The sequence below is a fragment of the Amaranthus tricolor genome, chromosome 4 (genome assembly GCF_026212465.1).
Source record: "Amaranthus tricolor cultivar Red isolate AtriRed21 chromosome 4, ASM2621246v1, whole genome shotgun sequence".
Classification (NCBI taxonomy): domain Eukaryota; kingdom Viridiplantae; phylum Streptophyta; class Magnoliopsida; order Caryophyllales; family Amaranthaceae; genus Amaranthus; species Amaranthus tricolor.
The window spans coordinates 10313138-10374085 of record NC_080050.1 but is presented as its reverse complement, the minus strand read 5'-3'; the positions used below and the strand labels follow the sequence as shown (position 1 = coordinate 10374085).

The 60948-nt window shown below is 32.8% G+C and overlaps 3 protein-coding genes across 8 annotated transcripts; 2 read left to right on the top strand and 1 right to left on the bottom strand.

The window, feature by feature from the left end:
- The first annotated feature begins 2582 nt into the window (after nucleotides 1–2582).
- On the top strand, nucleotides 2583–23923 carry LOC130809805 (protein ABA AND ROS SENSITIVE 1). 6 transcript variants are annotated; one of them, XM_057675612.1, is made up of 9 exons: nucleotides 2583–2839; nucleotides 6251–6341; nucleotides 9439–9538; nucleotides 10522–10726; nucleotides 19881–20100; nucleotides 22887–22962; nucleotides 23212–23258; nucleotides 23371–23562; nucleotides 23683–23923. In XM_057675612.1, the coding sequence occupies exons 2-8, from the start codon at nucleotides 6253–6255 to the stop codon at nucleotides 23543–23545; spliced, it is 912 nt and encodes a 303-aa protein (XP_057531595.1). In that variant the 5' UTR covers nucleotides 2583–2839; nucleotides 6251–6252; the 3' UTR covers nucleotides 23546–23562; nucleotides 23683–23923. The 6 variants fall into 6 exon arrangements, with proteins under 6 accessions (XP_057531595.1, XP_057531596.1, XP_057531597.1 ...); XM_057675613.1 differs by adding an exon at nucleotides 5596–5691 and having other exon boundaries at nucleotides 23371–23923; XM_057675614.1 differs by adding an exon at nucleotides 5596–5691 and having other exon boundaries at nucleotides 6246–6341; nucleotides 23371–23923.
- A 9297-nt stretch (nucleotides 23924–33220) lies between these two features.
- On the bottom strand, nucleotides 33221–34741 carry LOC130810725 (uncharacterized). The gene has a single exon (XM_057676859.1). The coding sequence runs from the start codon at nucleotides 34739–34741 to the stop codon at nucleotides 33221–33223; it is 1521 nt and encodes a 506-aa protein (XP_057532842.1).
- A 550-nt stretch (nucleotides 34742–35291) lies between these two features.
- LOC130809798 (uncharacterized) lies at nucleotides 35292–56480 on the top strand. The gene is made up of 16 exons (XM_057675602.1): nucleotides 35292–35777; nucleotides 43172–43366; nucleotides 43538–43612; nucleotides 44205–44372; nucleotides 44702–44865; nucleotides 44971–45189; nucleotides 46464–46590; nucleotides 51927–52115; nucleotides 52262–52348; nucleotides 53293–53447; nucleotides 53792–53911; nucleotides 54784–55009; nucleotides 55126–55185; nucleotides 55273–55446; nucleotides 55742–55851; nucleotides 55947–56480. Exons 1-16 carry the CDS (start codon nucleotides 35547–35549, stop codon nucleotides 56110–56112), a joined length of 2466 nt encoding a protein of 821 aa, XP_057531585.1. The 5' UTR covers nucleotides 35292–35546; the 3' UTR covers nucleotides 56113–56480.
- Nucleotides 56481–60948: the final 4468 nt, after the last annotated feature.

Genomic DNA, 60948 nt, shown 5'->3' with positions numbered 1-60948 from the left:
ACACTTTGGCACAATTGATTAACTTTTGCTTTAAAAAGTACATGTTTTGGTAATAATTATGCTTTTCACCTGTGATTTAACACATTAAGGAGTTAACTGGGAACCAAATTCCGATCCACGATTCTACGATCTTATGATTCAAAAATAGGCAATTGATCGGGATCGTAGGTAAGTTCTTAATGTGGTAGAATCGTGTGATCCTACTTAGCTTAAGAATTTATGTGGTAGGATCATAACAAAATTCTACAATTTTACGATCCAACGATCCGATCCTACAAGGGTAGTTTCAGTCGTAAAAAATTTTCATATAATCCATATATATATATATATATATATATATATATATATATATATATATATATATATATATATATATATATATATATATATATATATATATATATATATATATATGAAATAATTATATTAATACTACTGTGAAATTCAAGTTTTTTCTGATTGCAGTTAAAAATAATTATTTAAAGTATTTGTTTTCAAAACTTAATAGATGAAGAAAATAAGTTTGTACTTACACCTTAAAACTTAAAAAAGAACAAAAATAATTGATAATCATCAATTGAAAGCACATTAATGCATATTTGTAGGATCGTACGATCTTACGATCCGATTCTAATGATTTTGATTCTACCCACTCAACGATCTTAGGTAGAATCCCAATCCTAATAACCTTGCTTGGGACAAATTCTTGCAACATAGAGTGATCATATGAGTAAAAACAAGTTATGGAGTGATACGTATTGACAATGTTTTATTTTAAAACATAAATTCTTAAAGAGATGAAGGTTGCACTAGTACAAAAATGACTTTAGGTAACACATATTGGTAGCGCATTTTGATATTCAACTTTTTGAAGATATTATGTAACACTTTATCTTTAAGTAATATAATGATGTAACACTTTTAAAATTGATATCACTTATATGTAGCTCTTTCAAATTTAGTAGCACTAATATGTAACACTTTAAAATTGGTAACACTAGTATGTAATACTTTAATAATTAATAACACTAATATGTAACACTTTAAGAATTGGTAACACTGATACGTAATACTTTATAAATTAGTAAAACTAATAGGTAACACATGCACTTTAAAAATTGGTAACACTAAATGTAACATATATATTTTACATTACTAATAACACTTTTTATATTAGTAGCCCATTTGTAACATTTTTTTTACTTACTTAATTATTATTTTTATTTTTTTAATTTTAAAAATTAAAATTGAAAATTTATTAATATTGAATTTTTAGTTCCTTTATTTAATCCTATTTTTCAATATTAATAATCTAATAAACTATGTTTTAATATTTTATATCCTAGCAGGTTAATTAATTTTTCAAAATTTACCACTACTAATCAAAGAAGAGGGAAAATAAATTTAAAGAATTTAATTCATCCTAAAAATTTTAAAGAAAAGAAAAAAAAATTAAAATTTTAAAAAATAATTCTAACAATCTTAATAAAGAGGGAAAAAAAATATAATTTTAAAAAAATAATTAAACCTAATGATTTTAAAGAAGAGGGAAAAAAAACTTACTAAAACATAAACTGCCTCTCTCTTGAGAGATCGTCTTTTCTAAAGACGGTTCTCAAAAGCCCAGCCTATTATAATTTAAAAAAAACTGACGCGTGCATGTAAGTGTAACGTGAAAAGTCATATAATATATTTGGAGTTATAACAACATTTATTTTGGGTTATAACATAATATATTTGGTGTTATACCAGCATATATTTGAGGATTATAAGATAATTTATTTTGGGTTATAACATAATATATTTGAAGCTATAACAATATATATATATATATATATATATATATATATATATATATATATATATATATATATATATATATATATATTTGAGGTTATAACATAATATATATGAGATTATAACTAACATATATTTGTGGTTATAACATATTATATTTGAGGTTATAACATAATATATATGAGGTTATAACTAACATATATTTGTGGTTATAACATATTATATTTGAGGTTATAACATAATATATAAGTCGGTGTATAATAGTCTGTGTTTGACGGTATAGTATTTTTATAACACCAAATATATTATGTTATAACCCAAAATGTGTATTGTTATAACTCCATATATATTATATTATTACTTCAAATATACATTGTTACAACTCTAAATATATTATGTTATAACTCCAAATATATTATGTTATAACCACAAATATATGTTTTTATAACCACATATATATATATATATATATATATATATATATATATATATATATATATATATATATTATGTTATAACCTCAAATATACATATTGTTATAACTTCAAATATATTATGTTATAATCCAAAATAAATTATGTTATAAACCTCAAATGTATGCTTGTATAACACCAAATATATTATGTTATAACGCCAAATAAATATTATTATACCCCAAGTATATTATGTGATTTTTTACATTATATTTATACACGCGCATTAATTTTTTTTTAAAATTAACATAATTGGCTGGACTTTTGATAATTATCTTTAAGAATTGTTAAACATAAAACCTGCAGCAAGCGCCCAACTCAAAAGCTATATCGATCAGATTGAACATTAACCGTACCGCTGCCGAACTTCATTCAAGCAAGTATAATTGAAAACTGATCGATCGATCGGAACATTCATTAACCGATCTGACACCGTCTCCTTCCTTCTCCCCTTTCAATTCACCAGCAGTAATCAACCCACTCAACGGCGGCGCTTCTTCTCCATCAGCCTGCAGTTAGTAATCCTCCCGCTACTGTCTTCTTCCTCGTCATTCCCCATTAAATCCGTGGTAAGTAATTTCCGTCTTTAATCTCTAGATACGAATTCATATTGTTTAATCTGTAATTAAGGTTCGGATTCTGCTTCAACTAATTTCTTGCTGCGAATTCATATTTATTTCGATTTAGTTTTGTTGAGGATTAGCTATGATATTTGATGAAGAACAATAAACAAACTATGCAAAGTAAACCAAAAAACAGAGCAAGCAACAACAATGGCAAAGACAAGAATATATGAGGTATCTAATACCTCCCCCTCAAAATAAGTATCTTATCATTAATATAAACTCATTTACACTAATGACTCACCTTGCAAAGCTTTAAGAACAATCTCCCAAAGCAAAGATTGAACCTTTACTTCAATCTCTCACAAATATGCAAATACAAAGACGAAGAACTCTTATGATGTGAACCCTAGTTTTACTCTCTTGTATATGCCTCTCCTTATACCCTAATGATGTTCTAAGACTGTTCTAAGACTCCTTATATAGCTCTAAAACAAATTAGAATAACCTAGGACAAAAGGGCTTAAAGCCCACAAAAAACCGGAACAAAACAGAAACTGATGCGCGAAGAGACCTGCTGTTCGCTTGGGTCGAGCTTCCTCGCTCACCTGGTTGAGCCACTGACCAGTAGCTGCTGTCTGTCTCTTCTTGCTTGGCTCGATCGAGCCACTCATGCTTGATGGGTCGAGCAGCCTTCTAGAGGTCCCAAACCTCGTGCCTTGTCTCCACTAAGACACCCCAAATCATCACCATCAATCACTTCATCGAGTGAACCAAACCTTACCACTCCATATCCCATGGCACACCCACACCACTCTCAAGTGTGCAAGACATGGCATGATCTATGAGGTGCTCAAAGTCGTCATCAATATTGTGGGAATTGGCTCTTGATTCAACAAGTTTAAATCTGTTTGTTTAAATCTGTGGTAAGTAAATCACCCTGATTTTGGTGTATAGTCACACTTTTTGTTTGTTCCCAATTAATTTCTTGATGTCGATTTAGTTTCTTGCTGCCGATTTGTTTCGTGTTGTTGATTATTCCGATTTATTTAATAAATGTTTTAGACTGTTTCATACAAGAATTTGTGTTGGTCAATTTTTCATAGCCGGTTAGTAGTAACCTAACAAGAGGCCCAATTTGAGTAATATTCTATCTTCCTTGGCTCACACTGAGTAATTGAACCGAAAAGAAGACTTGCGAATTGATACTGCTAGAAAAAGCAACAATAATGATCGAGCAGGATGCACACAAAGCCAAATGAATTGAACCCATAAACAAGACCGACACTTTACAAATAATGTAAATTGAACCAAAATATCTATGAAAATAAAATTCAAAAAAGAATCTGTATTTTGAACTAAAAGCTGAACAAAATAAATCTAGGAAAAATAGAAAAACAAAAAGAAAACTTGCCCACAGTATGTAACTGACAATTTTAATCTTAGCATTGAATGAAAAATTAAAACATAGGAAAAAAGAGAAACAATTATCAAAAAATAAGCTTTGATGGTTGAATGCCTACAATGGCTAGTAATTGAAATAAAAAGAAGACAAAAGAATAACCTTTCTAATAGGTATTGGAAAGAGGAAGTGCTGATAGGATTATAGGAAACTGAAATTGTTTATTACTTGGATAGTTAGAAGTTATTGTGGCGTTAGGCCTAACTATTTGTGTTCCCATTTCTTTTTCTTGGAAATGTTAGACATTTCATGCTTTTACACTCAACAGTAATTAATTGAAATAAAAAAGATGACAAAATATTTGAGATCCATGTTTTTGACATGCTAGATGTAAGGAATTACTTTCTAAACTTATTAATTTGTTTTGAAGGGTTAACTAAGGATACAAAATGAGTAGTTGGACCAACTTCTTATAGTCTAGTAATGAATATGAGAAAGGCGTTCTAGATTATTTAGACCGAGCATTTGCTACGCAAGCCATTGGGGACAAATAATTTGTCCATGTAAAGAGTGTTACCGCCGTTTTTGGTATCGTAGAGATAAAGTGTACAATCATTTGATCGCAAATGGGATCATGCCAGGCACCAAAGGATGGCAGTGTGATGAGAATGACACATCTTCAACAAAAAAATACTAAAGTTGACAATTCACCCAATTTTCTAGATGACATGGAACGTTTGATATATGATACTCATAGAGATGTGGCAACCATGTTTCCATGTGACCATGAAGGGGTTGGAGAGAAGGCCAATACAGAGGCTAAAAAGATTTATAGGTTAGTAGAAGAGGGAAATGAAGAGCTATATCCTACATGCAAAACATTTTCAAAACTTACGTTCCTCATTTGCATGTTCGTGTTCATCTGAACAGTGAGCAACACTAAACCAGTCGACTGGTTCAGTCATGCAAATTTATTTGGCTTGAAAAATTCTAAGTGTTTTGCATCTTTAATTTTGCCATGCTATTCGGTCGAACCCTAATTGACCACGCTTAACTCCTTCAATGTTTTGGCATAAATCTTGACATTTTTGTTTCGGAGATTTGGGTTTTGATTCCTGTGGTCTTCTTTATGCCCGGAAGTTGTAGTTCTTGCTCCAAAATGGTTAAAAAATCTTGAAAACATTCAAAAACTATGCCAACAAGCGTAAATCATGGATATGAATATAATAGACCTAAATTGTAAGAAATGCATAGGAAAGGCTTAAAATTAAGTCAAGATCGGGGCATAAATAGTACATTAAGCATGAGTATCAAGTACCTTCAAAAATCAAAGTCAAACAATTTTGTATTTTATCTACAGTTGCAGAAGAGAGGCAATCATCATCGAAAGACAAACAAGTCCTCTGCGAATTTCTCTCTCGTAGGGTTTCTCCTTTTTCTCGTCGGTGACAAATTGGTACCAATCTTCACATTCTCCTCAAATTTCAATCATTCCTTTCTTCTCTCTCATTGCTCAACGATTTCAATTTAGTTGCCAACCATTTTACGATTGTTCGTGTTCATCTCTCCTTATATTAATAATTCTAATTCTAATTGCTTTCGAGGTTTTTTTTGGGTTTTATTGATTTATATCTTTGTTAATGGTCATGCCGATTGATGAACAAAAATTGCCTATTTTAAGTTGAATAATTATGATTAATAGAAATTAGTTTCAGTTTATAAAAATCACTTACAATAAATAAAAATCACTTACGATCAATAATAATCAATTGATTAAGTGAAAATTAGGTAAATTAAATAAGACATAAATATTACTTTCAAACATAAGATTTTTTGCATTTTCATCCTTCCATCCTCTCGGCCTACCTTATGTTAATATTACTATTAATGAATAAGAAAACCTCCTTGGTTAGCTCATTTTGAAGTGAAGTATGAACATCAATTGCAATTGTACTACTTTGAATTTTGAGGTTATCATTATTTAGTAACATTCCCCAATTTTCATTGAAGCGTAGCTATGGCTGATCGAGATAGGAAAAAGGCCTTATTTCGTGCAAAACTGAACGAAAAACTACAAAAAACCCGCATTGATTCTCCGCTTGTCAGGTATATCACCTTTTACTGTCATTTATTTCTCTTCCAAGGTATATTCTTTCAATTGTTCTATATAAGCCCTAATTATTATGCCTGTATGTAATTGATTTGAGTTAGCGTGCTCACCTCCTGAAAATCAAGATTAAATAACGAATTTGATGTTCGATGGTTTTCACCTTCTGTAACATGCAGTATAAATTATTACACTAGACTTGAATTTAAACCAACTCGATGACCCGAATGAAGACCTCTATTGAAAATCAATTGGATTTTATTTACATGTATGTTCTTAATGTCATATTTAAATTGGATAAGTAAATGTTAAGAAACTATGATTAGACTACGGAACTAGAAATACCTTATCAATGGATGCTTGGATAATATGCTGCATAGCTATGGTTGTTTGTGACATTCTTGTGTGGGATATTGTATAATGGATTATTAGGGTTTGATTGGACATTGTTATTGTGTATGAATTTGACTTGGTAATTTTTTTTATTAGTTGCAATAAGACTAAGCCGATGAAGGCTGAGTTGACTGGTTTTTCATTTCAGGAGTATGGATTTTGTGGATTGATTTATCCACTTATTTCTAGTGAGAATTGCTGGATCATGCTCCATGTCTCCACTTATCATTTTTAATCCATTATAGCATGCTTTATGATAAATTTGTATTGAATTGCTAAGACGTATTAGGGGTTGATTTTAGAATTTACGTTTTCTTTGTAACTGTTTGGGAGATTTTATGTGTAATTGTTTTAAGATTAATTATATGCTTTTTTTTGCTATTGTAATGAATAATGATCTAAGTTTAGTCACAGATGGAATACGGAAGAAGTGCCTAGGTGTTTGAGGAAGAATGCGGTGTTTACCGGTTCCTGTAAGCATAAATGTACAACGATGAGAATATTTTTTGGGAAGCAAAGGCAATTTAGGTGGATAAGTGATTTTGTTTTGCTAGTCTATATTCTATAAAAACTCCACACATTTCATTACCTCATTGCTATTGAGTGGCTTCCGCTTAGGCAATGAAAAAGCTGTTTTTAGTGATAACAAAAATGTTGTTTTTGAGTGACCCTTGGTCGAAGGGTTGTGGTTGGAGGATTTTTCTAATGAACAAAATTTTAGGTTTTCCTTTCATATGTCGTCGACAATATTTAAATTTTAATCCACACTTTATTGCATCAATGTTTTCTCTAATATAGTAGGGTATGGGGGATTTCAAATGTACATGTCATACCTGCAAAGAAGAATTTATCATCTTACAAAAGGCGTAGCAATATCATTAAGCCAAAGGTAACTGGCCAAGTCGTTATGCAAGATGTCCTAAAGGAAAAGTAATTCTGTTATGGAAGTAGTATTTAGTTATGAGGTCCGTATTCAATTCTTATGCTTTGTATACTATAACTACAATATGTAAATAAGAGAATGATCAAATTTAAATTAAGCGGAGAAATCATTAGAAGAAAGCAATTGCTCGAAGCCTGCTCTCAATCTTTATTATTTTTTTTCTTACTTTCTTTCCCTTTCCTTTTATGTCCATTGCCCAAAATTCTAGTTTTTCTTCAAAATTTCTATACTGGGAGGCATTTACTAGTCATATTCAATTTTAAGTGTCCAAGGAGAGCCTCTCAAATAAGCATGAGGATGCCGATAAGGCTGTAGCCATTTCAATGGAAGGGCAGGTTAAGCTCTTGGAAAAAATGAATTTAAATCAGAGTCGAATTTAGGGTAAATCACTCACATCAAAATATTCCTAATAATGTGGGCAATCTGGGTAGAAACAATGATTAAGAGAAAGATGGGTTTGATTTTCAGACTACTCATTAAGAAGATAATTGTTATGGTAGACAATCGTACTTAAAGTATCTTAAGTTGGATTTACCCACTTTTAATAGGGAAGTGATGGCTGGAATTTGATGGCGGGGAAGTATGTGAGCTTCTATCACTTCAATGAAGAGGAAAAAGTGGAGGTAGGTGTGGTCAGTAAAGAGGGTGAAGCTTTGCTATGGTATTAGTAAGAGAATAAAACTCCAATAGTCAGATGGAAAGAATTGACTGATTTGATTCTCAAGTATTTTCTTCCAAAGGATGAAGGCGATTGTATGAGCTTCGACAAAAGGGGGTTTTAGCCGAGTATTGGAAGACATTTGTGGAAAGGGTAACCCATTTGGAGCATATTTCTGAAGTAGTGATGATCAAAACATTCTTATGTGGGTTGAAGGAAAAAGTGAAGACAAAATTGAGTGTGCTAGGGAAAACAACCTTAGATCGTACAATGGATTGCGATGAAAAAAATGATTCAAAACTAGGGGCCTATACATGGATACGAAGGAGGTGGATCTACTAGTGAAACATTTACCACAAAATGACAGAATTCTAATTCTTACTCTACAAACCCAAACCAGAGCACTTATTATAAAAACTCTAATAACCCACCCTTACCTACCATCAATGAAATACAGCTTGGCAAAAAAAAATGAGAAGGCTATCTGATAAAGAAGACCGAGTGAAGCGTGGAAAAGGACTATGTCTCCAATGTGATGGGAAGTGGTCCGCTAATCATGTAAGGAGGTGGCAAAGAGGAGTTAGTGGATGAGGTGATCGAGGAAAAAGAGGATCAAGAAACCATAAACATTTCATTTAATTCTGAAATGGGGCTAACTAAACCTAAAACCATGCAACTTGATAGTTATTTACAGTGTCGTTGGAGTTATATTTGGATGCTATGCATGTGGAATATTTTTCAGGACAATAACATTTATTTCAAAAGAATTAGGACTAAATTGTTCCTTTTGGAATCGTTGATGTAGAATTTTGTGTGGTTGTTTGAGCTTCAATTTTATGTATAGGTGTAATAATTCATCTTTGTACTTTTACTTATATTGATGAGTGACGACATAATAAGAAGTTTTGTTGGCGAATTGTTTTTTTGCTGTGTTAATCTTTTTCCCAGAGGGGTGTGGGCTTATTTCCACTAGTGTTTCCTTTTATTCCGTTTAAAGTCTTGTGCTTATTGTTATATTTGTGTAGATTCTATACCCATTGAATTATATTATTTGTATTGGAATATGTATTGCCTATTTTACTATTTATTTTGTCTTATATAGGTATAATGAGAATGGTAAGCCTATTTGTCGAGTTTGTGATGTTGTCTTAAAATTTGATTCTGATTGGATTGCTCACCAAGCGTCTCGAAAGCATCATGAGGTAATAGTTCTGCTACTAACCACTGAGAGATTCTTTAAATTTATTTTAGTTTTGCAAATTTCTACTTAAAGACTCCATGTTAACTGTTACTACTGTGATTATCTATGGATCATTTTTTCTTTTGGTGTATTCCTATTCTTTATTATGCTCATTCATTCATTGGAAGCTTAAGTCGTGTTTAATTTTTGTAAGGTTGTGCCACTTAATCGACGTTGAGATTTCAAGTTCTCCTTTCTTTTTATTCACATAGTACTCCTTTGTCTATGTGAATTTGCTACAATTCAATGTAGCATATGATTTTTAATTGGGTGGTTGAGTTGGGAGATTAAGGGAAAAAAAATTTAATTAAATGGATGATATGAAAATAGAGAATAAATGTGTGGATGAAGAAAATCAAAGAAAGTGTTGGGAGACGTTTCCATAATTTGAAAAGTAGCAAAATCATTGGACATCCCAAATTAGAACATGAACAAATTAAGAGCGACGAAAGAGTATATTATTTTTTGTTTATTTATTTATAATCCATATTCCCGTCTTACAACTATCCAGCACATTTAGACTACTATACAAGCAATATTCATTCTATTAGAACTTAGTTGCTTTTTAGAATTTTTTCTTTGTAACTCCCAGAGAAATTCATAATCAAAAAGTTTTGTTATTGCTTACTCAATCACCATTCTGTGTCTGCTTCACTGAGAGGCATCATAGTTAGGTAAATACATATGGGTTTATACCTTCCACACGTATTTTAGTGGAAATGGTATATGACTTTCTTCTTTACCTTTTGTGTTTTTTGTGCTGTACATGTCTTACCTTGTACTTTTGTCATCATCTGATAACCTCATTGTATGTGCAAGTTGGCTGTTGTAATATTATTTTGTGGATGTAATATTTTTATAATTATTTATGATGGTGTGATTGTACCTAATAGTTTATTTTATTCCTTGTGTCAATAACTGATGTGAATGAGTGACATTTTTTAGGCAATTAACAATCTCAAAGCAAGTGCTTCTAGGAAAATCACAGTGAATGAGACTGATAAAGAGATTTCTAAGCTACAAAAGGATGAAAATTCAAAGTCCAAGGATGATAAGCCAAGAATGTTGCCAAATGTACAGAATTCTAGACAAACATCTGTGTTGCCAACAAATTTCTTTGACCATGGGGACTGTAAGAAACAGAAAGTTGGTACTTCTCTATCTTTTAAAATGATATTGACCTCTCCCTAAATGCAAATAACGTGTTTGCCTAGTTTTTATTTTGCCTCTTTTTTAGATAGAAAAAACGTCTAGTATGGATGGAAGACCGAAACTTCCAAAGTTTCAGTATTAGAGGTCGAACCTTTGGTATGGTGCAGTGACATGTTAAGATTGTTTTTGAAAGTGCATCTTACCTAGATAAATTAGAGGTGTTTATGGGCGAGTAGCGGACCGGGCTTGCTTATAAAAATTTCCCCGCAGGCTCAATTTTTCAAAAGCCTGCCATCATTGCAGACCTTATTTTTTTGCCACTACCCGCCCTTTTTCTTAGCGGGCGGGATCCACGGTTAAATAAGCACGATCAACATTTTAAAATATAATTTTAAAAATAATACAATGCATGGTCCAAAATACTCTAAATATAGATATATTCTCAAAAGACGAGATATTTGGCGATCTATGCAGTTACAACTCTAAATGTCCACGTTGTTGGACTATTAAAGTAAATAAACTATGGACTTAGAGTTTGGGCACTGAGGGTATTATATCTTCTCATATAATTTTATAATAAAAAATTAGAAAAATTGTATATTTATAAAATAAGTGGGCATGCGAGTTTATTCGTGGGTATAATTTTTGTGCCGCTACCCGCCTGTTTACCTTAGCGAGCAGGTATTACCCGTCCAAGTAATAAATTTTTTTTAAATTGTTGTCCTCCCATGAACAATTCTAAGATAAATAGGCCTCAAATTTCTTTAGGTGGGCAAATAACTTACCTAATTTTTATCTTTCCTATACACATCTTCCCTCCCCCCTCTCTCTCTCTCTTTCTCCCTTTTACTCATTTAACATTTATCTTGAGAGAGGTTAGGAGTTGTACCCATCTTATGCTTTAAAGTAGATTAAGATGGTTTCGACATGTGAACACTACAAAACCCATACAAGAAGAGAGTTGACTACACAAAAAGCAGATTAGGTTCCATCCTAAAACCAATTGGTAATAAGAGAAGTAGCCGATGAAGCTTATATGTTAGTCAACCTTTTTCTAATTCTTCGATGTGGAATCACATGTGGGTTATTTTTCCAACCCTCCCCTCACATATGAGTCTATTATTTGATTGGGCGGGAACGTCATTTTTTTCAAATCTGCACTTTGTTTTTAATGGAAGATCAAATTTTTTTTTGTTTCCTGTTGATTGGAGACTGTCGGCTCTGAAACCACGTTAGGTTGTGAAAATTTGTCGCATGATCACCCATGGGCCCACTTGTGTGGACGCACCAATAGGGCAACTGTGGGCTCGTGCCCACAAACCCACGAGTAATGAGCATTGACTTGCATACAACATATGATGAGTTTCTTTGGTATATTGGGAGAATCAGCTCAACAAAATCAGAACATGGCAGGAATTGAAGGGTTTGATTTTAAGATATTTTCGACCATTAACCAAGGGTCGTTGTGCGAACAGTGGCTGGTCATTCGGCAAGTTGGTTCGGTGGCGGCGTATCGCAAGGAGTTTGTGGAGAAGGTGACTGCCATGGGAGGAGTACCAGAGGAAATAATGCTAGGTGCTTTTGTTAATGGTTTAAATGACCAAATAAAAAAACAGCTGAGAATCTTTGAACCCACATCTTTAAAAAGGCCATGGAGTATGCCCGATGCCTGGACTACACGTGTCTCTTTAACAACCTATCCACAAGCCACACAAATGGATCCACCAGTCACGGGTTGGCATTGTAGTTTCAGGGTGTTACTATCACCATAGATCTTTTGGTGATAGAATTAGGACATTCCGACGTAATTTTGGGTGTTGAATGGTTGGAAACACTAGGGCCCGTAACGTTTTATTGGAGGAAACGAACTATGTGCTTCTCTTATCAAGGGGTAGACACAATCATCTCTGGAGACACTAGCCTGAAACGATCTCAGACCACACTTTAATCCATGCTGAAATCAGTTAACCACGAGGGGTTTGAAGTCTTGATTGAATTCAATGGCTTGGTGCAGGAGAGCCATGAAACCACAGTCCCTCCTTTTCTACAAGATATATTGCTAACCTATCAACTAGCCTTCCATCCCGTTACCAACTACCCCCACAGAAAACCCATGATCTCACAATCACCCTCGAAGAAGGCACTAACCCCATCAATGTTCGACCCTATCGCTACCCCCACATACAAAAAACAAAAATTGAAACTTAGTTACTGATATGCTGAAGGCCGGCATTATTCAACCTTCCATTAGCCCATTTTCTAGCGTTATCCTTTTGGTAAAGAAAAAAGACGGATCCTGGAGGTTTTGCGTAGATTACCGAGCTCTCAATAAAGCCATTTTTCCAGACAAATATCCTATTCCTATCATCGATGAATTATTGGATGAGTTACATGGGGCACTATATTCACTAAGCTGGACTTAAAGTCTGGCAACCATCAAATTTGTATGCGACCCGAGGATGTGTGTAAAACAGTATTTCGCACTCACGAGGGCCACTGTGAATTTTTAGTCATGCCTTTCGGCTTGACTAATGCCTAGCTACCTTTCAAGTTTCAAGCACTTATGAATACTATTTTTCACCCCTTTCTTTTTTGGTTTTCTTTGATGATATTCTAATTTACAAACAAACCATATGGTATTAGGAGAATTACTTATCAAGCATTATATGTAAGTCCACAATCTAATATTTTAACGATGTGGGATCTTTTGTGATGAATTGGGTCAAAGGGTCCAAAGCCATTATTGACATTTTACTGTTAGTTAGTATTTGTGTTTTGTTCGTTAGAATATTGTATTTTAGTATTTGCTTGTTGGGCTTAGGCTATACATAGAGCCAGCCTTGTAATGTTTAGTCAGTTTTTGGGATATATTGGAATAAGAGAAATAACAAAGGAGTCTGGGCAATTTCGAATTGCTCCACAAACTATCGGATTTTGGTTACGGGTCTTGGCTAGTCTGTTACAATGGTATTAGAACGGTACGATTTCGGTGACCGGAAACTCGTCGGCAATGGCGAAAGTCCAAAATGAAATTGCACCCTTAGACATGCTTCAAAGGGCTGTCCAAAATGGTTTCATCCAATCAATCAAATCCACATCCACCAATGAAATTTGTGAGTAGTTGGAAAAAGGGATTTGTGAAATCTGTGATGAACATGTTGATTCAGAAAAGGATTGTAGTCAAAAAGGATTTTCACTCTTCATCCTTCATCAAGAAATGAAGGATGAATTAAGGCATGATTGGATTGAGTGTAAATATTAAAGAGGGTAAACAAAAAGTCAAAGGTAGAAAACGAAGTTGATAAATGAGAAATTAGTGAAATTTGATTATTGTAGAGGTGGAAGAATGGTTGCAAAGTAATGATAAATGAAGGGAGCTCTTAATTTTGTGGGGTAAATATTTATCCTAGAGGAGGGTAGGGGAATGTATTACATCCATAATAGGGGAAATCATCTTCTCTTTTCTTCATTATATTTATTTCATGCTCAGTTTACCTTCTTCACAACTATATCAACTACTTCAAATGCATTTTTATTTGCTTTCAATTCATTAGTTTGACTTTATTTCCACTCTTAAATATTTACACTCAATCCAAGCATGCCCTTAATGGTAATTGTCCACCATAAAACAAAAGAAGTACAAGAAAACGAAGAAGACAAAGAGATGGAAGACAACCTAGTTTTGAAATACAAAAAAGAATACCCAAACGTGATGAAGAAGGAAAAGATTACTTTTAGTAAAATGGGTAAGAAATTGTTACAACATAAAGAAAATGTCAGAAACAGAAAGAAAGACAGAAAAGGTATTTAAGAAAAAGTAAAATAAAGAAAAAAACGAAAATCATGGTGAATCGCTGCAACGAAAGAAAGGTAAAAAGAAAGAAGATTCAAGAAAGAAGAAGCAAAGAAAAAGAATCTGCACGAGGTTTGGTGCGTGTGAAGGCCAGGGGAGAGTGTGGAAAAGCGGGGTAGAAAGATGTGGAATATGCACCTATGAAGAAACGAAAGAAGAGAAAGAAGACCTTTCATGTTCATGAATAGGGAGAACTAGGACAGGTTGGTAGCGGGTTTGGTGGTGGACCAAGAAAAAGGACGGTCGATGAGTTGACCGAACAAACCGGAAGGTCAAGGAAGACGGTGGCATAAGTTGAGGCGGAGGAAAGGTGCGACAAATCAGGGGACAAGAGTAAGAACAAATTAGGGTTTGTAGGGAAAGGGGATTCGAGTGAAGAGAAGGAAAATTATGGGTTGCTCGCCGACGACGTGAAGAGGGTAGAACAGGAAGATATCACCGAAAAATTCTGGTGGCTAGGCGGTGTAAGAGATCGCCAAAATATTCTGGAAATGCAGGCGACTAAAAAAAACAGAGTGTAAGTTGTGTTTGTCGGCGTGAAACTGAATTAGTGAATCGTTGTGGAAGAGGCGTGTTTTTCTTTAGTGTTTTTTGCTTTGGGGGATAAAGCAGAGAGAATGGGAATTGAAAATCGGGGAATTCAACTTTACATAAGAAAGGTAATTTTTCAGTAAATCCTTGAAAATAATCTTAGGATCAACTTCTTTTGGCTGTAGGGTCTGCATCTTCTTGAGAATTTTCATCTATACTGTCCCGCTGGATTTTGATGTGTCATGGAGAATAGTCATTCTATGCACAACAATTCACGTGACTATCCACATTATTCCAGTATATTTTTTAGTTTTAATTCCTTTATTTCTCAAATTCACAAACTAAGTTTTGTGAATTATTTTTTGACTGAATTTTCATATAATAAACCCAAGTCAGCTAATTTCGGGGAATTTTTTTCTCAACCATTTAACCTCATTCTCGTTGCTAACAGTGGAAGGCCAAGCAAATTGTTATCCACCTTGAGGGCAAGGTGGAACTTCAGGCGGTCGATAATGTGATGAATTGGGTCAAAGGGTCCAAAGGCATTATTGACATCTTAGAGCCCTTTTACGGTTATTGAGGTAGCACTTTCCTTATGTTTCTTAGTTTGGAGTATCATTCAAGAATCCATGGGAAGCGGGTTGACTATATATTTTTTTATTTGTAAAATTCATTTTAAAGCTTGATGTTGGCTAGCTTAAATTGTTGTCATAATAAATTATGCTTGGAGAAAATGTACCTCTTTGGTAAATGTGGATTTGGGTTTCATTTTAAATGTGGGATATTGTAGTAGACTAGGTTAGCGTTTAGTCATATCACAAAGAGAAGAAGATTATCGCAAAATTGCCCTTTCAAGTTATGTTTGTACGTTAAAAAAATTTGCCTGAGCTTTTGTTAGATATTTATAAGATGGCAAAAAGGAGGCAAACAAAAATTAATCACATAGGTGTAGAAAAGTATAGGATAAAAATAAGAATATTATGGTTCAGGACAAGAACATCAGGGATTGATATGAGCTATTTAATAGAGAATAAATAATGTTGTAGGGGACACAATATTCACTCCCTTAAATGAAACTCGTCCTTACGCATCACGAACGATCTTTATCAAGGCTCAACCCTAAGCCCTTTCTTTTACAACTTTTCTAGATAAGATCTCTCGATCAATACAAGACGTGCCTTGGTGCATGTTGTTTGTTGATAGCATTGCTTTGATGGATGATACCATGGAGGGGGTTAATGCTAAGTTAGAAGTAGAACTATGAATAAAATAAGTATAGTCACGAGGGTTCAAATTAAGTCGGAGTAAGACAAAGTACATGATGTGTAACTATGCAAGGAATAAAAATGAGGTGATTATGTTACATAACGTCCCCTTTATTAACGGATTTTGAGCTTATCGAACCGCAAACCCTTACGCAAGCTTTGATTTGAAATCATGCAGTAACAACCATTACAAATTATTATTCTAACATATTATTCATTATTTTCTTTTATTGAACTGTATAAGGTTTTAAAAGGTCTATTATAAGCTTTAATTGAAATGTATGTTATAGAACACTTGGATTACTATGATAAAATACTTTTCCAAGTGAACAATTCACATAGCAATGTCTACAAAACAAGTCGTAACACCGCAAAGTGTCGAAAAGTGCAGAAATTGTAAAATCGCGATGATATTAGCGATTTTTTCTATGCTATAATGCTAGAAGATAAAGAAATCTCTCCAAATGGATGCTTCAAATATCTTGGGTGCGTCTAACAAGATGTGACCCTTAGAATTATGTGTGGGAGACGAAAAATGGAGAGCGACTATCAGGATATTATGTGATTCAAGTGTGCCCCTTAAATTAAAGGGTGAGATCTATTGAATGACCATTAGATCAACTCTACTTTATGGATTAAAATATTGCTTATAAGGATCATAGCAAAAAATGGGAGTAGCAAAAATGTAAAGCTTCGATGGATGAGTGGACGGACATACATTGATGAATAGAATTTGAAATAAAGATATAAGAAAGGGTTTAGAAGTTGCAAATATTGAGGAAAGATGAAAAAAAATCATTTGAGTTGGTTTGTGCATATGCTAAGTCAAGTTATTAGAGAACTGGTAAGGAAGATAAAAAGTTGGAGCTCGAAGATTTAAAAAAGGGCGAGGATAACCGAAGATGACTTGAAAGTCAGGAGTGGAAAACGATATGAAGGATCTAGACTTACATATTAGATTGTAGAAAATCGTAATGAATGGAGAAGAAGAATTAATGTGGACGACCATCGGAATTGATATATTGAATTACATAGCCGACCCCTATCTTTTGGGATTAAGGCTTTGACATTGTTGTTTTGTTAAATATGTGTAAGAATACTCATTGAATGAATTTTAACATCCGAGTAATGATTAAAATTTTTTGCTTAAATGAAAGAATAGCTTAACCTATACACCTGTACCAACAACGTAGCCTTCCTTCATAGAAAACTTGTGTTAAGAATTTTGCAGCTATGAGCTAGCTATAATTGTTTTAGTGTAAGCCTTTTGGATGAGTAACCTTATCTCTGGATTACTTTAGCGGAGAAAATATGCCCCATAAGTTTTTGTTTTAGTTGTCAAGTGTTTTAAGCAGTGTGGTACTGGTGGTTATGTCATATGTGCTGCCCGAGTTGAATTGTGTGCTTTTACTTGGTTGTTATTTTTGTGTTTTCCGTATTGCTTAAGTTGCTCTTAGTGGCAACTGGCATGTCATGTATATTGTTTATCTATAAACATCACTTTTCATTTTTTTAAACATCATGTCTTTTTACTAAATAAAATACCAAGAATGCCAAAGCCTTAAATAAAATTTCATTGATTTAATGGAGAAACTAATATCTTGCTAGTTTATGTTAGAATAGTTTAGGAAATTGATTCTTAGCATAACATGTTCTCATCTTAATGATAGAAAACATTATAACGTTGGAGTTCACTAGCTAGTGTTTTTCTCTTAGGATCTGTATGAGAACTAATTGAATGTTGTATTTGTTGCTTTTTTCTCGTCTATTCTCTCAGTTAGAGGTTATCAGTGGGGTGGGGTTAGACAAAAATCTTAACCGCGTGGCAGGTCAACTGCTCGTTTGATCCGCCACGTTTATTTTTTATTGTATTTAATCATCAACAATTTAACAGGCCTTCTTTCATTTGTAGCTTATTATAAAAGCACGCAATCATCAATTGGAGAGTAGTACTCTCAATACTCAATAGGTCTACAGACTACAATCTTAATTTATTATATATACTTTGTATCAACTGTTTAGTACTCTCAAATGGTCTACAGTTTAGACTACATAGGTTTGTAGCCCTCAACTAGCATATTAATAGGTTTGAGCATTTGCCTCTTTTTGTAGGTATAATGCCCCAAGTTTCTTCTACTGTGAAATGTCAGCTGGTTAGTGTTGATAAACATTTAACATCGTAATTGATCAACATCAATCATAATTGCAAAAACTAAAGTCATCAAAATTGTATCAGCCACATGTGCTTTCATTTTATTATAGTTGATGTTCATTTATTAATTGTTTTTTTATTGAAGTTATTGACAATTGCACAAAGTTTATATTTATTTGTTACGATTGATTTAATATCAAATATTTACTTTCATTTTTGCAATTATCACATTTATCTGAAATGTAATTGAATAAGTTTTTTTTGGTTCACTGAAGTCTTGTAATAGTGGTCAAATAAATCAAAGATTTTGTAGTTGTTTGATTATTTTGTTTTTGATACACGCTTTTTTAAATTATTAGATAGCTTTTTGGAACATCTAATGCAGTTATTTTAAATTGCAAAATAATATAGTGGAATTGTCCAATCGATATTCCTATTGGAATATTATCTTTCTTCTTGGCTTGTTACACTTTTCTCAAAATGTCTTACTTAAAAAGGAGAAGTCAAACTAAAAACATAGAAAAATATATTTGTCCTAGATTCATCCTGGCTGCAGGTATACCTGCTCACATGATCTGCATGTGAGTCTGACTATTAGATGGAAGAATTGCAATGTTCTCCTCCCTGACTTTTCCTTTGCTCCCTCCTTCCTTTCTCCACCTCCATCTGTGAACGACTCAATCAATGATAATATTATTGTTTTTATTTTCTCAATTTTCGGTTGTATCTCCATCTTTGCTTTTAGATCTAGGTACCAGTTACTAATATAAAACTTGTTATTTTCTTATTCATGCTTTTGTTTTCCAAATAGTATTTCTTTATTCTCTTTTATGTTTTGGTTATTGCACTTCAAGAATGGTGGCAAGTTTTAGCTTAGAACAAATGGATCAAAAGAACCCAAGTAAGGTGAAGATCTTAATGTACTACAAATGGATCAAATAGTTTGAATAGTGCAGGGAGGTGGGAGGTGGTAGTAGAGGGCAGAGGCAAGGGGTGGACATACAACAAGGGAGCTTTAAAAATAGTTTTGTGTACCCTTTATGAGACTGCTTTGGCCAATTTGAAAAATCAAGGCTCAAGCCTGTTAACAGGCTAGGTCATGTCCTTTTATTGAGGTTCAGGCCATTGAACACTTCTACTCCCTACCCTCCCCACTGTCCTCTGTTTGGGCTCAGAGCATCAAGGGATCTCTGTGTGACATGAAATGAACAAGGACTCCCCCCCTGGTTTTTATTTTTTCTTTTTGGACAGTGAAACTTATTGGACCATTTGATGTGGCATAAAATATTGTTTACTATATAGATGCCCAAATTTGAAAGAAAAATTAACATCCTGCAAATTGTATCTGCAGTATCTCCCGAATTACAGCAAGAAGATACCAGCGTGTCTGCAATCCCACCTAATTCTGTGAGATCTAGTCAACATGAAATACGGCCAGCTAGAGTTGCTGAGGATTTTAGTGCTGCATCAGAAAATAAACAGAGCAAGGGAGAATTGCCTGAAGGTTTCTTCGATAACAAAGAGGCTGATCAACGTGCACGTGGTATAGAACCTGTGAAGCCAGATGTCAAGTGAGTTTTAAATTCGCCCAAAATGCATCCATGCTCTATACCTCAGATTCTAGTGGTGGCATCTTTAATGAAATTATTAACTTGGCATCATGCCCTTTAGCTTGCTGAAGAAATTGATGATTTATAGATGCAAAAATAACTTCTGGTCAAGTTAAATGCTCACCTCAGATTTCTACTGCTTAATTCAGTTCCATTTTTTTAGATTCACGAAGGCCACAATTGGCTAATCATTTCAAAAATTTGTGGATTGTTAACCCTTACTCTTTTTCAGTAGAAAGTAGTAAATAGGGTGTTTCTAGTAGATATGTGTTGTGCTGTGGTATGATTTATGAACACAAGTACAGATAGAATAAGAAGAAGAGAGAAGAGAAGAGAAGAGAAGAAGATGTAGAGAGGTAGAATGCTTGTATTATGTAATTAGAGAGCAGTGTACTCCCCTGACTTAGAGTGACTCAGTGACTCCTCTAGTGTCAATACACTCCAAATTGTATTACAAGCATGAAGGAAATCTAAAACACTACCCACCCACCCTCTTACATTATATAGTCTTCTACTTGTTCTAGAATACCCCATAGTACAACTCATCAAAGTGTAATAACAGAAAGATTCTTTAATAACAAACTGCTACTATTCTTCTCAATTCTGTTTTGCCAGCTTCTTATTTCTTCTAGAGTATACTTGAGTGATGTTGGGCCTAGCATGATCCGGATCCATGACAATATGCAGATACCAGTAATTAAACTGTAGAAAAAAGACGGATCCAACTTCAAAAGACAAGTAGTAGTCATAACAATTTCTTATGATGCTAACTGTAAGCAGTAGGTGGAAGGTAGGGGAATTAAATCTGTAGTAGCTGATTAAAATGAAAAGAACGCTTCAATGTAGGCATATGCAGTGAAAATGCACACAAGAAACAATGGACTCATTATTGGTAGGATGGATGATGCTTAAAATCTAACCAATCTGAGCTTTGTAAGTGGCCTGTTTGTCAACAAACTGGTTGTGAGTTGACATAGTTTTCAATCATGTTTATGCCCTTGAAGATCTGAATCTGACTTCCCCTGTCATCATACTTGTCGTGTTACTTCTTTCCTGTTACCTATTTAAATATCCATTTACTCATTCTCAAGACCATTTCAAGTGAACACTTTTAAAATGTTGGCATCCTTTAAATTTAATGGATAAAGTGATGTTAAATAAATCAGGGTGTTGTGTTTTAATGGTTGAAATCCACATCAAATGTCATGTTGAGCCTGAAACAGAAATATCTTAATCTACGCTTATATGTGAAACGAGTCGAGGACTAGAAAACATACGATGCAACTAAGATGGATTACAAACACCCACAACATGAGAGGAAGAAATTTCTTAACGCCTTTGGTTGAGTTTCTTGACACCTTATTTTTATTTGATTACTTGTTTTGATACTTCATGTTCTTTGCAACTTCGTCTTAAAAGAGAAAGGGGACCGTGCTTCCAATGGTGATGATAAGTGGTCATTAAACCATAACGGCTCGTTTGGTAGATGGTAATAAACGGTGGTAATGGGAATGAAAAACTTGTGTAATTTTGGTTGAAAAATCTATTGGCTACCTTGAAGGCCATGCCTATCCAACTTCAATCATATCATTTTCTTCATAAAATTCATTTCAATGTATTACCAGATTACCATTGGGAGAAGTGGTATTAGGTGGTAATGGAAATTTGTAAACAAAAAAACTTTTTTTGATCAAAGCTTCCTTACCATGGGAATGATATGGAACTTTTGATGAATTTTTACACTATAAATCATTCCCATTACCATCATTTAGTACCGCTAACCAAACGGGCCGTCAATGTAGTAGGAAGGAACTTGGTGTTTTGAGATTTTGCTTGGGGAATTTTTGAATTTATACTCTAAAATCGGGTTATGCTGCTAGCCTTTGTTTTTTGTGGGGCTATAGAGACGATGTATGCCTTTTTAAAAAAAATTAATAAAAATAAGACAAGGGACAATAAACTGAGATTGAGATAATCTCAAATAAGAGCCAATGAGATGATTCGTTCACATGTCACTTTTTCCACGATTTATAATCTCACTTAAGGGCCAATAAAAGTTCAAATAAGTTCTAGTTTGTCCCAATAGTTTGTGTACAAAAGAGCCTTAGGCTCTATTCTACAGAGATTATCTCAACTGGGCCTATTTGAACTTATTATCCATTACGATACTTATCGGTCCATAAGAAGCTTATGGGCCAATAAGTCATGGCTAAAAGGTTCCAAAAATAGAACTTAAAGCTCTTTTGTACACAAATTATTTAGACTTGCCAAAACTAGTTTGAATTTATCTACCGTGTATGTTAACTTAAAATCCTGAAAAAAGTGACGTGTGAGAGATTCACTCTTTGGCTTGTATTGCCGCTTAGCTATCCGACTAGCCCTCAATAACACTTACAAGCCTTTATCGGGAAACTTATCTAGAAAATATTTTTCTCGCATTAAGCTATATAAAACATACCCTTCTTTCTTCTATTTTACCTGTTTCTTTGCCCTTCACTTTTGTCCAATATTGTCTCTTACTGTTGGGGAATCGAGGGACTATAACTGTTGATTCTGATGCTGGATGCGAAAGACATTCACTCATCATAAATTAATTGACAATTGCGAACCTCAGATGGCCGATGCATAACTCAATTCAAATTTATTCTTTTTGGTTCAGCTGCATAATTAACTTCACTATGTTTACATTTACCGATTTACTTTCTTAACTTGATGTTAGTTGTTGATTAATCTATAATCTTTATCAGGGATGAGTATAAGGAATTTGAAAAATTAATCCAAGAGGACTTGGCCGAGGTGGATAATCGCCTTGAAGAAGAAGAGGTCAGACCTTCCCTTTCTCATGATTGATGGAACACTCGGTTAATTTTGACCAAAATGTTATTATTCCTTTAAGGACTAAAACAGAATTACAGTCTTCAGTGTTGTTTTAAGTTGGATACTTATTGCTTGTCTTGAGATGTCAATGAGAAGCTTTTTTAGATATAACTCTGTAGTCACTACTCACAACCATAATATTTTACAATCTCTGATGATCTGTGGTTTGACCCTTTGTGCTGTGGCAATTATTAGGTTGATGCAGCTGAGCAGATAGAGGAGGAAGAAATTATAGAGCAGAGGTAAGCTGGAATGCTGGACGTATTATATGACTTATCTAATTCACATTTCGGTCAGTTTGAATACATTTCTTCGATCCCTTGTTCCCTTTTCCCCTCTCCCTTCTTTCTATAGGACGTACAGAAATAGAGTGGAGGAACTAAAGAGAAAAAAAATGGAACTTGTTGCATCTTCGAAAGAAAAGAAAAATTTTGAAGTTTCAGGATCAAAGACCGAGCAGGATAACATGTCTAGTGAAGATGAAGATTATGAGAGCTTTGCAGTTGATTGGAGAGCACAACATCTATGAAAATTAACAGTTTCCCTGTAATGTTACTGATCTTACCCATTTTCTTTATTAGTACTACTTTAGAGTGTTTTATTGCACTTGCGAAAACTTCAAGGAGCTGCTTTGTATGGCTTTTGTTAATGCACTTCCGTTTGCAGGTTGAAGTATTCATCTGAACCTGATGTCTTGTTCCTTGGTTTGTTGAGTTAGGGTCGGATTATGTTAAGCTGTGGATCATATTCATGGAAATGAGAAGAAACAATTTAGTATATGACACTAACTTGTACTTGTCCAAGGACTGAGGATAGCCAATTTTTAATCAAAGATAAATATGGAAATATTGGTTTATGTTCTTGATTGGATAGTGGACATCCAATATAGGAACAATGTTTAGCTTCAGGTTTATTTTTCTTGATGTTGTTGCCTTCCATTTTAAGATTACAAATTGCACCCTTTTTTCTTCTTTTGATTGAGCAAGAGTTCGAAACCTTAACAAAACAAAAGAGGTTACATTGGATCACCTTGCCTTAAACTCCTTTTAGCCTTCAAAAGTTTCGAAGGCTTTTCCATTCACAATTAGAGCAAAAGTGGTAGGTAGAAGTATAACAAGCAGCTATGATTTTCACAAAATAGTAAGGGAAACCCAAAGCAATCAACATGTCTTGTATGAAGTCCCAATCCTTAATCAACTAGGGGAACAATTTCTCTTGGAATAGTGCCGGCTTGACACAAGAATATATTATGAATAATGCTTCTTCTAGAGACAAAAGCCCCTTTGATTTTGGCTAATCAGATGTAGGAATTTAGAGAGCCTAGAATAGATGAGCTTGGATATATATTTATAAATAGTATGAAAACAAGCTATAAGCCTAGAATCTCTTGAATTAGTAGGAAGATTTAGGACAAGAGATATGGCTGCGTTATTCCAAGCTTGAAGATGTTTATCATTTTTAAAGAACTTTTGGATAGCAGCAACAATATCCTCTCCAACAATAGACCAAACCTTTTTATTAAACTTGTTAGTGTAACCATTCAACTCTAGGGCTTTCCTATCTGAAATACTCCACATAGCCTCCTTGATTCCATATTTGCTAAACTGTAAGTTTAGCTTAGATCTTATATCATCATTAACAACAGGATTAGTATTTACAATGGACATATTAATTTTGTTACGATTAATTCATACTTGTGCCACGATAATCTGTAGGTTGAATTCTCGTAGCTGGACATTATAGCCACGGAAAATTCTTACAAGTGCTACGATTGCAACTGTAGCACAAGTAATGATTTATTGTAGTGAAATAAAAAAAATCACCAAACATTTTATGACCGTAGGTGCGATGATTTACTTCACGGGCGAGGTCTCTGGTTCAAGTCCAGGATGGCCTAGCTGCACCAGGTAAAAGAATAAGAATTGTTTAATTTTTTGGTTATGAATAGTTAATTCTATGCACTTGCTTTCTAAATTTACCTCGGTAGCAGGGATTACATGGGTCTTGGACCCTAAGAGTCTAGAACCAATTCAACTTAATTTAAGGGTTTTGATTGAATTTTTGAAATACTAAAGCAAAAAAAAAATTAATTAAATAAACTAAATTCTAAACTTATTTCAATAGTAAGCGTGAAAATCGCAAACCTGAGGTTTGGGAATTTCACGCTTACTTTCGGAATAAGTTTGATTCTTAGTTTATTTTGTCAATTTTTTTATTTTTTCTCTTATCTTTTTCAAATTTTCGTTTTGATTCACCTATTTTTGGACGCTATGAATTTGTGTCAGATCTGGGTCCTTAGGGTCTGGGTCTAAGTTCGGGTCCACACTCTTGAGACTTAGATTCGACCCATAATCCCTTTTGCATCGTTTTTTATTTTATATTAGCTATTATGTGTATTTAATTGTTTAATTTAGAACTTTGTTACATTTGAAACATTATGTGATTTTGAACTTTGTCAATTGATGTTAATTGAAATGTAGTTGTTATATCTATACTTTACAAAACATAAGACTTGATAAATATTTCGTTTTAAAAACTTGAATGTTGTAACACTTCATATATTTGGTCGCTCAATTAGTAGAAAGTATTAGAACGAAGTTTCTTGGTGGTTGAAAATGTTTAAATAATATAATATTATAGAAATGGCAAAAATTATATAATATATTTTTTGAAGTTTTTAGAGAAAAATGTATTGTTTTTAATCCAGATCCAAACCCTAGACCTGACATATCTTAAGGGTATAAGTCTCATGAATTTAGTCAATTGTCTATGGGTATGAGTTGCCACCGTCACCCTGTTCATAGTTTTTTTACGAGTGGGATACACGGGGTAGAATGATGATGATATGATCTATTAAGATAGATTCCATTTTATCAAAAGTTACAGATGAATTGAGTAAATTGACTTGCTTTACATCCATATATATGAGAATTTAAATCCATTTGAAATACTACTTTAATGAATATAATTCTTACCTACTAAAAAATTAGATCGGATGATTCGGATCAGATATTTTCGAACATTCATATATATGAGAATTTAAATCCATTTGAAATACTACTTTAATGAATATAAATCTTACCCACTAAAAAATTATGATCAGTTAATTCTATGTATGGGTGTTTTCTGATTTTTGATGATAGTATACTTGCTAAACATGCAACAATTATTATTATTATGATTATAAAATTACTTTAAATGAAACATTCATCATGACTACTATTGGAAAAAACTATCTTTTTGCATTATTTTTCTCTGTGATTTATATCTTGAATTACATTTTTCAATACGTTATTATGTTAAATGTAATATGTGTAAGAAAAACAAACGGATAATATAAATGTAGGTTTACAGTAGTAGGCAAATAATATAAACTATAAATGCAAATTGTTTTACACTTTTCCATGTTAATGATTTAAATTTTTATACATGTAAGATGTATTTAAAGCATTATTTGTATTTACTATACAAAAATTAATCATTTATTATATAAAAAATAAGCAAATACTATAAACTATAATAAACTATTCCTAAAAATTAAGGTTAATATAAAATTAATGAGTTGTTAAGATGAAGAAAGAGAACAAGTTTGTAGATTAGATTATAAAATGGATAATAGAAGTATAGCCAAAAAGAATAAAATGTAAAATTAGTGGGATAGACTAAAATAAAAGTAATACAAATCAAGAGAGAAAGAGAGATTATTTATTAAGGTATTTTAATACCGTCGTATTTAATGATTTATTATTAGTTGTTTAAAAAGTTTAAAATTTGTAAATTGTGGGTTTTATATTAAATAATACTCCTTCCAATTCAAAGTTAATGTCTCATTTACTTTTTGCATGTTTGCCAATACACTATTTCAATTCATAACATCTCTAATTGTGTATGCATAAAATTATCAAAAATTAATATTAATAACCTACATATCGAGACAAATTAAACAAGATCCAACTTAACTATATTTATACTTATAGATTAAAAATTTAATACAAATTAAGAGTTAATTATGAATAGTATTCAAAAAGCAAATGAGACACTAACTTTGATTGGAGGGAGTATTTGTATACTTTTATTTACATGTTATTTTTTAATGGTGTATTATAAAGTACTTTGTGTCTCCTATTAAATTAGTTTCAAGTATATATAGTCTGTGTAAATTAAGGAAAGAGACGAAAGTTGGTAAAAGAAATACATCCTTCGATCTACTTATTTAACATCATTTGCTATTTTACTTATTTTGCATTATTTTCATTTTTGGATAACGAACCACACTTTCTTTTTATCTTATTCATATATGTTAGGTCTCTTTTAATTTCTTCCATACAATTTACTTTTTCTCGTTATTTATTGTCAAATATCTACAACTTTCCTATGTCATGTTTGGGAACTATGATTTCATTAGAAAATTTAGCATTGGCTTAAATTTATTGTTTGGCAAATAAAAAATTTTCAAATTTAGATTTGGATCAAATTCCACCATTGTTTTTAAATTAGTTAAAGTTGAGAATTTGAGAATGACTATCCAAACCTTATAATTCTCAAATTCTTCATTTATGATTTTATAATTGAAATCTATAATTTGAAATGAAATACGTGTTCCCAAACACTACATAAAAACTTATGATTTCTCTTTGCCCTAATTCAAATGGAGGGAATAATATACTTTAAAGAGAAATAGAAAAATATGTCTATTATCAAATTGTTAACATAATATAATTATTTTCATTATAAAATTTTTAATGTGAAAATTTTAACTTGATACCAATAATATATACTTATATCATTGTTTAAAAATTTGTTTAAAAAATTATAATACTTCTGTCAATCATCATACAATCTATTTATCATTTATCATAAATATTAATAAAAGAACACATGACGGCTTCTTAAAGTTTCTTTAAATAAATTTAAAGTTGAATTAAGTAAGTATTTTTAGTCTAGCCATAATTGATTGCATAGAAATTTGTTTTTCTCAATAAATTTAAAACCAAATAAGATAATAAGATCAGTATTAAAATATTTCATTACATTAATTCTTTATTAATTCTTTATACCAAAACATAAATCCTTAAAAAATTAATAATTTCAAACAAAACATTTTATATGTAAGTAAAAAATGATTTTAAAAAATATATTTACATGTTTGAAGCAGTTCGAAATTAATCATTAATCATAAATCATTATCATAAATCATCATAAACACTATTAAAAGAACTGGAAAATTACACATGACGACTTCTTAGAGCTTTTCTAAATAAATTTAAAGTTAATTAAGTAAGTATTATTAGTAAATCCATAATTAATTGCGTGGAAATTTATTTTTCTCAATAAATTTAAAACTAAATAAGATAATAAGATAAAAAAGATTTCATTACATTAATTCTTTATTAATTCTTTACACCAAAATATAAATCTTTAAGAAATTAATTGTTTCAAACATAATCATAATCATAAATACTAATAAAAAAAACTGAAAAATAACACATGACGACTTCTAAGAGTTTTCTTAAATAAATTTAAGGTTAAATTAAGTAAATATTTTAGTACAGCTATAATTGATTGTGTGGAAATTTATTTTTCTTAATAACTAAATAAGATGATAAGATAACTATTAATAGATTTTATTACATTAATTTTTTATTTTCTTTATACTAAAATATAAATCTTTAAGAAATTGGTTGTTTCAAACAAAACATTTTATACGTAAGTAAAAGATGATGTTTAAAATATATATTTATTTAAATTATTAAATATTGATTGAATTAGTTCAAATTAATCATAAATATTAATAAAAGAATTAGAAATTAATACATGGGGACTTCTTAGAGTTTTTTCAAATGTATTAATTTAATAGGACTAAAATTAATTGTGTAATAATTTATTTTTTCCTAAATCAATTTAAAGTTAATTTAGGTAAGTATTTTTGATAAGGCCATAACTAATTGCATGAAAATTTATTCTCCTCAATAAATTTAAAACTAAATAAATACTAATTAAAAATAAATTTATTTAAATTATTAATTGTTGTTTGAATTAGTTCAAAATTAATAATAAAAATACTAATAAAAGAACTAGTAACACATGGCGACTTCTTAGAATTTTTTTAAATGTATTAATTTAATAGGACTATAATTAATTGTATGATAATTTATTTTCTTAAATAAATTTAAAGTTAAATTAGATAAGTATTTTATAAGGCTATAACTAATTGCATGAAAATTTATTCTCCTCAATAAATTGAAAACTAAATTATAAGATTAGCATTACCAAATTTCATTGCATGAATACTTTATTCAAAATAAAAGTCTTTAAGAAATTAATTATTTCAAAAAAAGAATATTTTATATGTAAGTAAAAAAAATTATTTTAAAATATAAGCAAGTAAAAAAACATTTAAAAAAAAAAATATACGTAAGCAAAAAAACATTTTTAAAAGTATTAACAATTTATTTTATCTAATTGAATTTCAAAGGATTATCAAAAATATTTTTTAGTCCAATTTACGAGCTAAATTAATTAAATATTTTAGTAAGTAAGTTATATTGCTATCTAAAGTAATTATTTCATTAGAATATGTAGTATTTACATAATTTTCTTCTTGACTATTATCATAATTTTTCTTGCATTATTCATTGAAAATTTTATTTATATATGTCTCAATACTAAACTCCGTGTATTGTACGGGCTTCTAAATTAGTTATCTATAATCTATTACTCCCTCTTATTTATTTTACTTGTCCTATTTACTTTTTCACATTTGTCGAGGTAACTTTACATCTTTAATTATGCATAATTAAAAAATAAAAAATTAATACTAATAATCCTTATAATGAGACGAATTAAAGAAATCTCACTTGACTATATTTTAACTTATAGATTAAGAATAAAATACAAATTAAAAGTAATTAGTGACGAAAAGTAAATGGGAAAGTAAAGTGAATAGGAGGGAGTATTATCTATCTATCTATCTATCTATTATCATCATCATATCATACAAGTACTAATTCATAAGCATTTTATGCATGTGTCAAGTGTCACACTTACAATGCAATTTTAATGAAAATGCAAATTATTAATAAAGAGTTTTTTATTTGAAGTGTTTGTAATAATAATAGAACAATTGATGATGACATAAACTCCACAAGTTCATACTAATATTAATATATGAATATTAATATAACCCACAAATTCATGTAAGACTAATTAATGTAAGGTAATTATTTTTTAACCCTCCCTTTGTATTTCCAAATGCAATGCACTATAAAGTGTTTACTAGAGAAGGTGACAAGTTTGAGAAATAAAGTTAAGAATAATACATTAGAAGTAATTTATGCAATCTTATCTTATATATTATAAATTCTCAATAAAAGATACATCAACGATATCCATAGTATGTAATATACTAACAAAACACATATGTAACAACATTATATGTTAGAACTGAAGATTTTTTCAATTACTACTACTTTCAATTGTTATCAAGAACATATGAGTTCACCAATTTTAGTAAACCACCATCATTATCATCATCATACCTAGTATATCCTGCTCATAGGAAATATGATTAGGGTATGAAGAGGGAAGAAAGGTGACAACTCATACCCATAAAGGAGAGTGCGACCAAAGAATCATTCGACACTTTTAGTATACCCTTCGGATATTTAATTCTAGTATTCAATTTAAGAGGGAATATTTAACTATAATATTTTTTTAAGTGTATCACTGTAATAACATCGTAAGCACTTTATGTATAATTATTATACACTTCGTTAAATTTTATCAAATATCCTACATGTTAAAAGCTCAAACAATTTGTAAAAAACAAAATTAAACCTCAACTCTACATAACACTCTTGCATCTAAAAAGCAAGAATGCAAGTTATAAAATTCATTTTTAATCTAATAAATAGGAGTAGTATTTTTAACTTTTATTCTGCTAATGAAACGTTTAAGTTCAAGCAATCAGCACCCTGATCTTATTCTTTTTCCATTTTGTTGCTTCTTCATTTTATCTTTTTTTTTTCCTTTTTTTTTTTAAGATTTCATTTTATCCTTCTTTCTTCTTGACTAAACACATTTTACTTGTTAACCTTTCATCTTTCTTCCTTACTTTCATCATGGTTTTATTCATCAACACTTTTTTTCTTACTTGTTAGCCTTTTATCTTTTGTTTTATTTGGTTTTTTGGTTGTTTGAATTTAATTTTATCTTTTATTGAGTAATTATTTGAATTTTTATTTGGTTTTTTGTTACTTGAATTTAGAATTTTTATACTGACTAATTCTAATTTTATTTTTTTTCCGGCTTACTTTTTTCAAGTGAGGACAATGATGAAAAGACGGTTGATAGTTTATTTTATTTAATCTGATTTTTCATATTTGTATTTTCTTTTTATGTGAATGTATGAAATTGTTGAGCAATTGGAGAGCAATTTGTAGGAATGAACAACGTTCAGAAGTTTAGTATATTTTTTTTTTTTTGGAAGGGTTGCTAGCAATTTTTGGTAGAGAAATAGAGATGAACAATATCTTTAATAATATAAGAGCAACGTTTTATTAATACTTCATCCGTTTTATTATACTTGCTATATTTGACTTTTTACGCAATTCAATGTGTTAATTTGATCATTTATATATTGAACTATAGACATTTAAAAATTTTAAAAATTAATATTATAAAAGTATGCGATTAAACGATTTAAATAAGATTCCACTTGACTATATTTTTTTTACATATTAACCGTAATATATAAAATAAACTTAAATGATAAATAGTGTTAAAAATTGTTATTATGTAGTGAGTATTTCAAAATGATGGAAATATAACTTTGTACTCCCTCCGTTCCTTTTTGTTTTTCCACATTACTAAAACGGGTAGTTCCATAAGTTTTTCCACTTTAAAATACTTTTCATTTTTGGAAAGTTTTTTTTCCATTTATACCCCTCAAATACCCTCTTTTACCCTAAATAATTTTATTTTAATTATTGGATTCTATTACTCCCCTTGGGAGCTGCGTGATTCATTTAACCTCATCAATCTATTCTGCTTCCTCTCCCCAAAAGAATTCGTTGCTTTCTCTCTCTTCCTTGAGTTTCTTCCATGGCTTTCTTAGCTTTTATCCCCTGTTCATTCCTCATTTTTACTCCATTTTTACTGCATTAAAATGTAGATCGGAATTTGGTCTTCATTTTGATGTTCGTTTTGTGAATTTTGGTTGAGTTTGATTTTTTCAAGCCCTCTGTTTTGCTTTCTTCTTCGACTTCCATTGTTACTGTTTGAAGCTTTTGTTTGTCCATGACAACTGTCGAATCTAAGAGTGATTCCACCATACCATCATACCTTTATGACGGTTTGTGTGACCGTGGAGAATTTTGTTCTTGTTTCATTAATGGGAGGTCACACTCTTATTCAAATGAAATTCTTAAATGGACTAAAAAAGATCTTGAGGCATATCAAAAGGCGATGGAGGATGATGCTACATCTATGTTTCGTGATTCTACCCCTTCTCCTAATGTTGAAGAAGAATTACCACAAAGTGTTCTTGAGTATTATTTGTAGTCTCCATCTCATGTTAATCCTTCAACTCCATCTAAGATTCATGAAGACGAAGTTAATTTGGTTGTCCCTGACACTCCTGAGGAAGTTATTGCTTCAAGGGGTAAAAAAAACCCTAAAAAACGCACGTGAATTATGTAATTTTTTCTTGAATTTCCTTTTAATTCTACACTCATGATAAGTGCTGGTGATGTTTGCTGTTGGATTTGTTTGATTTTGTGATGTTTGATGTTGGATTTGTTCTGAACCTTTTTTATTTCGTCTTATTTTTTCTGGAAGTCTGTTCTTGAAATTTTTTTTTAAACCCCTGTGATGTGTTTATGCAATTACTTGACTTAAAATCTGAAAAATTATCTATAATTACTTGGTTGAGTAGCAATTGTGTACAATCGACACATCATATGATATTTTTTTTCATGTACAGTAATTTGCGTCATTTCTTGTTGAAATTTTAAAAAGCTGAGAGGTTCAAACACCTCAATGATGAATCAGGGGGCAAAAAAACTGAACTGATCATTATATAATGACGTAAATACATATGCATGACCTTAAATTTCCATTTTGATGTTGATTTCATAATTAGTTGCTCTTAAGTTTTATAGAAACAATTTTGATGATGATAAAAAATAAACTGAGGGGATGTAATTTATAATCGTCTTTGAGATTCTTCCACTGCTTCATCATATGCTTCAAGTATTTGTTGATTATGTTGTGCAGCATCTTCATTTACTGTTTGTGTGCCTTGCTGATTTGTGCTTGGGTTGAGGAAACGTACACATTCCCTAACCAATTGTGATGGTACTCGCACTTGTATTCGTAACCTTGCATTGTCTTCTTGAACTTTCTTCCCTAGGTGTGGCTGAACATAGTCATTAGACCCTTTAACCTTTAGAATTTCATTTAAGTTGTGTTGTAATGAAATCCAAACATTGGTTAAAGTCTTTGGATGTAACTCTTCGAATGCATCTTCCACTGCTTTTATTAACTCATTCATGTTCTTTGGCATTTTCTTATGCATAAGTGATTGTATGCTCCTAAAAAAACCCAAATCTAGAATATTACAATCGGGACTATTTGGTGGTTGTTGAGTTAGAATGAATGTAAAGCCCCCTTGCCTGTTGTTTTGTTGCCAAATTGGATCATCATTTGTTATGTGAACCCTTGCATTATCTTGTTGGATGAAAATTATGGATGGACCATCACTTGGCCATTTTCTAAGAATTGCTGGAATTAATTTTTCTATGAGCATGCTCCTATAAACTTCCTGAGTAACCGAATCAGTTGGTTTAATTTCTATAGACCCCCTTGGACGGTTAATTGAATTTCTTTGTGCTGCAACCCTACTTACGAAAGGGAAAATTCCGATTTTCCCATCAAATGTGCTTTGGCCATATTGATTCCATCTAGGCCTTGCAACCGCCCCTAAAAACATGGCTTTTGGAATGAATTTTGATGACTTTCCCGCCCTATATGGAATTTTTTCTTTGTGTGCTAGATAAACTCTTTGTGTCTTCTTGGTTAAGTAAAACCATTTTTCATCAATATGTATAAAGTCATACATACCTTTATACATTGGATGATGATGAATTGTATCTTCTTGAATGAGACTTAAAATCCACTCAACCCTTCTTGCCTTGTTTGCATCCGTTAAATAAGGGTGTAATGGATTTGAATGTGCCTTAATCTCCCCCCTTCGTATCAATCGCCAAACCGTTGTTGGTGCCAAGTCTAAGCATGTTGCAACATCTCTTATGCATGTACATTCACCCATTGGTTTTGATTCAAGTACGTTTGGTGGCACTTGAACTCTTTTTCTTCCACAATTCTTGTACTTTGAATCGACAACATAAGGCTTGTTTTTTTCTTTGTTTTCAATTGCACGTTTCCATAAGTTTCGAATTGCTCTTGGTGTGTAACCGTATTTGTTTGCTATTCGTACGAATGTACCATGTGGGAGTGAGTCATTTACTTTAAGTGACAACATTTCATGTAAAATGAGATGCCTCAACTCGTTCGTAAGCCTTGTTTTACGTTGACCTTGCTGTTCTATTTGTTGTGCATCCATTTCTTGTGGTTCCTCGTCAGAGCTGGAGCTTGACTGTGAATCGTATGCATTTGATCCAAAATACCAAGCCCCCTGTAGCTCATCGTCATTATCTGAAGCCATTACAAGGCTAATGATGCAAATGAGGTTGCTGGACAGTTGTTTTTGGTAATGTGAGGGTGCTGTTTGGGTTAGTTGCTGGACAGTTGAGGCTGCTGTTTTGATTTTTATGCTTCATGCCTTAAATCAGCAGCTTAAATAAGCTGATTAGGAATTTGTAAGGTCATTTTTTTGGATATTGTACTTGTAATTATTCATTTTACTAATCCATGTATTTCTAATTTGGCCAATGCAAGGTCATGTATTTCTAATACTTCTGTTACTGCTGAACATGTAATTCTAATTCCCTCCTTTTTTTTAGAAACAAAATTGTAAACTTTCCCAATTTGGAAAGTGATTAGTTTCCCTCCATGTACTTTCTCTCTCTACAATAAAATCAGATTTTTTTTTGATTATTTAATTATATCTACAATTAATTTCTCTCTCATTATTCCAATACAATCATTACTTCCCACTATTACATATTAAAATAGTACCCACTACCACCAAAGATTCTAATTTTCTTAATTCCCGTGAAATACCCAAAGTGAAAAAACATTTAGGAACGGAGGGAGTATCTCTATTATTTAGATGTGGTTGCTAATACTTTGTATTAGACATTATTTTATATTGTAGAAATGACTTTTGTAATACATTTTAAATCAATTTGTTAACTTGCATAATTCACTTCATTTAACATTATTACACATCATTCTGAAACCATCAACGACTATAATCATACAGGCACTGCTACACCATCGTCATTTAACACTACCCTTCTCAATAGTCAATTGTGATAAACAACAAACGTGATCTCAAACAGCTGCGAATGAAATTAATGATTTCATTTCAATTCCCATGGAAAATGAAACAAGCAAGGAGATGTGCACTAACGGTGATAATGTTAACGTTGTTAATGGCGGAGCTTCCATCAATGGAGTCAGCGCACAAAGCGTTTAGGAGAGACCCTGGAAGCCCTCACTGGCACCATGGAGCTTTCCATGACGTCAAGGATAGTGTTCGATCTGACGTTCGTCGTATGCTTCATTCTCGCGCTGAGGTAATTTTTTTAGGGTTTATCTCTTCTCTTCTTCTCTCCTTCTATTTAATTGATAATGTAATTCTTGTTGTGATGCTTACACCTGTTTTATTTCGTTTGAATTTGATCGCACTAGAATTGCAGGATCTAGAGCTCCAACACTACTTGCTTGATGCTACTAACTGAAGTTCGTTTTTTTTTTTTTGTTTTTTTTCTTTTGCGGATGAAGAAATTTACACTCACTAAATCGTATAATTATATCAGTGATCTAGTGTTTATAATTTAATCACATTGCATCACGTTAAATCAGAGTGGGAATTGATCGATGTTAAAAAAAAAAGGGGAAATTGAGATTAGATTTGAGAATAAGATGTAGAGGGAATCAAGAGAATTGTTAGTTAAGTAGATTCTTGTTGTTATCTTTTATTACTTAGAGCCTTCAAGTTTGCAATTCGACTTAAGAGCTTCAGCAATTTGCAAATGTTGTTTGTGTAGAGACTTCTTCAGTGAGTCATTTTACTATTAGGTTGTTGTTTTTGCGATTTGACTTTGAATGTGGGAACATAGAAGTGCTCTTTAGAAGCATAATTTGAAACTAGTATGTTATCAATTCTTTAAAGGCATCATACGACCTATAGAGTTCAGTCTCCACCTTGTCTTTGTAAAGGTGGATAATTTTACCATGCTTGTCGTTCTTGAAGTGTAGTCTTGAAGATGGGAAATGAATAATGATGAGGAACTTCCGATCTTGCCTCAAAAGTGTAGGTATCATCATACCTATTATGCGTAGTCTTTAGGTTGGATTGCCATGACCTTCTTAGGGGACCACGCCACTTTCCATTTGGTCCTTGTTGGCAACTTAGGTATTTATATGCTCTCAAATTCCACTTGTTTCATCCAACCAACAAAACTAGTATGGCTTGGGATGCTTGAAACTTTCAATTGGAGCTTTTTACCAATTTCCAAACTATGCATATTTTTCATACTATTTCCATCCATGACAAGGTTGCATATCTTCCTTCCAAAGCAACACCGTAAAATGGAACAAGTTTCATGCATTTTTCATGCTCTCCTTCTTAAACCATTGTATAAACTATGGAGGGCTAACCTAACCATCTAGTGCTCTCCACATTCATCCACATGACAACATTTAACCATCGTCTTCATCTTTGTGCTCTCTTCCCTCCTCATGAGTAGGATGGGGAACATCATCCTTCTCATCATCATGCTTGCATATCAAGAATGGTTTTTCACCCAATGCATACACTTCATGCATGGTTAATGCTCTCAAAATTGTAAAGCCGAAAGCCTTAACACTTGAAATATTTCATATTGAGGTTCTCACCACCCAGCATTGACGACTTACTATCTTTCTCAAATCTTTCTACCTACCTCGACCATATTCATGATTGTTCGTTTAGAATTAAAATTACTAACCCGTGTTATTTTAGGTGCACTCATGGAAAGTATTTGCTTTAACAGAGTAAAACTTGTTTCCATTTGTTGATGTATATCCTATTCCAAAAGAATTATTTGACATATCATTGAACTCTAAACCGATTTTGCACACATTATCATCACAACAACTACAATGCTAAATCCTTAATCCTAAAATATTAGGGTCGACTACATGAACCAATGTATCAGTTCCAGTGACCATCCTCATGAATTCTTCTTCAAAATGTTTAATTTGTTTTTGTATTACTAGTAGGCTGAGGAAAAGGGAGACTAGGTATGAATCGATCACTAGACCTTGCTTGTGGAAACTGGAAAGTGATACTTGCACACATGATCATAGGTTTTATATTTGGAGCTCAACTTGCACACACAGCAAAAGAAAAGTACAGAAAGAAGCATAATAAGATAGAGGAGGGGAGATTTTCTTGTATTACTTTTTGGATGATTAACCATTCATTACATCAGGGTATTTATAGCTAAACAAGCCTAAATGAACTTGCTACTAATTAATTTGGTTACAGAAGATTCTCATCCTAAAACATTCCCTAATCCTCAACAAATTTTTGTTATGAAAATGTGAATACACAATTGTATCCTTCTTGTGATTTGCAACTGTGACAATACCCTTGCCTAGGAGCTTCACGTTGTCCTCAAGCTGATAGGAAGGGAAAGCTGTGAGGAGTTTGTGATAATCTTCCCATGTGGCCTCTGAGATTGACAATCCATATGAGTGTACCAAAACCTCTGTCTGAAATGGACTAGGATAGCGAACGACAAGCAAGGCATCAGTCTCTGATTCCAATACTATGTTACTCGATATAAGGGGAGGAGTATCCTATGGGGTAGTAAAACCTCGAGTTGGTTTAAGTTGGGAAACGTGAAAAATGGGATGGATAAGGCTGTGGTTAGGAAGGTCTAATTTGTATACTACCTTATCAATTTTCTCAATGACAGTATAAGGGCCAAAGAAACGAGGAGCCAACTTTTCGTTTGCTTTCTTGGCTTATGATTGTTGGCGGTAGGCTTGAAGCTTAAAAAACCAATCACCTTCTTCAAAAGAGAGGTCTTGATGCTTTGTATTAGCATAGTGCCTCATGGTTAGTTGAGCCTTCACTAAATTGAATTGAATCTCATCTATCATGGCATCATGTTCTTGTAAAAGTTGATCCAAGTTCTCAACTTAAGTGTGGAAGTGACCAAAACAAATCAAGTGAGGAGGAGGGCGCCAATATAAGGCTTGAAAGGGGGTCATTTTGATGGATGCATGGGGGCATGTATTATAGCTATTGATGAAGCAACGTAAGAAGGTTTCCAAAGCCTTGTTCACAATTTCCGTTTGCCCATTCGTTTGGGGATGGGAAGCAGTGCTACAAACCAGCTTAGTGCCTTGAAACGAAAGAACTCTTTCCATAAAAAACTAAAAAAAGTTCAATCACGATTGGAGACTATGGATGACGGAAAGCCATGTAACTGTACAATTTCCTTGGCAAACAGAGAGGTCAGTGATGAAGCTGTGAAAGGATGTTTTAAGGTCAGAAAATGTGCGTAATTTGTAAATTGATCAAGAACCACTAAAATCGTGTCCACCCCATAAGATTTTGGTAGGTCCTTGACAAAATCCATGGTAGCGATTAGCAAAGGTTGGAGGAGCCCTTGCAGGGGTCTGATTTGAGGCTTTTTGTTGTTGACAGATATGACATTGTTGAACATAGTTGGTCACTTACTTCCTCATTCCATCCCAATACCATTCCATAGCCAAGCGTTGGTAAGTTTTAACTTTACCGCCATGCCCACCAAGGGGGGAATCATGGTACTCTTGTAACAAAACTGGAATAAAAGGGGAAGCTTTGGCTAAGACAAATCACCTTTTGTAAAACAACCAACCATGATTCAAGGAAAAACCAAGTGGAGCATCATCACCAGCTTTGATTTCCGTCTGTATACGAGATAAGGATGAGTCTGCTTTTACCTCTTGCATTTATTGGTCCCAATCAATCGAAATAGAACTAATTGCTGTACACAATTCCTTCATGTCTTAAGCTCTTCTTGAGAGAGTATCTGCTACTACATTCTTGCTCCCTGGATTGTACATGATTATGAAATTAAACCCCATTAACTTCATAACCCATTTTTGATATTATGACCCATTCTCCCGTTGTTCCAACATGAATTTTAGACTTTGTTGATTCGTTTTCACTATAATCGTTGCCCCATTAAGTAGTGTTTCCACCTCAAAATAGAAAAAATGAGCGCCATTAATTCACGTTCATGAATAGGTTTTTGTTGTGCCCGTAACCCCGGTGTTCGACTGAAAAAGGCAATGGGGTGACTGTCTAACATAAGGACAACTCCAAGTTCGTGTCCCTGGATTGTACATGATTATGAAATCAAACCACAAAAATTTTTGAAAATCCGGCATAGCTAACAAGAACTTGATTCTTGTTTGATTTGATTCCCTCAAAAGCTTCTGTTGCTGCCTCATCCCAATGAAACGCTTCTTTCTTCAATTGATCAGTGAGCCTATGGGTATATTTGGAAACAAAACGTCGATAGTAGCCCATCAACCCTCAAAAGCTTCTGTTACTGCCAATGGCTGAAATTTTCTCTTGATCGACATCAACCCCCGTTGCCGAAATGACATCGCCAAGATAGGCGACTTGGGACATTCCAAAATTGCACTTGTTTCCGATAATTACCAAAAACTTTTCAGTCAAGGTTTTAAGAACACACGGTACATGTTCCTTGTATTCCTCCTCATTCCGACTATAAATCAATCTATCATCGAAAAATACTAACACAAATTTGTGTAAGTATAGCCTAAATAACTCGTTCATCAATGATTGAAAAGTTGTAGGAGCATTAGAAAGGCCAAAAGGCATTACTAAAAATTCATAATGGCCATCGTCTGTTCGAAACGCCGTTTTTGAAACACCTTTGGCCTTCATTCGGATCATGGCATTTTGTGTCAATCATATGTTCGAAACTGTAGACCCTTCTAGCTTATCAAACAATTCATCGATAACCGGAATGGGAAATTTGTTAGGACGGTTGCTTTATTTAGGGCTCTATAACCGAGACAAACGGCCATGGTCCATCTCGCTTTTTCACCAAAATCACTAGACTTGCAAACGGACCGATGGACAGTTGTATCATTCCAGTTTTCAACATATCCTGGACCAAACGTTCAATCCTCTTTTTCTGCACATGTGTGTATCGGTAAGGCCTTATACTTATTGGAGTATTGCCCTCTTTAAGAACAATAGAATGGTCATGTGGTCTTGTGGGGGGCATATGTAGGCTGTAAAACTTGGGGGTAGGTATGCAAAGTTTTGGTTAAAAAGGGTGGGACCATCATGGCAGATTTATCTTCTGAATTACTTAACCCATTAACACTCCATTTCCACCGGCCTTTGATGTTTTTATCAGCTTTTTGATAGATATTTTTGTACATTTCAGAGATAGGTCCCTCACTAATGTCACTTCTCTGTCATCCCAAATAAAACTCATAAATTGGTTTTTTCAATTTATCACGACAATCCTCAAGCTCTCTAGCCATTGCCCTACCAAGATGATATCTAAACTTCGCAACTCTAGGACATAAATGTCATCACAATTTTCGAGTTCCTGAATCTTCAATGCAACTCGCTTACAAATTCCATCCCCACAACCTTCAGTTCCGTTCCCAAAGTAACCCCAAATGTTTTACACCTTGAAATGTCGAGTCCTAATTGATAAGCTATGACAGTCGAGATGAAGTTATTCGTGGCTCGTGAATCAATTAAGACATTCCTGCCCATGTTTTTGGCTTTAAGAATCCAATTAAGGATTGTAATGACATTCCCGCCTATGGATCTTTAACATCCAACATTAGTTGTTCCTCATTAGTCAAAGTTTCGCTCCTCTCTTCCTCATTATCCTCGATCAAAATCAACCGGACTTCTTTATTCTTACATACGTGGTTGAAGGACCACCTTTCATCACATTTGAACCACAGTCCCATAGTTTTCTTGTCCCGCATCTCGCGTTCACTGAAAGGGATGTGACTGTTTCGGTTTTATAGGTAGGTTTTTGTTGAAGAGGGTTGTGGTTTAGAATAGGGTATGGGTGGTTGGTGGGAATTAGTCAATTTATTTGAGGGTAGGTTTTGAGTATGGCTTTTGAGTGATTAGGCCCAAATATGTTATACTCCTTTTGTCTTCCATAATTGCTCAACCTTTATGTTCAATCTTTTCTGCCCATTCCATTGTCATTTTAAGGTTGTTGGGGTCCATTAATCTGAGTTCACACCTTATTTCCTTCTTGAGTCCATTTACAAACGCCTCTAAAGGAAATTTTATTGGAATTTTTCCCAGAGGTGACATTTTCTCTACAAACTCCTTATAATACTCGGCTACTCTCCCTTCTTGCCTCACAGCCAACCATTGTTCAACCAGGCTTCCTTGGTCATGAGGACAAAAATTATTGAGTAACAAGTACTTCAATGGATATGGTATTTTGTTGGTCCACCCATTGAAACCAAAATAAGTCATCTCCATCCATGCTCACCACAACAACTTCCATTTTCTCTTCCTCGGTTAGATTATAAAATGAGAAGTGACGTTCAGCCCGAAAAATCCACCCGTCTGTATAAATGGGTAGCTCCAATCTCTTAACTCTTCAGCCACTATTTCCAACATTTTTAACGTATTCACCAAATGCCTGATCTTCTTTGTTTTAAAAAAAAAATCATGATTATCATTTTGTGCAATGTTTTGCCTCCCATTTTCACCTTGATTCAGCAAGGGAGTACCCATCCCTCGAGGAGTAAATGGAGGAGGTGGGGGAGGATTACCTAGAGTACTATATCTAGATTGTATCCTGGAGTTTCCATTCATGATCTGGTTTGTGTATTCTTGCATTTTTAACTTGGTCTCTTCCATTGTCGCCATGGTTTTATCCAATTTAGTGTATTTTGTTTCCATCACAACCTGATTCATGGCCATTTACTCCTCTAAACGAAAAATTTTAGCCTGTATTTGGGTAGTGAAACGTTGGGATACTTCACCAATCTTCTGTTCGAGGTGCTCAATATGTTGTTAATTAGTAGGGTTTCCCATAGCAACAATAAGAAAGAGAGAAAAGAAGGATGGCTCTGATACCACTTTGTGGTTAACTCTGTACGGAAAAAAGCAAAATAAGATAAAGGAGCGAAGATTTTCTTGTATTGCTTTTTGGATGATTAACCAATTATTACATCAGGGTATTTATAGCTAAACAAGTCTAAATAAACTTGCTGCTAATTAAGTTGGTTACAAAAGATTCTCATTCTAGAACATTCCCTATTCCTCGACAAATTTCTGTTATGTTATGAAAATGCCAGCTCACTTCTTGTGCCTGTGATAGACAATTGTATCCTTGTGATTTGCAGCTGTGACACTCTGAGTGCTCAACTCGTAGATACATGGAATTTTTAGACACAGGGACACACAAACAACAATGAGCATTGAGTATATTAAAAATAACTACTAATATTGATTTTACTCTATATTCAGAATATATATTTAATATCCAAACATAAAGATATTAAGCTTTTAATTGTCAATTTCTAATGATAAAGTTATATAAATTTCTGGATGATAATCTTACCTGCTAAAGACTGTCGTATTCGAACATAGAGGTCCAGATTTGGTCTAATTGTTGTGTTTGCGTCTTGGTCCTTGTCGTGTCGTGTAATAGAAATGAAATAGTGGAATAACAAAGTCTGGCCTATAAAGTGCTAGTGTTTATCTCCCAAAAAGTCTTTGGAATATACATCCTATTTCATTTCTCTATGTTTGTGATTTTATAAAAGGGGATTTCAAATCAATTTTTATTTCCATTTTCCTTGTAGTTATCCTTTGCATATATCCACTTTTGGTGTTCTAAAATTCTCATTTGTTTGAATTAATATTCATTGACTGTAACATCATGACATACAGGTACCTTTCCAAGTCCCACTAGAAGTCAATGTGGTCCTTGTTGGGTTCAGTGGTGATGGAGGCTTTAGGTACTCATTGGACTTCCACAAGCTGCAGGAATTTCTTAAAGTCAGCTTCCCAACTCATCGTCCCTCCTGTTTGGAGACTGGAGAGCCGTTGGATATAGAACATCATCTTGTCTACAATGTTTTCCCGGTAAAAATTTCAACATATATGGTTCTTTTGGCATATATGTAGTCAAGATAAAGCTACTAGAATGTTTGGTCAACTTTCACTGTTATTTATTTCAATGTGAATGAACCGTTTCTTATTGTTGGTGATTTGCTACTGTGAATGGGTTCAAGCCAAGTTCTTACTGTGATGCAGACTCAACAAGCGGAATTGATATCTCTTGAGAAAGTGTTAAAGGATGCTATGGTTCCTGCTGGAACAGCAAGAGAGGTGATGATATATTGCTGTTGCTTCTTGATAACATCCCCACCCAAAAAAGAAAACCCTTTGTTATTCCTGCCCTGCTATTTTTTCTCATTGAATATCTTTATGAGGTACCATGGCCGTCAAATTATGGACATACGATGGATTTATCCAACTTTTTTTTTGATGTTAAAGATTCTGATTTTCAATATTGAATGAATGCGAGCTTTCAATTTATCAAAATAAAATGCGAAATATCAAGTTTGTCATTGATCTGATTGTCGATTTAAGAAAAAAGTTAAACAAGAATGAGAGTATTTGGAAGTTCATCTCAATTTAAGTATCTGATGTTAATTACTTGTACGCTGTATATATGCATCAGACAGAGTTATTCATAATATCTACAATTGCAATCATAAATCTTGTTTCATATGCTTCTATAGTAGAATTCTCTAAAGATTATTTATATTTAGAACATTGCGGTACTGTCATTAGAACTTATTATGCCTCATTAAATGTTGTTTATGTTATTAATTTTGAATATTTTGGGAGGGGTGCTATGATTGATTTTGAAGTTTTTTGGTTGAAATGACTTTGATTAAATAAATTCCAATCTTAGACTGAATTTGGCAAGGAAGTGCCTGCGTTTGACATAGAAGCAACAACTGTGGAGCCTGTTTTTCAGCAGCTTTATACGTACATATTTAATGTTGATGGAACTGGGTATCCAACTCCAGAGATTGACAGGCCCGTGCCAACTGCAATATTTGTGTTGAATTTTGATAAGGTATTGTAAATTTTTTGTAATAAGGTGGTTTGATATGTTCTTTTGTCGACGTCTTTCTATTAAGTTTTGGTTTAGAATTGATGTCATCAATTTGAAAGTTTAATTTCTTTCCGTTATTTAAATGCATTTTTTAGCCTTTGGGGATTGGGGGTTTACGATTGTGCTATTATTCGTTTTTCCTAGCCTTCTTTTGCCCATAACAGAGCACAGTGTCTCCCTTTGAGATTGTGGCTTTAGCCGTGGTTTTTCTGAAAGCTACTTGTATTGATGCTGTATTTTCCATTTTGTCTTTTTAAAAATTTTACTCTGTACAATATCAATACGTACAGGTCAGAATGGATCCTAGAAACCAGGAAATCAATCTAGAAAATTTGATATATAGTAGAATTCCACAACTTACCGAAGATGATGTGAAAAGGCAAGAAGGGGATTACATATATCGTTACCGGTACAATGGAGGAGGAGCATCTCAAGTTTGGCTGAGCTCAAGCAGGTATTCACTATTTCCTGACAACTGAAAAAAATTGACACCCACATTATGGCTTATATACTAAACCTTAAGTTGTTTGCTGCAAATAATGTTTGACACTATTTGCAGATTTGTTGTTATCGACTTGTCAGCAGGTCCTTGCACATATGGGAAGATTGAAACTGAAGAAGGAAGCATTGGTTCAAGAACACTCCCACGCATTAGAAATGTGCTGTTCCCTAAAGGTCTAAATGCAGGTGCTGATCATTTAAACCAAGATGTGTTTGTTGGTCAACTTGGATCACTCATCTCGACCACAGTGGAGCATGTCATAGCTCCAGACGTTAGGTTTGTGTGGATTACTTGCTTGGTCTATTGAATTATTAGATGTGTTGAAGTAACTCATTTCACTTTCAAGATTATGACATTTTCTCATTCTTTCATCTCCCCCTCTCCCTCGGTACTTGTAGATGATGACTGTTTCGATCCTGCTGAGTGGAGGACTAGTAAACTGTATTACCTGATCTTCATTGTTGAGTAACTCTCAAGAAACCAGTTGGTGTAATTTAGTGATGTCTAGACTCTAGATGTACAAAGCCATCATTCGAACTAGTATAGACTAGAGACTCATTTATTGCCTAGTAACCATAGTGCAAAAACAAGGCGACATCATATTGTATCGTTGTAAAGGATTTTAAAATTACCAAATCTATAGCACCTGTGCCGTCAAGTGTAAAAGAAAGCATTTTAAGCCTAATTAAGGGATATCTAATGATTTAGGCCGATATTTGACGGTAAGACAACCACATCACTCCAATTACCGCGTTCCCGTGTCTTTACTGCATTGTGACCATTATCGCATTTTTGCTCTATTCTAGTAATCTTTAGTTGCACCGAGAAAGTAATTAAGTACTATTATATGCCTATTATATTTTCATAAATGTTTGTGCAAGACGTGTTCTATATCTTAACTAATTGATCCTACTAGATTGGATAAACAAAGGCATTTAGATTATGTTCTCTTTAACTTCTTACTTTTTTAATTGGATGATCAAACCACCAGAGAAGGATTTTGAGCGGACCAACTATTATTATGCTACATATGTGTTGCCTGTAAAATCAGAATGAACCAGAAATATTGACCATTCCAAATCATACCATATTGATTCTTCATGTGCTGACAACAGGCTCGCTGTTCCCAAGAGGCTCTGAGTGAAGTGTTTAACTTTAGCTTATTCATTTGGATGGTTTGCATAGAGACTGCATTTTTGCTTTGAAGGTCTTACTGTTGCATTGTAGGAGACTCAGCATACTTGAGCTTATAAAAATAACACAATAAAGGGTTCTGAAAGGAGATTCTAACATACTTGAGCTTTTAAAAATAACATAGTAAAGGGTTCTGATCGAGTAACATAGAGATTGCATCACATTTAGTTTTTGAATGTGTATGGGATTCCGGAAGTAGAATTACTATTAGGGATCAATATGCTTGAGTGGCATTGGTTGACTTTGTTGGTCCTCTCTTCCAATCACTATCTACTTTCACAAAGAATAGTTTATAATTTCAAGTTAAGTTACATCTATTTATTTCCCTTGTTGGTGATTTTCTATTATCATTGTAGGTTTGAAACTGTTGATATGACAAGAAGGTTGCTCATACCAATCATTGTCCTTCAAAACCATAATCGATACAACATCATGGAAAAAGGCCACAATTACAGTATAGATGTTGAAACTATCAAAGCTGAGGTAAGTTACTCACCTCCTTGCTGTATTGGTGTAATTGATGCTTGCCATGTTTTGTTTTAGTTCAATCATGATAATGGATGGCTTTTGCTTGGCTCTTTAATCTTCATTTTATATCTCTCTAATGAGCTACATGCAAAACATTACATTTTTGTTCATTGAACTTTGTGTCATTGAAATTAATTTAGTTTCTGACTGAAATATAAGTGAGCCGGCTCAGTAAATAGAACTATAGATGTATAGTGTTCGGGTTGTGGTACGTGGCCTCATCATGCATATCGTCAACATGCAACAAAGTTTCTGAAGGAAACCATTATCAGCTGATGTTACTATTCTTCAAAGCGCAACGTTTTGTGCCGATACCAATGTTACTTGAAACGAAATTCAATCTGAAACGAGAAACAAAAACAAAAATGAGAAAAGTTAATTTTAGAGTTCGGAAACGTGAGTACAATTTTATTGTACAACGAAATAAAACTGAGTAAAAAAAGGTAAGAAAAGAAAATGACTAAAGAGTAAAGATAAAGGAAAAGATATAATAGAAAAGAAGTGCTTTAGTTTTAATAATTATTATATGTTTTTGGGCTTTGTAAATTCATTTGGGGAATGTAGGTTCGGAAACGTTAATCTAGAATTTTGGAAACGAAGGTTCCGAAATGAGATTCGGTGGGAACTTTCCGATTTCCTTAACTATGGCCGATACAACTAAAGTAATCAAATTCGAATTTAAGCATGACAAATGGCGCTTTTTCTTCTTTCTTTGTTTCTGGATATGTAATTCAAAATTTCTCTAGTACAGACAAGTCGATAAATATTGTATGATGAACATTAATTAGTTTGTCCATACGAAGTAGTAGTAGCAGCCACCTCCTTTTTTAAAGATAAAACGAGGAAAGTGGGTCTACCACATGATACCTGTAATAAATTGTTTGAGTTCAACACTAATAAGTTGTACCATTTTATATGATTATAATGTGTGTTTGTATAAGTTTGTCTAATAAGCTTAATTGCGATATTTTATATGTTTTTGAGGTGAATTGGAGTAGGTCCTATGGAGTTATAAGATGGTGAAGGTTTGGATAAATGGCCTAAAACCCTAACAGGTGAAAAAAAGGACGAACAACAAAGGCACGAAGCCACGAGTCGTTACCAAGGCCTTATGGCAAAAGCAACGACTTGCTGCTCGTGAAAAAGGGCAAGAAAAGCGATGAGTCGCTGCTAAATAGGCGACTACTCCCGCATAATTCTAGGAGCGACTCGTCGCCTAATTTTTGGAAAATGTGTTCCAAGGCAACAAGTAGACGATGAATTGCCGCTTTTCTTGCGAGGATTCATCGCTCAGGTCAGGGTGAAACCGCACGCCATTTCCCACGTTTTTCGATTAGTTTATTTTAACCGTAAGAGTAAAGTGTAAGTGTAGCAAATGGGTTGATCTCTGGGAAGCTAGTTTAATTATTCTGCTTGATCCTAATCATCACGCAATGCAGAACAAAATATACGAAGGATTTTTATATGTAACAATGCTACTATTAGAGAATTAACTACTACAACTGCTGCGCAAATTCAGATTATAAATAACAATAAGAAGAATCTAGGATATCGAAAATCATACAATATCCATACAGATGTCAACTGTTTCATTACTTATAGATTAACCATCTTTATAGAGCTTTATTGATTCAATCCTCAAACTTTTGATCTATTGGCTGAATTTATAGGAATTTAACCTAAATGTACCTCAATCTTAAATTACTCCTATTCTCAAACTTTCGTTTTATTGAAAAAGTTAACAAAATTATTTATTTCGATCTTTATTAAGCATGGATTTAGTAACATATTTCTAAATTATAAGAAATTTCATACTAGCTGCAATCTGTAATTGAATTGGGATCAATCCCTCTACCCTATATAATAAACTATTCACTAAACATATTATAAAACATAAAAATAGTAATTTAAATCCTAGACATGTTTCTAGATTGAAAATTAAGAAATAACCTAAGAACATGAAAACCCTAGAACAATTCAATAACATAAAACTAGAAATTGAAACTACTAAACAAACATAAATTAAAAGAACAACAAAATAAAAATTATTGAGCACAATTGCAATTGAACTTTTATTGAACAGATGAACAATTTGTCCACAATGTTTCTAGGAATTCAAAGAGGAAAAAGAGGAAGTAAAAAAATTGGGAGGTAACCACTTACATAAAAACAAAATTGTCTGGAAATAAACAAAAAAGGAAAAAAAAATTAATCTTAAAAATTGCCTTTTTATAAGGGTTTCTTGGAAAAGTATTAAATATAAACAAATTAATTAAAATAGATAATGGAAAAGCATGAGAAACGATGTGCGAATTACTCCATAACTAGTGCAACGAGTTGTCGCATGAAAAACGACGACTCATTGCCCACTCGCTGTGTTAGAACACAATTACTAGAAATTTGGGGACGAGTCGTCGCGGCAACTCGTTATTTTTCTTATCTGCTTGCTTTTTTTTTTTCAGGAGCGGCGAGTCATTGCTTTTTCCATAAGGCTTTGGCGACGACTCGTGGATTATTTGGTGCCTTTCTTATTCTTCCTTTCTTCACTTGTTAGGAGCCTTAGATTCACCGTCTTATAACTCCATGAGACCTATATAACTCCAATTTCACCTCAAAAACATATAAAATATCACATTTCAGCTTATTCGGACAAATTATACAAACATACACTATAATTAGGGGTGGTCAAAATCGGATAGTGGATCATATCCGATCTAGATATCCGGATATTGAAAAACGTTATTCGGATAAAAACAAATATCTAGTTTAATTTGGATCGGATCCAAATATTTGGTTCGTATCCGGATATCCAGTGGCTTTCACTTTTGTGCGTTTTTTTTTTATCTCTTTTTTCTTTAAGATTTTTTTTGTTTCAAAACAAATAACAAAAAAGCATTCAAAGCCTAACTCTTAGAAATACTTAGCTTCATTAGTCATAAAAGACAAACCATGGGGTATGGGAGTGTTTAGTGATCAAAATAAAAGTCAAACCAAAGGGTAAGGGACACAAGAGAGTTTAGGAATTAAAATACAACCATATTACCACTTCGTAATTTACACATCAAAATATTAAAACTAAAAGCAAGTGATTAAAAGTTGAAACTTCAAGCTCCATTAATCATCTTCAAGGATATCAAGATTTTCATTTCATCAATTATGATATTTGGATGCTTAAAAGTCAATACATTCCCTAAACATTTAAACCACAAATAAGATTAAAGAAATAATATTTTACACCTAAATATTCAATTGAAAAACATTTAAAATTTATACTAACCTTCCTCCTTTTCTTTAATGCAAGCAAACTATATTAATAGAGGAGAACAATTTTTGTGGCATCATATGAGCACGCACAATCCAATCAACATAATTCCATTTATGCCTAGGGTCAAGGAGAATAGCTACAAACACTAAAATATTAATATTATCAATGTTTCCATAACATTTGTTATATTTCATCATCATATTGGCAACCATTTTTCTCATACCCTCATCATCGACACTCATGTTGGCAAGAAGAAATTTAGTCCCAAAAATCTCATGTGCATAAGAGTTGCAAGTTACATAACGAGAAACAGAAAATCTCAAAGTTGCATAAAAAAACACTTAAGAAAGGTAAGAAAGTAGACACTTTCTTCCAATCCTCTTCAGTAGGAAACTACCGTATTTCCTATGTAACTTAACTAAAGCATAATCTTTTATGCATAAAGAAACAAATGACTTTTTAAATTTGATAGCAGATTCAAGCATTAGAAAGTTGAATTCTATCTAATTACAACATCCACCAGAATGTTCATCAACTAAATAACCCAAACTCAGAAACAAATAAATAAGATTTAATAATGAAGTTCTCGAGTCTTGCGATCCAAGAACAATATTTGGTAATGGAGAGGATGGAGCAAAAAGGTCAAATTTATAGCTAATATGATGTTTAAAGGTTATTAGACATGTAATTTGCGAGAAATTTAAGTGAGGATGACTAGGTGGGTAGTTGTTAAGACAAAATATGGACCTAGAATTATTAGAAAGAAAAATAGGGGTAGAAAGATATACTTGAGGATGTCGCAAAAAAGGATGAAAATGTAGCAGTTGATGACTCTGAACTCTCCTTTTACCTAGACCACCTTTACAGGTTTTCAGACTAGCCTCTTCTTTTTTTTTGCTTTTTTTTTTGTTCTTTTAGAAAGTATATAAACTAAGAAAGCATAGAGTATGTTACATATACATACAGACAGTTAAAAACACCCCCCATGCTTAGCTGAAGCATTGTCCTCAATGCTATAAAGTAAGAGACTCATGAAAAAGTGCCTAAGCACATAGATAGGAGAAGTTTAGTGGCTCTCAGTGGCCACTAGAAGAGTCACAGCGGAAAAAGGAGAAAGAGCTCTGGGACTCAAGGTGTGCAACTCTTTCCCTCTCCCTTTGAGTGTCCATCTCAGCAATATTGGCTCTAAGGTCCTAAAAAGGTGTGCCCATGAAATATTCAATTTCGACGTTCTAGGCAAAGAGCATTGAATTCAAATGTGCATTATTGTCAAACATGTTTGATTCATAAAAGTCATGAAGGGTGTTCAACTAACAGTTAAAGTATCATCTAAACGTCCAATGCGTTCCTCCATATAATCAAAGCGTGGTCATCCTCATAAGTGGGTACGTGTTGCCATTGCCTACACCCTTCAGATTCTTCTGCCTCATCGCCGCCCCCCCGTTGTTGCTCCCCCCCTTCTCAACTAGAGGATCCTCATAGTCTGCACATGAACATCATCATCATCTCAATGAATATTGAACAATGTGCTGGGTTGTGGGGGTAGGGCAAGTAAGCGCCCGGGCAACGAGGTATGGGCTAAGAGAGTTCCTCTTGAAGTAGATGAATTTGAACATCATCATTTTGATGTTACTTTAGGTATATTAAGAAAACAAGCAATGCAATAAACTAAGGGCTCAAGCTTTCACTAGTTGTTGAGCTCAGTTTAATTTGCCCTTGAGCAAGGCAAGCTCTGTTACATTATTGATGTTGTTGAGTACTGACTGCCAAATAGGAATTCGATTTAGCAGTTTTTCCCTGTAATTCAAAACAATACTCTTTTTTTGATTTTTGAACAATAAGAACTAAGAAGCAAAGTTAAATTATTATTGCTCTAGGTTTCGATGCATTTGATAGGAGCTGTTTGACTATGCTATTGAATATGTTGTCGGACTCCTTTTCATAAACTTAGTAGAATCTAAGAGTTAGGGCCAGGTAGATCAATCCAAAAGATGTGCGTCTCAGTGCTCTAAATCTGTCATTTCAGGTGAAGAATATGGTTCACCAAGACGAAGAAGTGGTTATTGTTGGGGGTGTGCATATGCTACATCAACATGAGAAGTTAGCTGTTGCTGTTTCCAAAGCGATGCGGGGCCATTCAGTCCATGAAACAAAAAATGATGGACGTTTTCATGTCCAAACAAAAACATATATCGACGGTGCTATTCTTAGAGAGGTCTATTTTCCCCCGGTTCTCTTCACTGTTTTGAGTATATAACCTGAAGAAATAACCAATTCTATGATTATTCATTTTAGTTTCATTTATTTTTCTCTGTAAATCTGCATATATGCAATTTTATAACACGAGGATGCCATCTGCAGGAGATGGAGAGATCGGCTGATGTGCTTGCTGCTGGTATATTGGAAATGGCTGATCCCTCTCTTTCAGATAGGTTTTTCCTTCGCCAGGTTAAACCATATTCTTTGAATCCAATATAGTTCTTTCAGCTATGAGAATTATGCTCTTCATTCTTGTAACTTCAACACTATAAAGTTCGTATTGGTGAATGTTTAGCATGTACCCCATTTTGCAACTTGATATTTTGACATTCTTGTTAATGGCGGATCTAGATTTAATGTTTAGTGGGTTCAAAAAAGTTAAAGTCAAAGTCAATTTTAAAGTAAATGTTGTATAAACTAAAATTTTGTGTTGTAAAATAATTCAGTACATTTAAATTTATTAAACCTAGCAACCCAATAAAATCAAATAATAATAACCTAGAAAAAGTCTATGAGTTAACTTTCTTTTTTCTTGATGATTGTAGTTGACAAGGCTTCATCTTCTAAAATTATTGCCAAACAATTTCAATCTCTGAATTTCACTAAACAATTTCTCTATTTCTTTTTTTTTTCAGTTATTAATTGATATGTTTTTTTACTTTAAAAGTTGTGATATCTGATTTATATTTTGCTTTTTGTTGGACAACAATTAAATAAATAAATGTTCATTTTTTTGGGCTAATTATTAAACAACAGAATTTGGAAAAGAAAATTAATATTTGATTATTCAAATTTGATTTTTAATATGGGAATTTATAAGAAACAAGTGGGGTCAATTGACCCCAATGAGTCTGTGTCCCTTTACCCTTGAATTGCTTATCCGTGTTGGCTCTGATTAATATCTGCGACTTTTTAGTTATCTTGGTTTGGTTTTCATTTCTTATTTATAGTATTTTCAAGAAGTTTTATAATCTATTATTCTACTCCTTGTAAACTCCATCTAAGTACTTAACAATGGCTGATAGTTTTCCGTACTGCATGGTTATTTGGTATATTCCGGAAGGAATTTTGATGGTGAAAATTTCATTTTCCAACACCTTTTGATAGCTGTAGTACATGTTGGCCGTTTTCAGAGTTGGATGGATGAATCAGCTGATTCAAGTGATTCCATACTAAAGCACAAGCCTTTGTGGGATACTTATGGAAGTAGACATGGCAAAAAAAAGAAAAGAACTCTAAAGAAAGAAGGAGACCTTTACAGGACCTACGGTACCAGAGTCATACCTGTGTAAGTAAAAAACATTGGTATTTGATGACAATGTGCACGCTTTATCAATGATTACGTGTTCGGACTCTAATGTGAAAACACATTTTTCGGATTTCGCTAGAAATAATTTTGGTGGAATTGTAGTAAGAGAAAGAAGATTCGTTCTGATTCTTTTAAGAGATATATATTATTTTTCTTTTTAAAACTTATTTTTGTGGTAGAGGACAACAAACAACACACAAATAAAGGCATGTTTGTAACTCAGCTGGCTACCTGATTTTAAGTTCTATTTCTTTTTTCTTGTGACTTTTGTAGTTTGCTGCTCGTCATCATTATACTTAATGTGTAATGTCTTCCTTTACTAGTTTTGTGTTATCATTGGCTGATGTTGATCCCAACCTTATGATGGAAGATGAAAGCTTCATTTGGACAAGTAAAGATGTTGTAATTGTGCTTGAGCACCAAAGTGCACAAATACCTCTCAGGTTAGTTAACATTTGCTTAGGTACTAACTTGACTCTTTAAATTTGCTTTGGAACTAGGGCTGTTCAATGGGCAAACAATAACAATTATTCTCACTTTTTTCCTAGAAAAGTACAGAAAATTGGGCAAACAATAAAAAGGATTCCTCCATTGCTGCATATCTCTGCGTCACTTTTTTGTTCAATCTTTTGGAGTGCAGTAAATGACTGGAAATAACAATTATTCTCACTTTTCTGCTCAAAGTTTTGAACCCAAAATAACAATTTCTAAAATGGATTTAGCAATGATCTAAATCAGGGTCAGTGAGGAGAGGACTGCAAAAATTAAAAATCCAAGACCCTGTTGACGTAATACCACACTTCCACAACTAATCATTTGAAATGATTGATTATCGCCTTGGACCACCTGAGTTGGTTTTGACTGTGCCGACATTTTGGTCTGTGAATCATCTTCATGAGTTTTGACGATTGACCAAACTTTTGTTGTTTGTTGGCAGGCAATCTCACTCAGAAAACACTCACCTACTCACCCAGTGATAGCAAAAAATGGTTTATGTTTGACATTTGTGGAAAAGAGAATTAAAACTCACTATAAAAGGAAATGTATCAATTAAATTGCTACCGCTGAAAAAGAAATTTGCATCAACTAATTTGGGATGGGGAGGACACTTATTAGTTTATTTCTCAAATTCTATGGATGGCATCTATTTTGTCAATTGTCTCCTCCCTCTCTTCCATCTTTGGTGTGTTTCACACATGCATGCATGTGTTTTGGCTCAATTTTTTTCAGTTTTGAGAGCTGACTAAACTTCTTTTTTGCCCCTTATTTAGTTGCTATCTTAACCTCGATTGATATGCTTTGCATATTTCATCAGCTATGTTTCTGAAACAAAAAGGAGGCATGCTCTTCCATCACAAGCACAGCGTCATATATTGGCAGGGCTTGCTTCAGCTGTTGGTGGACTTGTTGCTCCGTATGAAAGAGCTTCACATGTACATGAAAGACCTGTGTTGAATTGGCTTTGGGCTGTTGGTTGTCATCCATTTGGACCATTCTCCAATTCTTCAGGAATCAGTCATATGCTACATGATGTTGCACGAGTAAAGCCAAGTTTTAATTTTTTTTTTTTTTTGATAACCATATTATGCTTTTAAATTCTAACTGTTAATGTGAGCTTTAGTAGTTTCTATGAGCTCACCTGTGTTTTCGTTTGCAGAGGAACACAATATACGCTCATGTTGATTCTGCACTACGGAGGATCAGGGATACATCAGAGGTGATATACTGCATTCTGTTTTTTGGATGTGCCATATAGAAAAGTCTTCTCAATGTCGGTTGGACTCATTTCATCCTTTTCCTGCAGGCTGTTCAAGCCTTTGCTAGTGCATATTTGAAGACTCCTCTTGGAGAACTAGTGAAGGGTAAAAAAAACAAGACAAGTACTGACCTGTGGTTGGAAAAATTCTACAAAAAAACAACTCATCTTCCAGAACCATTCCCACACGAATTAGTTGAAAGAGTAGAGAAATACTTGGATGTAAGCTGATGGAGTGCCTCATGCACCTTGTTTATGTTTTTTCTTTAACACAACAAATCTTAGTTTCAACATTCCATAACCCTAGTGCCATTAAGTGGCTCACCACCTAAGATTTATGCAACAACTTCCTATACAACATATGTTGTTTTCGATTGATTGACCTTTGATAGTAAATATCAACATAAATAAATACACATGATTTAACCATACATTTTACTTTAGTCCATTAAAATCAAAAACCAAAGCAATTATACTGAATTTGTTGTACTGATGACGTAAATGAATATTTTGACAGCACCTTGAAGAACAGCTCGTTGACTTGTCATCACTATTATATGACCACCGGCTTGGGGAAGCAAATTTTAACAGTTCAGAAATCCTGCAGTCATCGATTTTCACTCAACAGTGAGTTACTCTTTTAACGCTTAATTTTGGATTAAATTTTATCTGATGATTCGTATTTCATCTGTTGAGATGATTCGTATTTCTGGTGGATGCAGGTACGTCGATAGTATTTTGGCCATTGAAAAGGAGAAGATGAAATGCTGCAGTATTGAATATAAAGCCCCTATGCATACATCTCAAACATTTATATATGGGGGAATTCTTATTGCTGGTTTCCTTGTATATTTTCTGGTTATTTTCTTCTCGAATCCCGTTCGCTGACTGTAATTTCAGTTTACTTGTATGAGCTTACGGTGCTTTGGGAAACTATAATTAGGTTCTTTACCTCTTGCTGATCTTGCGCAGGAAACTTATTTGTTTTTATGGTGCCCATTATTTATTGGAGAAAGCTAATAGAGCTTCAGTAATTGGATTTTGTTAGTATAAAATTTACTTATAACCTTAAAGTGATCACTTTCAGTTTTGAAGTAATTACTTTTCATAGGAAATATTTAAGTGATCACTCATAATATTAAAGTGATCACTTACATTTTTAAATGATCAATTACAGAAATTGACTAATTATATAGGCTTTTATAATAGTGTGATGGTCTCATGTAATACTTGATGTATAATTTATTATGTGATTTCTTAATTATAATTATATCATGAATTGATTTGTATAAAACAGTATAAGTATTTAACAAGACTCAAACTACTGTTTGACTGAAATACGTTCTATTAAAATATAAAATATAAAAGATTAACATTAAATTATGCTCTAAACAATATAATATAAGTTACAAATGATTACACAAAAACAATACCCTCTTATCTTATTTATTATTATTGTTCTATTTAATTTGATATATTTATCAATATATTATTTTAATCTTAAATATCTTTTATTGTGTTTGAATAAAAATTATAAAAAATTTGATATTAATAAAAGTTTGTATTAAAATGAATTAAATACTTGAATATGATTTAACTTATAGATTAAGAGTAAAACATATATTAATAGTAATTGATGAATAATGTTAAAAAAAATAAAATATGGCAATATTAGTGAATAAGAGGGAATATAAAAATTCAACAAATGTTTATTATGATTATTATTATAAACAATTAACATAAAAAACTCAAATGGATGAAGTTGAATGATTATTAACTTACGAAGCCATAGTGGAAAGAATATATTTTTCATTATGAGAAAGAATAATTTTAAATTCATTTATATTGTTTTATAAATTAAATATTATAGGAAATAGGAATATATGTATCTTAATAGGTTCTGAAAAGCATTATTGTCCTATCAAAAATTAGATATTAGGAGATAATATTAGGATATGAGCATGTACAAGGCTGTATTAAAAAAAATGAATGAGTTGCTAAGTTTTTGATTTTTTGATTAATAGATTATGTTAAAATAATATCTATGATAAATTATGCTACAATAATACTCCCTTTGTTTTCATTTGTTTCCATTCACTTTTTGCGCAGATTTCAATGTAAATTTAAAAATCAAATAATTTTAATTATGAATTTTTAAAAATTCTAAAAAGTTGATATTTGGAAAGTATATATTGAGACAAATCTATTAAAATTCCACATGAATATGTTTTTTCCTGTAGATCAATGAAATATCATGATCAAAAGTTTGACACTAAAATTCGTAAATTCTATTTGAGAAAAACATATAATAACGGAGGGAGTAATATCTATTTTATCAATTTATTGTTAAGTTGGATCTATCTTCAACTATAAATTGAAAAAATAGTTAAAAGCAAATAATGAAAAATAAACCCCAAAAATTTAGTCAACCCTTTAAAAAAAAGATTTGTTCTTATTAAAGAAGAAAATATCCAAATTGAAAACAATTATAGAGGAAGAAGGGATCCTCTTGACATGGTCAAGCGGACACCAGATTGAGCCTTCTATTACAATTTATGACACTGCACACATTATTAAACATCATAAGACACCATTTAGATTGCGTTGTTTGAGTCATTACAACATTGAATCTTTTACTTTGTCATTATATTTATAGATATAGTTTTGGCGTTAAATTCGATTATTTTTTTATATTGGTTTTTAATGATTCAAATACTTTGTATTTGGTGTTTTATGTTTAACAAACTGATTAAAAATCATTGGAAGTTAGAATTTCAATGAATAATTAAAAGTTCATTTTTCTGAGGTAGAAATTATAGAAATTGTTTATTTCTAGGAATTTATTTCATTATTAAGTTCCTAAGAATGCAACTTAGTTGTTTGTCGCACTTGAAAATTTTCAATACATGGGAATTCCAAATAAACGTGAGGTGGATATGATAAGTTACACTTTCTAGTCATTGGAAATTTTCTTGGTTTTACTTTATTTTTTGAGAATAAACAATATTTAAATTATCAAATTCTTAGGAACTTAAAATTTTCATGTTATTTTTCTGTAATATAGAATAGACTGATAAAAGAAAATAATTATATGAGAATCAAACCTAAAATTATACATAAGAAAAAAGTACCTGTTCCAGTTGAGATAAAATCCGATTCTCAAAAAATTCATAATATTTAAAAACGACCTCTAAATCTCCTACACTTTTATTTATCTACCACTAGCTAATTAAAGACAAAACTCAATTCTCAAAAAATTCATAATATTTACAAACAACCTCTTAATTTCATACACTTTTATATATCTACCACTAGCTAATTGGTTGTTCCGAAAGGAGATAACTGGGTTGGTTAGTCCTTCTTGGGAAATCACCTATTTCCTGGAAGACAAAGAAACAAGTCATCGTATCTTAAATCTTTTGCTGAAGCCGAGTACAGTTCTATAACTGCAGTAACATGTGAACTTAAATGGTTAAAGGGTTAGGGGTGATTATCCAAAAGTCATGAAGTTGTATCTTGCTCAAAACCCAATATTTCATGAACACACAAAACATATTTAAGTTGATTGTTATTTTATTCGAGACGCCATTCAATAAGGCCTTGTAAGTCCTTCTCATGTTCCCACTAGTACACAAATGACAGATATTTTCACCAAGGCGCTCGGCTATACTTAGTTTCAATTTTAGCTCCTTCTCCGCAAGTTGGGCATTTGTGATCTTTATACTCCAACTTGAGGGGAGGTATTTTAAAGTTGTATTGTGTTTAGTATATTTTATTGGCCATTGTATAATTAGTCCATCTTCTTAAATTGATATTCTTGTATATATAATCATTTTTTCAATAAGAAAACCAAAGGAAAAATATTATTCCAACAAGATGACTTGAGACACAAGGGTACAACTTAAATAGTACAACAGCCCCAAAGGACAGCAGTAGCTTGAGAAATAAGGGTAGAACAGATCATGAAAGTATATTGTGAATTTATTGTTTTATCAGAAATAGTTAAGTTGTTTGAAGGTTGTTTGGAAGTTAGAATAGTTGTAACACCTGACCTAAGTTATATATGCCAACTAAGTTAGTTATTGTCTTTCTTTATTTTCCTCATTTTTGGATTTTTGGATTAGATACTATAAATACATCCCTAGTTCCCCTTGTAATAAAATTCATTGAGGTATTCAGACAAGTGTTGTATGTCTAAGGAAAGTGTGGATCACATCCCTAATCTAGTTAATATTCTTGTGAGTAAATGTTCTAACATGGATCAGAAAAAAAAAAAAGAAAAACCAGACAGTATAAAAAATGATCCACAAAGGTTGTCAATCTATCTCAACAAAAGGAGTAAAATATAGCATAGAATTAGGAAAAAGTGGTTGGCAGCCAGAAACATTAAAGATTATTTTATCTCATGTACCTTTTTTATTTCCAATGCAAAACATTCTTTTTCTAAGTAATGCGAACCTATTTTCAATGCTTTTCTTTACAATACAAATCACTTTTAGAGTAGTTTTTATCTCTGCCCTTGAAACTCTAGTGAAGGCTCTGGTGAATGTGAAGATTAAAGATCGTCGTGCCACTACTCTTCGTCACCTTCTTTCAATCAAAAACCGTAAACTTTCAACATAAAATTTCAAGAATCAACATCTAAATTGTAGATCTAGTCATCTAGGGTTCTTTGGTTTCAACCTTTCAGATCCATGTTCATTCAAGCATACTAAGCATGTATCTAGTACCAATCTGTATCGGATGTATCGGACACTGATTAGGCAGAGAAAATGGTGAGTCCACGTTACATAGAAAATAAGTTATGAAGTGCTATGTGTAGACTATGTTTTATTTTAAAACATAAACTCTTAAGAGATCAAGGTTGAGATAATAGAAATTCTTACTAAGATTTATACTTTATTTTGAGTGAAGTGCCTATAGTTAGAGTACTCTTAAATGACTTCATCTATGTGGATATGGAAGTGAGGTCGCTTCCTACAAAATGTAAAGACAACAATTCTTAACGTTGACTATTATGGGATAGACCTGTATAGTCGTAATAGCATAGTTATATCACAACTCTAAGAATAGATTATGCGCGGTATATTTTCTGAGATAGGGTTCAAAATCTCGAGTTACCCATGTGTTCCTGTATGATTTTTTAGGACAATTAATTACAAACTTAATCTCCTGATTAAGTAATTAACCATAGATTAAGTGCTGGTGGAAGCCTATTTTTGCTATCTTTCCAAACTATGTAGTAAGATCGTTTGAGAAGATAGTTATTCCTGTAAAATGCAACAATGGGTTAGTAGGGGCAGGAATGTTTTTCCGGGGACCCACTCCGACGCTCAAGTCTGTATCAGTTTAAGACAAGTTGTCTAATAGGTCCTTCCAAGAGCACTATAGCTACAAGGTGGATTACTACTTAGGACTTATTTAGACGTAAAGTCTTTGTATTTAATATCTGATAAACGTTCTTTTGAAAATTGATCAGAACAATTGCAATTACTTTTAGATTTGTGATTATGCTATTAATATTCCTCTGAAAATCGGTCTTTGAAATTCAGTTGTAATAACTCCTTAACAATAAATTACTTTGAGTTCCTTGTGTTTCTTTCTTAATAATAGAAGTTAGTTACCTCATTTATGTGCTCCTTGTTATGTATTTCTAGCTCATCATTGTGAGTGCAAAACATTCCCTTGATACTTTACTAATTCCTAAAATTCTCTGCATGCCAC

Excerpts from the sequence above, each read along its gene's own strand:
- LOC130810725 (XM_057676859.1), bottom strand. The coding sequence starts at position 34,741 with ATGGCTTCAGATAATGACGATGAGCTACAGGGGGCTTGGTATTTTGGA.
- LOC130809798 (XM_057675602.1), top strand. The coding sequence starts at position 35,547 with ATGAAATTAATGATTTCATTTCAATTCCCATGGAAAATGAAACAAGCA. Across the intron at positions 44,866-44,970 it reads GTTTGGCTGAGCTCAAGCAG|ATTTGTTGTTATCGACTTGT; the intron begins GTATTCACTATT and ends CACTATTTGCAG. Across the intron at positions 55,852-55,946 it reads TCATCGATTTTCACTCAACA|GTACGTCGATAGTATTTTGG; the intron begins GTGAGTTACTCT and ends TGGTGGATGCAG.
- LOC130809805 (XM_057675612.1), top strand. The coding sequence starts at position 6,253 with ATGGCTGATCGAGATAGGAAAAAGGCCTTATTTCGTGCAAAACTGAAC. Across the intron at positions 6,342-9,438 it reads ATTGATTCTCCGCTTGTCAG|GTATAATGAGAATGGTAAGC; the intron begins GTATATCACCTT and ends TGTCTTATATAG. Across the intron at positions 23,259-23,370 it reads GAAGAAATTATAGAGCAGAG|GACGTACAGAAATAGAGTGG; the intron begins GTAAGCTGGAAT and ends TTCTTTCTATAG.